The sequence below is a fragment of the Etheostoma cragini genome, chromosome 18, assembly GCF_013103735.1.
Source record: "Etheostoma cragini isolate CJK2018 chromosome 18, CSU_Ecrag_1.0, whole genome shotgun sequence".
Classification (NCBI taxonomy): domain Eukaryota; kingdom Metazoa; phylum Chordata; class Actinopteri; order Perciformes; family Percidae; genus Etheostoma; species Etheostoma cragini.
In genome coordinates this window covers 7,157,253-7,224,781 of record NC_048424.1, presented here as the reverse complement: position 1 = coordinate 7,224,781, position 67,529 = coordinate 7,157,253, and the positions used below count along the sequence as shown (strand labels likewise).

At 38.6% G+C, this 67,529-nt stretch overlaps 3 protein-coding genes across 4 annotated transcripts in view; all 3 read left to right on the top strand.

The window, feature by feature from the left end:
* The window catches only part of kcnk3a (potassium channel, subfamily K, member 3a), a 34,524-nt gene extending 11,831 nt beyond the window's left edge, over positions 1-22,693 (top strand). Inside the window, exon 2 of the mRNA XM_034900939.1 lies at positions 20,842-22,693. Within this exon, the coding sequence (XP_034756830.1) occupies positions 20,842-21,761 (920 nt within the window). The 3' untranslated portion in view covers positions 21,762-22,693. The remainder of the gene's footprint in view (positions 1-20,841) is intronic.
* A 21,131-nt stretch (positions 22,694-43,824) lies between these two features.
* Positions 43,825-51,854, top strand: slc35f6 (solute carrier family 35 member F6). Its single transcript, XM_034900944.1, has 6 exons — positions 43,825-44,035; positions 47,406-47,478; positions 47,965-48,136; positions 48,569-48,784; positions 48,958-49,068; positions 51,142-51,854. The coding sequence occupies exons 1-6, from the start codon at positions 43,959-43,961 to the stop codon at positions 51,630-51,632; spliced, it is 1,140 nt and encodes a 379-aa protein (XP_034756835.1). The 5' UTR covers positions 43,825-43,958; the 3' UTR covers positions 51,633-51,854.
* A 10,125-nt stretch (positions 51,855-61,979) lies between these two features.
* Positions 61,980-66,073, top strand: hlx1 (H2.0-like homeo box 1 (Drosophila)). Of its 2 annotated transcripts, XM_034900942.1 has the most exons (4): positions 61,981-62,619; positions 63,138-63,320; positions 63,468-63,652; positions 65,173-66,073. In XM_034900942.1, exons 1-4 carry the CDS (start codon positions 62,178-62,180, stop codon positions 65,503-65,505), a joined length of 1,143 nt encoding a protein of 380 aa, XP_034756833.1. In that variant the 5' UTR covers positions 61,981-62,177; the 3' UTR covers positions 65,506-66,073. The 2 variants fall into 2 exon arrangements, with proteins under 2 accessions (XP_034756834.1, XP_034756833.1); XM_034900943.1 differs by lacking the exon at positions 63,138-63,320 and having other exon boundaries at positions 61,980-62,619.
* The last annotated feature ends 1,456 nt before the right edge of the window (positions 66,074-67,529 follow it).

Here is a 67,529-nt window from a genome sequence, read left to right as displayed (position 1 = left end):
TAAAGGCTAGCAGCCAGCCACTGTCAATACAGCAATCCAAACCTGACCAGCAGTTAATCCAGTGCCGGGTACTAACAATGCTAGTCGTAGTTAAAACTTTTGGGAAACAGACCATATCAGACCTCAGGCACCTGAGTCAGAACAGCGGCCCCCTGTAAAGTTATGTCTCCATTCACATTACCAGTGTTTGTGCCAAAAATCTCATGTCAAAATACTCCCCTTTTCGCATCAAATCAAGAAAAAACGCAGTTACGCTGGGGAAACTGCAGCTATTTTATAACAATGACATAAATTCACATTGGTGTTTAACAATGAAAACTTCCAACATCTCCCATAATTCTTCACGTATTCCCAATGTATAAAAAGTTCTTAATTGAGAGACCACTAGCGGCAGAAAATTGCATATTGTACATTTAACAAAATGTGGCTTCTGTAAGGACAGTTGGGCGTGTGTAAATGCTCTGATTTGGCTATTATCAGTAAAATATGACTGATAATGGAAACACTGCAGGTCAATAATCAAACTTACACTTATGACACTCAACAATATTCTGTCTCTCCAGAGATTTAGTCCCTGTTATTAAATGTTTTTTTTGTCCATGATGCTGCAGTTCATAGGCTAGAAAGCATTTCCCCAAAAAAGATCCAAGTCAATTCATATGAACTGACTGAAAGGACGTAAAATTGTGTTTGGCAAATTATGCAGAAATGTTGGAGAAGGCACTAGATGTTTCCCTTAATGATGCTTAAGAGAAACAATGTTTTAGCCCACACTGAACTGCAAATTGTCTGCGTTTATTTTTCAGAGAAATGTCTGAATGCTGATGGGACATTTGCACCGAGAAGCTCATTATGTGTACATTGGTGTGCGTGTGGTGTGTATCTGTGTGTCCTTGTGTGTTTGAACTCTTTTTACCCCTTTTGTTAAGCATTAGATCCACTGTATAGAGCCACTTTGCTGATGTAGTCACGACAAACGAACAAACAGCTTGTTTTACCAAAGCCAAGTTTGTGAGACGCAATATCTGAAAAACAATCACCTGACAAATGAAACACAAGTTACTGTCAGCTGCCTCAAATTAAAAATGTAATCAAAATAGCAATTGAAGCTGCATTATGGGGGATCAACAACCAAAATCACAACTATAGCTTCCACTACTATTAAAAGCCTCTACACAGCTGCTTTCCCTGAGGAACTCACAATTTCATGAAATGCAGTTCTCACACACATTTCTCTCAGACAGCAGGGGGAAGGGGGGGGAGGCCTTATACCATCCGGCTGGATGTTGATTATGTGCCCAAAGCACTGAGCTGTCTTTCCACTATCCAGGGATCGTGGAGGAGCCTCAGTAGCTGCCTCACTACATGCATGTGCCAAAAAAACGAATCTTTCCACATCAAGCACGGTTGGCTCCTCATGAGCGTGGTAAGCGTCTAAACACTGAGGTGAGAGGTGAGAAGCTTATACTAATACTTTATGGTTCATAGAAAAAATGGAGCGCTTTCATAGTCTTCCTTATCATAACAACCTGAAGTGATTTTCTCACAACTCACCGGCTCGTGACGGCTCCAGCCTTTTCCTGGTGTTGAATGCTTTGCTAACCCGGGGCTTCTATTAACGTTATGCTACTCCAACTGGCTCAGAGCAGTGGAATAATTTGGTCAGACAGTGCCAAGTGACTGTAGCTCACCTTGCATATATACTGTCTCCCAGGGGAATTTGTTTTCTCATTTGTTTCCAGCATCTGCTTAATCTCCCAACAAGCCAACCTGTATGAAGTAGACTGTCAAACACTGAGGCCTAATGGTAATAACAATAACCGTGATAGGTGAGTCGTGTTTACCCCTGAGGGCCGCCATTGGAGTGCGAGCTTATGAGTACACATTTAATATCCATCCAAAAAAAACACAAGCACCTTGTGCCAAGTTCGGGCTAAGACAACAGGGTGCTAACGTATTTTCTGTGAAATATACCTGATATTCACATGCTGGTTGTGTGTTGGTGAATAACAGCGCTAGAATATTTCTTATTGGCAATTTGCATCAAGTAGTATTGAAACAGTTTGTTCGATTTATATAGGATCCTCATTAGCTCCTGCATTGCATCTTGAAAATGTGGCAATACATCAATAATAATAATAATAAGAAGAAGAAAACAAAAGTTATGACACAAAAGGTAAACATACATTATCATTTCATAACAAGTCACATTAAATAACAAAATAGGCACAGGCAGGCACATAGACAGCTCCATCAGTGCAGTCATCGGGCATTCCTTACATTCACGTTGAACACATCAACATGCTACTGTCACACAACAACTCTTTCATCCTCTCAGGACACATTTCACAATTAAACACTCATATATATATATATATATATATAGTTAAATTGTGTAAATGATTATACAAAATAGAGTGATTCTTTGTTACAGGAATATTCCAAAAAATACACATGAGTAGAGAAAACTATTTCTTACAGATAACCAACCTAAACATTTGTGCATCTTAGTAGCTTTTGTTACATAGCCATACCTGAGTGCTATACACACGGCTCTATTTTGCACCATTTGCATTTTTCTTATTTTTTCATAAGTGGCATTAGACCATAACATTGAACAATAGTCAGGATTAGACAATATTAAAGCCTTAATTCCTACTTTGGTTGAGCTTTGTGACAAATATGGTGCATATCTTTTAACAACAGAAATCCCACTTTCTATCTTAACAACCATGTTATTTATATGTTTTGTCCATCATAATTTGCTATCTAAAATAACTCCTAGAAGTTTGGTCTCATGGACCTGTTCAACAGATATATAATTTATGCATAGCTTTAACTCAGGTTAATTATGAAGAGTATAATTTGAACCGAACAGCATGCTTTTTGTCTTTGAAACATTAATAACTATTTTTATTTTCTTCATCCATTTAACCACTGATTGCAGCTCCTGTAATAGGATGTTGTTTAACTCATGAAATGTAGGTGAAGACATATAAATAGTTTAATCATCCACATATAGTGATATACTGATCTTATTTCAAACAAGTGATAAATCATTTGTGAAAATAGTGTAACAGCGGCCCAAGACAACTCCCCTGGGGAACTCCACTGGTCACTGCCCCAACATCCGAGTAGCTACCATAAAAAAAAGACTAGTTGTTGCCTGTTCATCCATAACATTGCTGACTGAGAGAAACCATGACATTCAAGTGTTTTTTCAATGGTAAATTATGATCAAGGATATCAAACACTGCTGTAAAATCAAGCATAATAGCAACGACTAGTTTCTTTTGCTCAACATCTCTCAGCTAGTCATCAGTCATATGATTTAGAGCGGTAGCTGTCAAGTGTCCCTTTCTATGCATGTTGACAATCAGTGGTTAAATCACTCAAAGAAAAATATTCTATAATCTGCTCACATACCATACCCTGCATCAACTGCAGCTTAATGGGACCTATCTCTCTTTTTTTAGTTTTCTTGCTATTTTACAGCTTATAGGATAACTATTTGACCTCAATAATGCTAACGTTACATTTTTAGACAGTGCAACTATTTTGGCAATTTTCCATCTTTGAAGATATAAACATTCACTTAAACTTTGGTTTATAAAAAGGACAGATAACGGGGGCAATTACTTCTGCAACCAATTTAAGGAGTTTACCGTCAAGGCTGTCCACACCTGGGGGTTTATCTGTGTGGTTGGTCAAAGATGCATTTCAAGCAACTATGATTAAAAAATCATGATGGACTTTTTTAAAAGAGGTTATTATCTTCACTCAAGCTTCTGCGTGGGAAAGTCACCGGATGACCCAATCATCTGAACATAGCCATCCTGAGAAATATAGAGCGAGCTGTGGGGAGCTAATAGTCTTAATTAGCTTTGTATCAGCTCATTTGGCAATGGCATGAATGTAGCAGATATTTATTAATATCAAAAAGTTTTAAAGCTTTAAACTAACCAGAATTTGTCATGATCTCTGTGAGCTAACCATATTGTTGCTGTCAAAACTTTTAAACCGTTCTCGTCTCTGCTGCTGTCAGTGCGGAACATTTGTGACCCCCTTCTGCCCAATTGACTTCCAGTTCTCATCACATCCAGTACCCAGTGTTCCTCGCATTATCAGAAGCCTCGCTGCACATCACATCCATCCAGATCCTCATGTATTTCCATTCATCCCTCCATCACCTCTGGAAAGTTATCAGGATTGCAAGAGTAAAAATGCAGTGTTCACATCTACCAGGAAGATGTGCTCACACACATTTAATTAGCCAACACAGTGCCTTGTTTTGCAGCAAAAGTTGAGCCAGGTTTACCTTATTTGCAGAAGCCATTTGCATTGCAGAGTAAACTCCTTAAAAAAAGAGTCCTCCACATTTTCCCTAATCCTAACCATGCTTTAGTTGCCATGGCTAGCAATCAAATATTTAAAAATGTTAACATTTGATGTCAAATAAATGTTTTTGCAGAATTTTCCAACATCCTCCTTCTTGCCTGGGGATTAGGTCTCAATGAACAAAGCATAGCATAAAGGCCATTAAACCATAACAGTGAGGGACCATTTTTGTTTGTGACTGTTGGTTACTGGTGACTTTAACAGCCACCAGTATAGAGAACAATGTCCTACTAGGTACAGAAAGTCAACTTATTTCTGCCCAGCGTTCACTATGTCTGTTCCCGTTAACTGCAGATCACTTAACGGATGCATACTAAGAATAGGGCTCTTTAATGTGAAAAAATATTATAGAGTCACCAAAATTACTTTCCTCTGTCTAATAGTGGGAAAAATTGATTAAATGAAGACCCTGAGTAATCATATGTATTTGTTTTTAATACACTAAACTTCTTTTCTTCTTTTAATGAGGCAGCATCTCCCACTTTGGAGTGATCCAAGTACAGAGCCGGGAGCTGTTAAACTCCTTCTTTGGTGCTCAAATAGAGGCATTTACAGCTTACCAGTGAACCTACCGGCTATCACTGCAGCGTTAAAACAGTAAAGGCTAGTGATATATATGGTCTTTGGTTACTGTGTCATTCTTCACAGAGAAAACAAGTTCATTGTGACATATTCTAGTTTTAGAATGAAAAGAAGCCAATGTGTGTAATGTACAATACATACAATGTGTCCCACAAGCTCGTCTTTTTGCTTCACAAAAACGGCTAACAGCTAACAATAACTGCTGTGTGCCACGAGACAAATTGTTGAATTCATATTAAATACATTGTAGCTGTGTCATGATTTATTGAATCAGTGGGACAGTCTTGCTGTTTGGGCTCTTGATGAATATCAGGCTAGAACATAAACTCAATTGAAGTGATATTTGCGTGCCCTCATTATATTGGTTTTATCCTCCAGACTGTCTGAGTTTCTACATAATAAATATCACCGGATAACATAACAAGTTGAGACATCCTTTGAAAAAAATAAGCCAAATTACACACATTTCCCTGCTGTATGTCCAAGATGCATGATAATAAATACATGTTGTTTGACTGACCTGCTTGAAATTGAATCAAAAGATATCAAGGTCACAATGGCACTGATGCAATATACCTCGTCCATCCACTTCTCCATCTAGGTTAAAACAAATGCTACGGATGGATTTGCAGACAGGTCTGGTAAGGTGGACCTGCAGATTGAGCGGAGGTGGAGCTGATGCTCCCGCCATATGGGCAGCCTGAGGCACTGGCTACATCGCCAAGGTGACAGTGTAAAGTTGATGGTCCTTCAGGAATAGTTTGGACGAAGTTTAACACTCTACATGGTTTGATTAGAAGTTTGTCCACATGTAGGACACATGTTTGTATGTAATATTATGGGATGAAAGGTAGAAAAAAACGCAACCTGTTTAAGATCAGTTCAACAGGGATGAACACTTAGACTGCGTTTCATTAGTGTTTTAACGGGCCCTCATTCACTTCCCCTCAGCACTTGATATGAAGTAATTTTGGAGAGCAGAAGGAAAGTTGGCTGGGGGGAGTAGGGGATTGAAATGGAAATCACCTGCCCTTGTTAACTTTCAACCCAGACTATATGGATCGACCGACAGTTGTAGGCCTAGCACAGCTGCTTCAAGTTTGTTTTATTTTTAATCTTATTTTTTCTTAATTAATGTATTCCATCCCAGTTATTATGTTCATTTTATGTCTGCTAATGTCATGGAATTTCCTTACTGTAAAGGAGTGCTTGTATAAAAATATTTATAAAAAATATTACAGCTTTTTACATGTTATAAATACCTGCACATTCATTTTAATAAGGCTGCAGGTGCATGAGTTTCTGATTTAGAAAGTTGTTGATCTGTACCATGATTAATCATATTAATGCTTAGGCCATATCTCGCAAAAACAGAATTTCTTCTATGCAGATAATGTTGGAAATAATAATAGAAATAAAGTACATATCAACTGATAGTTATACTGCATGTTTCAGTAAAATATTAAGCTATCAATGAGAAAACAAAAGTGGACATGTATTACATTTATTATTTGCTTTGGTGGTCAGCAACAGGAGATTTAGCGGTTGTACATCATTGCCACCTAACCATGGATGTTATGTCTTGCAGCAAATTCATAATTGCAATGCATTGTGGGTGAAAGTCACCTCTGGATCGAGGTTGTTCACTCGCTCCCTCAGCCTTCCGAGGGTTGATCTCACTAAGTTCACTGCAGATTTTCAGACAATTGTAACAAATCAATCAGCATTGAGTCTGTGTTGTGAAAGATGAATTAGGCTCTCATTTCAAACAGCATAAGTCAAATAGCTTTTGTATTTTGCTACGTTGTCAGTGTTGCAGTAGAACAATAAAATAATCAGAAAAACCGCAGACAGTTCAGAGAAGGGCCAGGAGCCGCAGCAAGTATTAGGGGGTTCATATAACACACTAACAAGATCAATTACTTAATTTAATTGCATTTGGTCATTAAGCCAGGTGCAAGCGTTAGCCTCGTGCATCACATTGCATGATATATGATAGCTTTACAAAGTGGCAACGAGCCCAGTCAGACAGCCCCGCCAGGACGTTGATGGGCACTCATGTCTCCAGTAGAAAGCAATTGTCAAAGGACGACAAACACTGTGTGTGTGTGTGTGTGTGTGTGTGTGTGTGTGTGTGTGTGTGTGTGTGTGTGTGTGTGTGTGTGTGTGTGTTTGCAACAAAGCGCACACACATGTCCTCACCATATGGGTTTGTTTGTGTGTCTTCAGTGAGAGTTTAATATCAGCCTCCTTTTCTGTAACTAACCCTTTCTTACTCAACTTAATTCATTTAAAAGTTCAAAGACAAGCCAAATAAATTCTTTAAGTTGATCCCGGACTTGAAGGGTGCTGAAAAAGGAATAAAGTGTTTCCTACGAGTTCCTTATTTACAAGTGCTTGGCTTTTGTAAAAATATTTTTATTTTAAATATTTCATGGTTACAGTTTCTTACATTTAGTGTATCAGCTATTAACAAGTTGAAACACAATGCCTTTTGTATAAACAAAACTATTTACCTTATTGCACTATGAATACTCATCAAATCTATAAAATGTCAACAGTTTTTATTGTAACATGGGACCTTCCTTTGATCTTAGTTAGCCAAGTTTTAATCAGTACTGTTAGAAAGCCATGCCAATAAAAAGTCTGAAATTTTGTTAGACATTTCCTGACATTTATGGCGATAACACTCTCTTAAATTTGTATAAAAATGAAACTACCGTTTGGAGACTGTTAGCTTTGCTTAGCATTTAGACTTGGATAAACGACTAGTCTCACTCTGCCCTACAGTAACAAAAACTATCTACTAACACCTCTAAAGCTCAGCTTCTGGTTTATCTATCTATCTATCTATCAATCTATCTTAAACATGTTTATAATGTTGTAAATGTTTAAGAAAATGTTTATGTGCTGTGTTCATAATACATTAAGATAAGTGTTGAGTGGGACATCATACAGTTGAGACAGACAATTATCTTTTGTGGACAATTCATGTAATGTTCACAGTTTCTACATTTACTCTAATTTCTATTTGCTGAACTATAGTTTCTTGTTATTTGTCAATTGGACTTGTTAACTTTTTGGGCTCAAGTAAAAAGCAACAACATAAGAATGACAAGAATATACTGGACACTGCGATATGTAATTTCTGGTTGCATTTTCAACTCAAAATTCTTTGTGTAAATAGGTGCTGATGTTTATCATTGTGCCTATGTTTGTTCTTCTCATTAAATCCAGGGTTTTCTATATTGTCTTTGTTTTTGCTGTGTAAACTGATCTGTGTGTGTTATGTGGTGCCTCCCCTTTCACCAGCACATGTCAGTTTAGGACAGCATCTGTTCCTGAGAGCAGCTGAACACGGGCCAGAGTGTGTACGCATATATATTAGGAATCAGGTGACATAGATAGGTGACTGTGCTGCAGAGGCTGCAAAAAAAGAGCAAATATATGTCGGAGTTAGACTGATGGGACATAGAAATATATGGAGAGAGGAGTCAGAACTGGAAGGAAAATGAATGTGGGTGAGGGAAAAGAAATAGAAACAGTAAGACAAGCAGCAGCTATTTTTAAAAAGAGCGTTCAACTGAATAAAACATTACCCAGTTGCAGTCCAAATTACCAGAAATCACAAGGCAGGGCACAAAGTAACCATGTCAAATTATAGCAGCCTTGTCACATATTGTTTTGTTAATTTTCTTACACCAAGCTGGACTATTTTCACGTGCAGTTTCTCATATAATGGACCGCATAGACCCCACAGAGTGTGTCAGGATCAACAACCATAAAATGTGGTTTATGGTCAACAGTATCAGCTGTTCACCATGACGTGTGTGTGCATATACAAAACACTTGTTTGCAGTGCAACTGGATCACAGGCTGTTAATAGTGTGTGAATTAGCAATCATCTACTGATTCCCAATTGGCCCAGTTCCTAGCCTAGATGGAAGTGTGTCTCTGCTCTTTTTATATTCCACATAAAATTATCCTCGTCATCCTCACCACCATCATCAGCAGTGACATCTGTGACCAATTATGCCCAGTGTAGTCTAGGCAAGTGCTTCCCAACTGAACCCACAGCCCGTCAGATAAACTCCTTACTCAACATTTGTGTCCCTAATTTGTTCTTTTGAACTGACTTTAAACTGAATGATATATATGAGATAACATTATCAATAATGTATATTGTGTCCACAATTGAACTCTCAAAATTATGCTCAGTTTTGTCAAGTTTTGGTACTAGGCTACTACTAGCTTTTAACTATTACTATTTTAACCATTTATCCATTACTGTTGGCAACCATTTCAACTCGTTATCCATTTAAACCATTTATGTAATACTTTTATCTATCTCAACCGTTTATCCCTTAACGTTACTTTTAGCAAACTAACCATTTATAGTATATGTCTCGCTTCATTTTACCATTACTTCCATACTTTGAAATAGTTATTTAAATGGTTTATTCAGTATTATTGGCTAGCTATTAAGCCATAATATTTAGTTGATGTAGCTATTTTGATACTTGCTATTTATTTCAACCATGTTCTATTACTTTAAGCCAACTAACCATTTATCCATGGGTGGATTAGCAGGCTTACTAGGCCCAGGTGGTCAAGGGGCCCCTAAGCCAGAAGCTCTGCCTGAAGTCACTGTTATTGATGATAATAAAAATAAATAGAAATAATATTAATGCATCACATTTATACAGCGCATTTCTAGGACTCAAAGATGCTTTGCAGGGAAGAATAAAAACTTGAATTTGGATTTCTTGTATCAAAGTCAAAAGAGCTAAGTCATTCATGTCAATGAAAGTGCCGGAAAGGTACTACTGAAACATTCACTTTGAACAACATTGTAATACATTTAAAGTGACTGTTTTCCCCTCCGTTTATTTTTTACGCGTGGTTGGGGATCCCTGGTCTAGGTTCATTATGGAAATGGTGGTCCAATAATAGGACTCTCTGCTCGTTTTGACATAAGTTGTTGTCATTCTTGGCAGTGAAAGGATCATGTTTTGCACTCCTGGCAGCTGTTGAACACAGGGTTTTAGCATTTTTTCTCTAGCGAAACCATTTCAAATTCCAGTATCATTTTACACAAGATGTTCTCACTTTCTCTTCACTCCTTCTGTCTTCGTGCCCACAATGGCACACTTTTAAAGCAGATAACCCGAATGGAGCACTTGAAACAGATACGTCTGTTATTTGAGTTGACCTTCTAAAGCCTGGAAAGAAATCGCAGATCCTACATTAACAATGACTACAAATTAAAGACTTCCTGCCATCTAAATTGAGTTTTAAAGCTTTAAATATGCATTATTTAATGGATCTTTCCATACATTTATGCCAGTATAGAGCAAGTTATGTATTGACACTCTGTTTTCCTTCAACTTTGTTTGTTATCCTTTCATCTTGCTTTTTTCCGTTCATATTTCATCCCTCCTGTCCTCTCCTACCCTTCCGTCCTCCTCCTCCTCCTCCTCCCCCTGCTTCGCCGTTGTGTACATTATATGTGTATATGAACCCAATTTTAGTCCAGCTGTGTTGAGAGTTTTAAAACAAGTCCACATCAACAAATCAGGTACATAAATCACCTGATTTATTTAATTAGCTAACCCTCCCAGAGATCTCACACTTGCTTGGAATGCCTTGCTTACTGACCTCATGGAAAACTGATGCATGCCAAGGTTTCCTCTCATATCCCCTAAAAAGGAACCAGTACTTTCGAAATAGACCCTGAGTTTTTTTCACAGTGAAAGCAAAACATAAAACTAGGATGGTCGGACACACACAGACACAGACTGGTGCTTTTGATGGAACTGCTTCTACAGAAAACGTGAATGTTGTGGGTGTATTGCGTGACGATGAGAGGGTTTTCTGCAGCCCATACGTTTTAAGGAGCAGAGTCACAGCTCTCTTATCTAACTGCTGGATGCTTTGTTATTCAGGCTTGTGGTACTTTAATGTTTGAGCCTCAGCTGTGAGCTGGACGAGAGCACATGCTCCCAGCCCCAATGTGGACCCCACACAGGTGTAACCGAGTTAACATGAACCCAGACAGACGCTTTGCCAATGTGCTGTCTCCTCTGGCGTTACATCAAATTGCTTGTGGTAAATACATCTCGTACTTTCTCTCTCTCTCTCTCTCTCGTACTCATTCACAAGCTCGTCATTCACTGCCGGGGCTTATAATGAAAGTTTGATTAGAGAGATTATTCTTACTATTTTACAGTCTGCTGACAGCAACAACTGAGTGATGTTGAAGTTGACACGGCTTACATCCTTCCTAGCAAGGCCCGGCGCAGGTTATGAGCTCAGCCCACCCAAACGTGTGTCTTTCCAACCCAATCATATCTTTTCTCGTAGTGTTTAAGAAGAAACGCACTCCGCAGACCTGTCCGTGCCGTTGCACAGATATCAAACATATAATTACGGTTCAAAGTTACCCCTTCTCCCAGTTTGTGAATGCTTTGCTGCCAGCAAAAGCTCATAGCTTGACCTACATTACATTACATTCATTTGTTAATTAACTGTAGTTTATCCGAAACGACTTACATTTGTTGTGTGATTAATCGTTATTTTATAAGCCTATTAACAAGCCTTATGCTGACAGATGGATCTGAATAAGACTGCCATTTAAATATTGGCTATGGTGAGAAGTCTCACTTGATTAGGTTTTAATTTTATTTCAGATCTGAGCTCATCCAATCAAAAGGCGTGGTATGGAGTTGATTATGTTCAAATCTTGATGATGGATTTTTTTTAATTTTATTTTAGGATGAATCAATCTTCTCTCCACTGACTCAAGTCAGAGGAAAGCCGCAAACTTGGAAATGCTGCTTTATAACCTCCTAATTTCCCTGCTTCAGGTTGTTCTTTATAAATTAGAATGTGATAGAAAAGAATACATTTTCTGAATTTAACACATCCAAACACCCCAAACAGAAACACACAGCCATGAGCTGGTGAGGCCTGAGGGCACGATGACAGGAGTTTGCATCTGATTTTGACTCTAACAACCCTCTGGTTGTTAGCTGTGTTTTGCCAGGTTTTTTGGGGCTCTCTACGTGGTCTAGGCTACTGAACACACAAGTTGGCCACCTATTATTTTCTATCAGCCCACCATACAAGCTAAAATGGCCCAGATTACAAGTACTGAATATTACAGCCGTGCATGCCTGCAAATATTCTTATCAAAGTTGGAAAGCCAATTTACAAACATCATATACTGCCAAAATGACTGATATCTAATGTAATTTAAAGCTACTCCCAGTCAAATTTGAATTTCTTGATCGAAGCAGTATGGTTCAGGGCTTAAGGACACTGTCACGCCATATTCAGGTGGAGCCGGGGATTGAACCCCCAACCCTGCCATTAGACAACCTGCTCCACCTGCCAAATTTGGTTTAGTTTTTAAAAACCATCATGATATACATGTTAAATTATACAATATGAGCTTTAACTGTGCCACATTGTTAAAATATTTTTGCTCTTTTTGTGGGAAACCTTTAGTTACCACCTGCCACACGACAGTTCCAACGAGGCATCCACATTAAACTACAAAATATGTTGATTGTAACTGCCCTCCTTTTCTTGTGATTAATTATTTATTGTAATTTTTACACCGTAGCCAAACACAATAGGTACAACATAATACGTGTAAGTGTTTTTTGACACCACAGAGGATAAGCTTTCACCGTCATGGTTAAAAGAAACCACCGTTGACTGATAGTGGACAGGATAGTGTTCAACCATAACATGCTTTGTTTTGGTTAATGACAATCTAAAAAAATACCTTGTTCAAATCTTTGTTTATCTACATTTGGTTATAGAAACTGTCATCACCAGAAAAACAACAGTATTGGTCACTAGTTAATAATACTACGTTTGCATGTTTACGTTTTTGTGACAAGAACTGTTGTGGCATTGTGAATGATGACTGTTTGTTGGTAGCAAGAACAAAAGCATTAGGATGTCATTTTACTGCTGCAAAATTCACTGAAAGAGAACAAATTTAGCAGCATCTGTCCTGTTTAAATCTGCAAATTTAGAGGTAAGGGACGTACAAAAGTGGCTGCAATAATACTGTGCGTTCATTGGCACTGGAAAATCATTTTTACCAGTGAAAACATCATCAGTCACTTCAAGTGGGGATCAGAAGTGGGAAACTGGGGCTAGATTTATCTAACAGTTTTCCAGTTGGTGACTCGTACAGACAGATTCAAGGCCGACGATCGTTCAACTGTGTTGAATGGTTAGAAACTTGTCTTAAATATAGCATTGATTTAGGTTGTAGTCATGTATTGGTTTTAACAGAGTAACTTAAATTAGTTATGAAGGTTGGGTGTTATTGCCAGCAACAAGTAAACCAATTCAAGTCAAGTAGGCCTATATTTTGAGCTCTTGTACAAACTGTAGTGAGAAAAGTAAGATGTAATTGAAAAGCTTTGGGGTGTCCTTTTGTTATTGTGGCCTCCTTTTTTCCCCACACCTGATGCTCTAGGCTAAGCCCAACAGTTGGTAGCAGTAATGCAACAAGTTGTTATGCCAAACACCAATATAACAGAAGAAGAACACGCAACCCGACGATGTGAACGCTTGCAGTCGGAAAAACAACGTAATCACGGGGGCGGTTCCTGATATTCCGAGGTGTCATGAAAGAACTTTATCTTCTGCCCCATAGATGTTTATCTCTACCTACTGAAGACTAAACTTGTCCACCAGTGAATCGCTGTTTTTTCATTTACATGAAGTAAAACATTTTCAACCTTTGACCATTCTCTTATGTTTTTGTCGCTCGTCAGTCCTCTACATGTAAATCGACTTCTATTCTCTATTCTCGTTACTTAGAAAGCAAATAGGGACGAACTTTGCTTCAGTTGGGGTAGATTGTAATTTTTGCATGACAAATAACTTGATTAACTGATACCAAATGTTGCTAATTAGCTTTTCACCTCTGCTGGCTGACTAACTAATACTGCAGTGAGAATATTACAACAACAAAAAAAGTTTTCTGTCTAATTTATAACTCATTGAAAATGAATAAAGCAAATATGCTGACTTTAAACATTGATATGTATTTCCCCAATCAAACATATTCCTAGAGTTCCTTGCTTTCACACACACACACACACACACACACACACACACACACCCCTCCCCCACACACACACACAGACGTTACACAGCAGCTGTCAGCAATGCCTTATGGGTCAAAAGCCGGATGGTGTAATGGAGGGCAGTGGGAGGACCAGAGCTTGTGTTTGAGTGCCTGAATAAACAATGACGAGGTTGTCTGGAGTTTAGGGTGTCTGTGACTGAGAATTAATAGGGGTCTCCGGGTCCACCTTTCAGATGGAGACTGGACGTCATGCGTGGGAAATACAGGATCACAGTCGACTTTTGATGTAACATTTTATTTGTTTGTTGTTATGTGTAGAAATCCTGGATGCTTACAAGTGGACAAGAGTTACACCTTGTCAGATTGTGTAATGTTATCTTTAGCCAGACACAGCTGGAGATGAAAGCCAGCTGTGTAAAGGCATGCTGGGAAGCAGAGTGGGTTGCTGCTCAAAGACAGCCTGTACCAAATGGATGACATGATCGTGTTTATTTGCACGGTTGTACAGAACATTCCCCAATCTACGCAACATTTTAGGGGATGGTGTAAGTGCTGATAAGAGGGACGTCATGCCGGGACGGCTGCTCGGGCCACCTGTACAGTGAAGAACTAGGCTAGCCATATACGGCTGAATGTTGTGAGTCTGTAGAACACCTCTGAGCACACATCAGCTCTGCAGAAGGAATTTGTTTACTGACCACTACAGTGATGACAGTAATGTCCTCTAAGTAGAGCTGTAAATAATCACATCTGCTCCAGTTCCTCAGCTTCAATAAGAGTTTTTAACTAACTGCTGACGTGTGGATTTGTGCCGGCACGGTATTTCAAATTTAAGTCGTCAGCGGGTTTTTGAAATTTAAATGTCATTCAACCCCGGTGTATAATCTATCAAAAACTCCTTCTAAATGTGTGTGTTTTATTATTGAATAGGTGTTTTGGTTCTCAAATCTGTTTAACAGCAGTGCTTTTTCTAAAGGTCATAATTTCCTCTTTCATCCTGCTTACTTTTACACTTTTTTGTTTGATTTCCCCCCCTTAAAGCTCTTCAAACAGTGTCCTCACAGTATGTAACGGCCATAATCCAGATGAGAGAAGCTCTGAGTTAATCAAAATGTCTGAGTCACCTTCAGTTACGCACTTACAGCAACAAGCTTTACAAGCAGCCGCAGATGCTTTTTAATAACCAAAAGCACAGAAAACAATGTCATCATAATTTGTTATACTGTATGCTAGATTATTTGTGGTCAATATGTTATAGAGTTAATGTAAATATTATACCTTTTTATCAGTTTATTCCAGCTCCTAACTGAAGCTCTATGATATTCACTAAGTGACACATATTCAAACCCAAGAGAGAGAGAGAGAGAGAGAGAGAGAGATGGAGAGAGATAGAGAGAGAGAGGTTTGCAATGGCTGCACCAATCAATCAAATGAAAGTCCTTTGGATAAATTGCTCATCATTTATACAAATTCCCCCATAATTCTAAAATATTTTAGATTCGGACAAATTTTGAATACATTTAATTTGGGTTGATAAAATGTTTAAGTGCACAACATAAGTTTTCAATTGGTTAAAAGCAGTTGAATAAAAGATACGTTTACACTTAATTGTTAAAAAGATAACTTATATCAGTCAAAAAGCTTTTAAAAAAAGACAAAACCTTTATAAATGCATAACAGCAAATACGCGCCCAAAGGAATCAAAACATGAGATGCTATCTGTTCGTTATACTTGTGCAAGTACGCAAATAAAACTGTATCCACTCAGCTACTGTTTACACCTCTGGAGTGAGATCTGGAGTGAAACCCTGACACACACACACACACACACACACACACACATTGATGAGTGTATTATACCGCGTGGCACTGGCTGGTCTCCAGGGTGCAGAGATGTCTGAGGACATTATCAGTCACCACTGCACCCCAGAGAGCAACGCTGCCCCCAGCATTTCAGTTACCAAATCCACATCCTGAAGTATCCTCCCCAGAGACTCTGTGAAAACTTTTTGTTAGATGTATGTGGATATAACATGCCATGTTTCATTGCATAATTTGTGACCCTGGCCCCACTGGTGGGCACATACAGTATTTGTATTTCATGTTTTATTTTTGGCATTTAAAATCACACCTGTGAGGTTTTTTGCTTGCATGTTGCCTCTTTTTTAACTCACAGATGAATTTCAACAGCTTCTTCATTCTTTTACAAATTCCTAATAAATTAGCCTGTGATAAATGCCCCATCTCTTTCGCAATCCTTCCCATTAGCTGAGGTGATGTGCTTGATGAATAGGTGCGCCTCATCTTGTTGGCAAGAACAAATGGTGCCTTGTAATCAATGAAAATTGAATTGAGTGACAGAGTACCGGAGCCCCGACAGGCACATTATGCCATTCTTTGATGTATTTCCAAAGCCTGTATTATCCCTGCCTAATTAATCAGTATAATGAGGACTTTGGAGTAGTGGGGGATGTATTTTAGAGGCGGATACTGTGAGAAACGAGCTGTATGCACTGAGCTGTCATCTTTGGAGACAAACTAGAACTCCCAGGACCGAAAGGTGAAACAACATCCAGCATCAGTATTATTTGCTTTGCTACAGGTGAGCAGTGTTGGAAGACAATTTTTAATTAGAAAATCTGAGTGAGGGTTTATATGGCACAGCACTGAACAAAGCTTTATGCCCCTCTGCTAAAATGAACAAGAGAATTCAAAATTGTAAAATGATTTAGACAGTATAAAATGTGTTCAAGACTTGAAATTAAATCATATTGTTATATCATTATATTATTAAATTATATTGGTAGTGTTTAAGAATGGCAAAGGATATAATAAGGGAATATTTATACTCTTTGTGAAATGATTTCTTTGAAACATTTAAATGAGCCTGTTGCTAGAGGCTTGAAATGATTGGCTGTAAATTATGATTATGTAATGAGAGGCAGCCGCAAGGTGAGAATGAGAGTTTAGATTGTGGTGCACCTGTGTTTTGTTGACGTTTACAAGCCTCTGCTGCTTGTTAGTTTTGCCTAATACGTTTTCTAAAAGCTCTTATTGCCCTTTCAATGTTAGGCAATTTCCATATTTTCTTTCACATGAACATTATAGAAATAAGCTTATAAGACACTCAGCCCCAGGTTGCGGTAAAGACTTTGATTCTCCTTTTTATATGTTGCAACAATCCTTATAAATTGAGAAACTGAGCTAATTTTAGAAGGAATTACTGTTTCCTTAGGAAAAACCTGAAGGCCTGTAATTTCCCAGATGTGTCCTCTGTGTTTCTCCCTGTCTTTCCATGATATGTGTGACAATAGTTGCAGCCAAACCTGCTTAGTATTAATGCCTCAGCTTCAGACAATGCAAGAGTGTGCGATTCTTTAGATGTCATTCGCACCCCAGTTTTTTCACCTTTTAAATCTTTGAGGCTGCACTTTTTTCCTCTCCCAGTGGCAATGACTGTAATCCATGTAAACAGAGCGCGTGGCTGCTGGCTTTATGCTCCGTACCAGGACAACCCGCATAGACATCCTGTCTCATGATAACTTTGTCACTGCTGTGGGGGAGCGGGTGAGCACAGAGGAGGGTGATCTTGTCATGCGGACCTCTCCACTCTCTCACACACGGCGAGACTGCTGGCCTTGTCGCCTCCAGCTCCTGCGTCTGCTTTTGACGAGCACCGCTGTCACTCCGGTCGTCTCTGTGTCTCTATACACTGCGCGCTGCTGTTGACAGCTCCTAACAGGCCTGCAGCTCAGCCTCTGTGTTCACCTGGACACACTGTCCTGCTCTTTGATGAATGGTCAATGTGTGGACATACATTATTTACTCATAGACACAGAGTAACTTTTCAATTAGGAAAATTTGGAAATAACACTTTTCTTCTCTTTTAAAATGTATTTTTAGTAAATAAAACTGACTCATGTTCCATTTTAAGGTAGCTAGGGTTAACCAATGTTGGTGACCAATGTTTAGTCTCGCATTGCCAAACCTTCCTACACAGCGCTGAGAAGAAGGGTCTGGCTAGTCCAGACAGCATTTCAAGATGGGAGAAAAACAGGCTCAGGTTTGTTGGCATTTCTTTAGACCAATCACAATCCTAATGGCTAGTTTGTCAGGGCGTTCATGAAGGTTGACGTTAGCGTCTCTGTGTTGCCAGATCTCGCGAGAGTTTGGTCCTGAGACAGAAACAGGTCTCAAACAAAGTTCATTTTCTTCTGATGTGTCCGTCAGAAACATTTTAATGTAAGAATGTTCTGGAGATATGTGGTTTGTGAGAAATTGGTCAAATATCTACTTTGGTGACTTTAGGGCTCCTTTAGTCTCCTAAAGAGGCGTGGCAGTGGCGGAGCCCATGTCTCAGTTCTAAACCGTGTCTGATAACGTTATATCGTGTTCCTGGGGGCTCCAATTGAATGTTTTTTGACCCAGAAATAATTCAAATTGTTGCTATGATCCAACAAAACAGCGTTGGCCAAATCCGCAGGGAGCCATTGGCAAAGAACCTACGGCCCATTTATTTTACTCTCCGCCAAGGCAAACCATGTACTTTGTACACATTTTAAGTTTGTTTCTGATCACATGTTTTGATAAGTTGCCTGATGGGAGAAGCAAAAGACAGAAAACAAATGAAGACCTTGAAAATGTGTTTTTACATTACACAGTATTTCCATTGGATTCAGCCACAGGTATTTTCAGAACTTGTGCAAGGTTGAAGTAAATGCAATTTATATGATTATAATATTTTCTGATGTATAGCTTGGAGGGAGTGCCTTGGAAGTTATAATTCAAATTTTCTTCATAGAGTTCTGATTTTAATATATATTCATGATGGATCAATGGAATACATTAATATCCACAGACCTGAGCTGAAGTGTGGGGAAGCAGACTGTCCATGACTTATGCATTTCTGTAGCAGTATATGTTGGAGAAGTCATCAATTATATTAAACGCCAAAAGAACTGGATTCATGTGGTTGTATTGCTATATGTTGTAAGAGTTTAACATATTTCAAAGGACAGCAGTAATTCACATAAATGGGTACTCGGCAGTTGCAGCAGGGGGATGTGAAAAGATAATAATTAGGAAAATAGTAATTACAATAGATAGCTAAAACTGTTGAATAAGCCGTTGACAAAGCTAAAACTAATGGAATAAAAAGTGTTAGCTAAAGTAATGGCCAAATGGTTAGTAAAAGTAATACAAATTATTCAAATTATCAGGTTTTGCCTCTCCATAAAGGTAAAAATACCCGACCAATCTGACCTAACTTTTGAGAGTTCAATTGTATGAGAAAACAGTTGCATTATTTTAACATAATTGTGTAAAATATAATTTAGTTTAAAATCTGTTTAAATGAACAAATAAGGAACACGTCATCTTTAAGGTCATCAATTGGCCAGAGAACAAGAGGTAAAATAGACCACAAGAGGTCAATACCTATTCAGAGTAAAGTACTGGTCAGTCATCTCTGTGTCATCACAAAATTGGAGAAATGTCCTTGAAAGGATGAGATTAGAAAAAAGCTAAATGTCTCTTCGCTCGGTGAGCAGGTTAGATTTTTCCTTCCATGAGGAGATACATCAAATGTAATGGCTCTCATTTTGGCGGCCCAACTGGGAAAGCTTTAAACAGATTTGGCACCAGACAGACGGATGGCTCAACTGCACGGATCAGTGTGACAATAAAACCAGAGCCAAAAGAATTAAATCAAACCCAAGAGTAATTACATTCAAACTGTTGGTCAACCTTTTCTATTTGCTGATCCCATTGTTATCAGAGCCATCATCTCTCAGTTCCAACAGGTCCACATGTGTGGAATATATCTTAGCAGGTAATGATGTTGCATGCAAGGGCGCCGTATCCTGTGGGACAAAAGGAGTGAGAGGATTACGTTATGAGACAAAAAGGTTGGCACTTAACCTGAAATGGAGGTAAACCTGAAAAGGGATCCATCCTGAAATTTGCCGGCTCCACAGTGTGAGTGCATACAAAATTACTCAGAGTCAGTATGAGTTCAAGCGGCCATTCCAGTCACTGACTATACGACGATATGTCTATCTAGATAATGGTTTATTAGCCATTCTCTGTTTCATGGCAAATAAATTACTGAAAGGCTCCTTCTTTAAACTTTGACATGACACGTTCTGTGCAATGGAGTTGCTTAATTAACTCTGAGCTTTGTGGGCCCATTTGTATTCTTGTTTTTTGGGCTGTTTCCCGAAGACTCAGTAAAGCACACACAAACCACACTGCTAACTTATTTTATTTTGCTGTAGGGCTCTGATAATCCAAAGATTCCAAAAACTGCAGGACAAAGAGGGATTTTACAAAATTAAAGGACTTATTATTTACAATGCACCCTGAGCTGTCCTGTTTATTTGATCTGTAAAATGTAAGGACCAATTAGGTGCAAATCTACTCATTAGCTGAAGTTACTCTGCAGAGACCAATTGTTAATGAATTATACAGGCTCTCTCTCCCATACACATCAATACATGTCCCTTCCCACTACACTGCTGTGCATTCTCATTTTCAATTGCATTCTGCTGCTGTGAAATAAAGAGTCTTTAAATTAATTTTAAAAAGTGCTAATCAAAGAACACAAATCATTTATATTGGTCTACTCTGGGTTTGACCATCTTTCCCAGCCTCCAGCCTTCTTATCTCAGACCTCTGTCCTCTGCACTGTAGATTTAATTAGTTCTGCCCTAGTAACCCTGCTCCTTTCTCCTTCTTTCCATCAGGATATGGCCATGCAGCCCCCAGCACAGATGGAGGGAAGGTGTTCTGCATGCTTTATGCCCTCCTGGGCATCCCGCTCACCTTGGTCATGTTCCAGAGCGTGGGTGAGCGGATCAACACATTTGTCAGGTACCTGCTCCACCGCCTGAAGAGGTGCCTTGGCATGAGGCGCACTGAGGTCTCCATGGTCAACATGGTGATCATCGGCTTCATATCCTGCATGAGCACACTGTGCTTGGGAGCGTTGGCCTTCTCCCACTTTGAGGGATGGAGCTTCTTTCATGCTTACTACTACTGCTTCATCACGCTCACCACCATCGGCTTCGGGGACTATGTAGCGCTGCAAAATGAGCACGCTTTGCAGAACAAGCCGGAGTATGTAGTATTTAGCTTCATCTACATCCTGACTGGCCTGGCTGTGATTGGAGCCTTCCTCAACTTGGCAGTGCTGCGGTTCATGACCATGAACGCCGAGGACGAGAAGAGAGACGCTGAGCAGAGGGCTCTGCTCTCTCATAATGGTCAGGCGGGTGGACACATTCACTGTTCAGTAGACCAGGCCTCTTCCTCATCCACACCATCTGTGTGCGGCGGAGGAAGCGCAGTTGAAGGTGGTGGAGGTGGGTCGGGGAGCCGGGGTCTACGTAATGTTTACGCCGAAGTGCTACACTTCCAATCAATGTGCTCTTGCCTTTGGTACAAGAGTAGAGAGAAGCTGCAATACTCCATACCCATGATCATCCCACGTGACCTCTCCACTTCAGACACCTACATGGAGCATGGAGAGGCTTTTTCCAACACCCTGCACTCAAACGGCTGCGTGTGCAGCATGCAACGCCACTCGGGCATCAGCTCAGTTTCCACTGGTCTTCACAGCATTAACACCTACAGAAGACTTAAGAAACGCAGAAGCTCCATCTAAACCTGGAGTACTTCATGCTTTAAAGTCAAGTCCCACAAGAGTGCCCTTCTACTGTGGTTCTAGATTATCTGAGGACATCAGGGGAGCACAACTCCAGCCCTAAAGAGACGCAGTACTCCTGATGTGTGCCTCTTTCTGGCAAGAGCCTGCTGCTGTCTCCAGACTTATGTATTTAACTTCCATTAGCTTAGCACAAACCATGTTACATTACATTACAGCACAAACCATTTTACATAACATAACATTACATTACATGTCATTTAGTTGACGCTTTTATCCAAAGCGACTTACAATTGCTCTGGAACAACTAGGGGTTAAGTGTCTTGCTCAGGGACACATTGGTTGATGTATGTCAGTGGGAATCAAACCCAGGTCTCCCACACCAAAGGCACCACTGCGCCATCACCACCCTATGTAGGACTAACATAGTAACTGATGTCACTGAGAGATAATGCAAATGGTTGTTTGAGAAGCATTCATTACACAAACTCTGAGACTGTTGCTGTTAGAAGACAAGTGGAAAACACACGTGTGCGGCTCTCTCTACACTTCTGAATTACAATATTAAATGTCATAATATTGAATTCAGTATTTTCTTTGTTCATAAGACAGAATTTAATGTTCTAATATATATAAAAGGGACAAAGTACACTGTGAGACATGTTTTTAAGAGGGATTGTATATAATGCCCCACTAAGAAATATTTTATTGAATAATCCACATTTTCCAAAAAGACTCTTAATCTTTGGTTCTAAGAATTATGCTCAATGCAGTGAAATTGAAAGGTGTACAGTATATATTTGGACACTTCACATGTAGGTGTTGAGGGTTGAGGGAAAGCTTATTTTTATAGTGAAAGATTTAAAAAACAAAAACAAATTCTCAGTGTCTTCTCATGTGTGTCTGTAACTAAAGTGCAGGTTCAAGCCAAATTTTCTGGTCTGTTTCATCTTTTTTTTACTCCCGTGAGAAAACTCATATTGACGGCATTTAATAAATGATTGGTAAAGAATGATCGAGCAGGTTCGGCTTAAATGTCTTGGTGAAGGACACTTGTAGCTGTTGTGGAGGTCAAACCTGTGACAGTGTCTCTAACCACTAGGCCTCCCTGCCCAACTTTTCAGACCTCCTAACTATGAATTTATTTTTCATAGTTTCTTCCTGTGCATCAAACAATGTTATGTGCTTGTTGCTCAGCATATCTTTTCTTATAGAACAACTATATTCTGATAGTTTAACTTGGAGTATGTAAGCTCACTTTGTGCATAGTAGAGTCATATCTTATTCACCACCGCACCTTTATGGCATTAAGGTACTGTTATGTAAGTGATTTGCCCTCGTTAAGTGTTTCTTGTGTTATCAGTCTGAGATGTTTGACTCAAAACTCTGTTATTAATGGTATATGTAATAGCAGTACACCTCACTTATAAAAGACCTCAGAGTTTGCACCTCATTCACTTAGGGGGTCTTTGCTCCAGCCCTACCTAAACACACTTGATTCAACTAACTAAGGTCTTTATGCAGTGTTCATTTTTGTTCTCATTTTAGTCCTTTTCTTACCTAGTCATTGTTTTAATTTGAATTTTTTGTAGTTTTACGTTACAGTGTCTCATTATTTATCACAATACTTCCGATCACATTTTCATGTTTTTTTTCCCGACTGGAACATTCTTTGAAAATATACTGTATATAACTGTGAGAAGCCACCAAAATTGAATGATTGACTTGCACATACACATATACTGGTACAAACACTTGCACAGACATTATACATGACATTATGAATACTCAAACAAGCACATACATACAGCACATACTCACACTCATAAAGCCTTATGCTCATTCCCTTGTTACGCAGGCATGAACTCATGAGAGTATGCATGTAAGTGCAAGTCAAAAATTCTATTTTGGCTTAGGCGGCTTCTTATATTTGAACATTGTTCGGCATCTCTCATGCATTGTTAGAGGTACTGCAGTTGGCTCTGTGTGTGGCTTCACATTTACAGTATGTTTTTTTCTTCATTCATAATAAAATATGATTTCATTAACAAACATTCATTCATTTATTTATTTGCGTGTCAACTGGTCTAAATATGATGTTATAATTGTTGAAATATACATATATTTCCGTTAGTCAGTTATTTGAAATTGTAGTGTTAATTCTTCATTAAGGCATACTGTAATGTTGGTGTATAACACATTCACTTTGTTGAGAAGTTTCTACTGTATTAAGCGTTCAAATGAGCCAAGATTGGTTGAAAACTTTGTGAAAAATAAGACACCAAAATAATTCAGCAGACATTTTGCACTCATTTTAATACTCGATAATTATACGTGTTGAAATAATTTCTAATTCTGTCTTCTGTTAAAAAAAATAACTTCAAGAGATATTTTGCAGATGAATCCATGTCTGTGTCATAGCGGTGTGGGCAGTTTGTTCAGATGAATGGTGTGTGGGTTCCCTTTGTGGTGCCGGACTGCATGACACAAAACTGGATTTAAATCAACAAAATATATCTTTAATTATTGATTGCACAATAGCTGTTAATCTTGTTTCAACTTTTTCCAGTATTTTTTTACAAACACAAACTGTTGGCATCAGAATAATTCGATGTTATCGAGATGCTATAATCACAAAGAGTTCTACACAAAGTGGCCATAATGGCGTTAATTAGTGAATTTACAGTGTGTGCTCTCATATGCTGGTGATATATGTTTTTTTAGTCATGTTAACATCCAACGTATCCTCATACAACAGTTCTGATATCTTACAAAGTATGTCAGATCTTACAATATGCACAATAGTACGTGTGTTATCCTGCCAATGTCCATCAAGACGAGCAATCAGTGCACAATCACCTGCACTGCAGAACCTGTTTAGTAATAAAAGTACTCGGTGAGGTTTAGGTAAAGATAGTGGTTTAGTTAGAAAAAAAGTATGTTTGTTACATAACTTATCTGCGTGGTTTATGGTGGTTTTATAACTTAGGTAACAAAAATAAAAATGAAGGTCGACTTTTGCTTTCACACAGGACACAAACAGCGGTCTCCACTGTGAAAGTTCTGTGTTTGTTTGTTTGAACCATCCATCCACCTCAACCACGTCCCTAGCAGACTTTGTCGCTCTTTGTAGTACTTTAGCGCTCCACGTCCTGGCTCACAATTACTGTACGTTGGTTACATGCGAATTACATACATGTACAAACATTGAATGAGAACATGATGTCCTAATTTCAGAAATTTAAATAAGACCTTATCCTGATTTGGAGAAACCTTCATGTTCTACCTTGTAGTACTCCAAAAGAAACCAGGATACTGTGGCATCTAAACACTGTATTCAGGTCTCTGACCAGAATACTTGAGATAGTGAAAAATATCAGACACACCTGCAAACAATTGACCATGAACCTGTACACAGGGTACATGTGTTTACATGTATACATGGATGGTGTTAAAACATTGAGAGTGCAGTTCTCGAGAAAAGGATGTTCCATATTATACAAAGTCAACAGAACTTTAGACGTGTCTAGTTCTCCTCTGGCTTTAGCTATGAAGAGACTCATTCCCTTGTTTGTACACATGCATACACAGTCTTGAACGTCACATCTAGAAGTCAGTCAAGGTTAGACCATTACTGTATTGTACCTGATACTGAATGCAGCCAATACTGTAAGCGTTCCAGTGGTTCAGTAATAGCATACAATATTACAGACAGCTGATTGCACTGTATGTATGTCATTCACCATGTAACCATTTACAGATTGCAGATGAAATGAGCACATGTACCACCAGGGAATTAATATTGGACAAATAGAGATGCTTTCAGCAACCACAAGTACAACCAATGTTCATTTGTCTGTAAATAGGAGCTCTGTGGAATTCAAAACAGGAGAAAACAATGATTCACAGAGAAATCCATCTTGGTAAATGAAGGTAAACAAACACCTAACATTTAGACTGGCCTGTTTGGACACTATTGCAGCAAATCTCCGGTGACTGTGTCACCACTGCTTTCATCATGACTAACTTTTCAGTGTGGCCTTTATTACATAACCAAAGCTAGGGCAACATGACTAAGTTTGCTTACCCCTGTTTTTTTTACAACTGTCACATTTGCACCTTTATACCGTAGCTGCAAACCATAAAAACTTCCTGTCCACCACAAAGGAGAAATGATTAGCTGAGATCTTGATGTCCTTCGTCTGTTGCCCTGCGAGGCCAGACATACAAACACAGTGTTCTTCTACAGCTCATATCTTTACATCACCTGATTTCTTTCACACGGATTTATATGATATCCACAAACAATAATAACAATATAAATGTTTGAAATTTCGAGAGTGCTTGATTAGTTTTGTTCATGTCTTGCAGGACAAAGTGTTCTTGTGTATTCTCATCAGCAATGTCATGCATCAGAGTTTCAATTACCATTATCATTCAGATGAACAATTGTATATCCCAGTTTCATCAGACAGCCCCAATAAAATATTGTTACATGTTCTGTTCTGCACATATTCTGACTCAAAATGGGAGCATATGACCAAAGAACACACTCTTGCTGCATGCTCTGAACCATGCCCTGAACCGGAATCTGAGTCCTGATAATCTGCACATCTGTGATCCAGATGTAAACAAGTACTGTAATTTATGCCCCCCTAGTGCTGTAAATCATTTAATTTTTTAATTATTTTATGAGGCATCATAAGCAGGTCTGTGTCCCCTAGTATAACCATATCATAGTTTTTAAGCCACCAAATAATCATAATAATACAAGTCTAGTTGAGAAACTGGCAGATTATTTTTTTTAGCCTAAAAACAGGCAACTTTACCAACATTAACTCAAAACATTATAATAATATAATATAATATAACTGAATCTACTTCTTCTTTACCAAATTCTCTGAAACCACACTGAGAACATCCTGTCCTCTGTAGATACAGCCATGTGTGGTTTTGTCATTTCATGTAATCTCTGATGCATGTAGTATTTTGGTTATGCACTGTCTATCCAAGTGTTACAATGCCATCCAAACACATTGTCAGTCTTGTTTAAAAAGCCATTGATGAGTTGTGTAATCTCAGCAAACTACAGACAAAGCATGGATCTATGAGTTTAAGACACAAATGGCATCTGACATGCTGCAGTTCTTTTTGCTTGGACGGTCAAGCATTACAAAATGAACTGAAGAATAAATCAATCTGAAGTGATGCTTATGTTTAATAATTTTGCTGCATTTTTAACTTTATGACATTAATGACAAATGAATAATAAATAATAATAAATTGCAAGACATATGTAGCCTAAATCTTTGTCTTCTTATAAAAGACTTTTCATTATTTAAGACAGATAAAATGAAAGATTCTTTAGAGGTCACACATGAGGGGAAAAATAATATGCAAGGCCACATGTAGACTGAATGTTCTCCTGTGTAATTATAATGCATCCTGGGTTGTGTAGTTCCAGTATATCAAGCACTCTCTGCTACAGCATGGCTGCTAATCACAAATACAAAGCCATTTCTACCACCAAGAAACCACATGGAAAGGGTCATCTTTAATTTGTTCATCTCTCATTTTATTTGTATTTTTTTCTACCAAATTTGTAAAAACATAACCACTTCATCCTTCATTTCATTCAAGCTTTTTCTCACATGGTTTTGTCCCTTAAGATTGGCAACTTGTAGAATGCTCTGTCATTATTCCGCAGAATAATCTCTGGGTGAGTCCTTTTCAGAGGGAGCAGAGCATATTCACAGGAAAGAATGAAAGTGGAGAGGATTACAATGTTTGTTTAGTGGGTGATGGGTTTCTTATCTTTCCAGAGCCTCCACCTCTGAATGTCCAGGATTCAGATCCGCTCACACCTCATTCCCATTGCATTGCATCAAGCCAAGTCAATTTTCACAGGAAACTGAAATTACTGCCAGGGCCTTGAATTCACGAGTGGAGCACACCATGAATGGCCTGCTCCACTCTCTGTTGTAAATCACATAATGAGGAAATGTCTTTTTTGTGCCAAAAAACATCTCTTCTGAAGAAAGAAAGATGGTGTGTATTACTAACTGGCATGTCAGAATTACTCTTTCCTGTCGTTAGTTGCTTTCTTGAGATTGACAGCAAAGTAACACTAAAATGTCACAGTAATCGTTGCTGCTCATAAGAGAAAAACCCAAGAAGATGAAGCCATCAAACAGACACGTCACACATCAATCCCACTCTGTAAAATGGGAATTTGTCTCACTCGGTGTCCTTCTGGCTTCTGGAAGGAAAGTGTTATGTTTTAATAAAAAAGTGATTCTCTTTATTGTACTTTTTCTTCTTACAAGTCTTCTCTGTCTCACTTAAACGTTGCAGCATTTATAAGATGTTGCACGAACCACTTCAAAAGTAGAGGGATGTAACACACTATTAAAGTAGTCAACGCCTGTAGAGCTTTGTCTCATTGAAACGGAGCTCAGCGTAAATTCTTTCAGAAAGACTTCAAATGACTTCAATCACTGCACTCCATTCCTAAAACAAGTCAGCTGTTTAGAGGCGTTTACTTTTCAGTTAAACCAATCAGAATTGGCCATGAATTTTACAAGCCAATCACAGCGATACAACTCTGCTTTAAATCTGTTTCTCTCCCTGCTGCTGTCTGCTGTCAACGTGCAACCCTCCTCCTCCCCTTCCACCTCCGGTCACTGTCAACTGCGACTCCCTGGGTCTTCCTCTAGCTGAACGCTCTGTTGACTCTTTCGGTCTGGTCTTTGGGCTCCTTACCGCCATGTACCACCAGTTTCTAGACTCTATGGGGGGATATGTCCTGTTTCTTCACCCCTTTAAAAATATATTTTACAATGATGGAGTCTGATTGTCTAAGGGTCTAATTGCCAAAAGACTCTGCACATTTCATTATGCACGTGTACAATAAAACTTGTCTTTATGCTAAGCTAAGCAAACAAGCTGCTGGCTGTAGCTCCATGGTTATCGTGCAGACGTGAGAATAATATCGATTTTAACATCTAATTCCAGGCAAGAAAGCGAATACACACACCTCTGGGCTCTTTGTTGTTTATTTGTCTTTCTCTGAATTTCAGTTTGATCATTCAGATGTCCAAAATATGATTTCTAAGAATAAAATCAAACAATTGAGTAATTATTTGCCCAAAATAAAGCAGTTAATGTACTCACATGCCATCAACCACATCCATTACAACTGAAATCCATGTATAACAATATAGGATGTTAAAAGGGATGGTGTTGTGTTTTTTTAGAAAGAATTAGGCGAAATCTGCACACCTGTTTTCAGTGGGGATAATTTCTTTCCTAGTTCGTGACATTTAGACATCAAGACTAAGATTAATGCTTTTTTTCATTTTCTCTCAGTAACACCTGGAGCTTTTCTCTCTCTGTCAGCAGATGAAATGTTTGTCATAATGGCAGGTACAGCTCCTTCTTGCCTAGAACTCTGATCTTTTTGCTATTTTTGTGGCATTTGTGAAAAGTGAGAGTCTCCACAGGAGGAATCAACTTGCAGATGATTCACTCAAATTGGCACTTTAGAGATGATAGATAGGATTTAATTGCACACAAAAACAGTTTCCATAGAAGTCAGAACACATTGACCTTGTTCCATCCATTTTACACCTGACTCCGCTGTACACGCAGGTTTGAAGCGGCTGGCTTTTAAGTTTCAGATTGGCTGTAATGTGATTGCTTTAACTGATGTAAAGAGAAAATGGCATCCAGCAACAGGGATGGTGGAGGATCTCATCTCATGTAAAGGTCTGACATTAGTGGTGTTACATAACTGTGACCTCCGGCACTGCAGCCGCAGACTCCTTCCCCCCCCCCCCCACCTCCCATCTCCTCTGTAATCATTCTGCTCGCATGGCTTCAGACATAAACCCAGCTTTGTGCGAGATGTTCTTCTGATCAGTTGATGTCGTCAGCTGAGAGGAGAACAAGTGGGAACATTGGCAACAGCAGAATCCGAACGGGAGCCACGTTACTGATTTCACTATAATTACTGATGTGCTGCAGAGAAAGTGTGAAGCTGGGAGAACTATGGTCTCCTGTCTATAACAACATAAAGCACTTACTGTTGTACAGAATTTTAATTTGTAAGAGTGGATGTTTGGTACAGAGAATGATGCATGATTCCTTTCCCTAGGGCTGTTCCTGGTAAATATACGTTTTCAGTTCTTTGTTTTAAATCATACAGTACGTGTCACATTAACTGAGCCAGAAGATGGACACTTAGACAGGAGGAGTTATGGATTGAAAAATGGAACCATAAATGGATGACCAATGCACTGGTGTTCATTTTACTTGGTCCATGTTGACAACGTTTAATTTCCAGGATTGTTCAGGTGCCATCGAAAAAGTCAGTTGGAGGTCCCTCATTTTGATCAAATGTCCCTATGCTTCCTTTGTGTTGGCATTCTAAACTCTTGCCGATTTATGAGGTCTAACTGCTTCTCAGACCCTTATCTGCAGCGCTGTGGAGGAAGGTCTGGCAATGTGAGACTACATTTTATATAACTAGAAAGGTCCCGTTGAGACACAATGTCTCTACCACCAAAAGGTACTGGTCAAGATTGACAGCAACTTAAAAAGTTATAACATACAGTATAATTACATCGGCTGCACCCTTATGTTGCCAGCAGATCATTAAGGTCCTCAGACCAGGGCTTACTGGCTGTTCCCCGCACAAAGCTGAAGACTAAAGATGACAAAGCATTTGAAATGGTGGCTTCTAGACTGTGGAACGTTTTTCCTCATGGTTTAAGAGTGTCGTCTCTGTTCATAATTTTAAAAAGCATCTAAAGACGCATCTCTTTAGTCAGCCATTTTTATTTAGCCACAATAGCTGTATTTTTTTGCCTTTGTGATATATTGTGATTTACCATGATTTATTGTGATTTTAATTATCAATCTGTTTTTAATGTATTCATTTATTTGGCCTGTGAAGCCCTTTGTGACTCTGTCTATGATGAGTCGTATTAAGATAAACTTTACTTACTCACTTACTTACTTACAAATGGGAACAGATTCCATTACAAAAATATAGTGAATTGATGTAGTGAATAAAAGGTGTTTGGAGGTGAAGTCAAATGGGACAGTACAACTATACAGGGTTAATTTTCTCACCTGACCTTTTTACTCTATATAATAAAAATGTGCATGCCCTCATTGGTGTGACATCCCATAGGTGGGCGGAGCAAGCATCAAACAGGAAGTTGACCATGCAACGCTGTTCTCACACTACATCCATGTGCACTGCAGGTAAGGTAAGATCATACAATTGTCATATAGTTAATACATTGCACAAACCTTTGATGGAAACAGAATTATGATGTACTACTGCAACAAAATCAGTAAAACATTTCTCAATATCATGTTTGTATTTTTTGAATTAGGTTATTTTTATTATGGGGGGATGCTACAGTGCTAAAAAGCTTTGCTGATGAAAGAATTATCAACCTTGCAACAGAGAACCATTGTGTATGCTCTAGATAAGTGATTCCCAACTCTTAGTGTGTGTGGACCCCATCTTAACCACTAACATTTTCATTGAATACTGTAGCTGGTTTTTGCTAGTGGGACCAGCTACCCTATACAATTTCCAAACCAAACATAACCCTAAGTTTAGCCTTGACCTCCTAACCCATCCTTAACTGATTGATCTACTGCAGATTAAAATGGCACCAGGGAGACAGGAAGAGAGTTGCAGGAAGACAGCAAAAGGGCGAGCACAGGGAACAAACACACAAACAGCTGAATGAATTGTGGATTGATTTTTAAACCTTTAGTGTTAATGTTTAACAGAAACAAGAGTCTTAATTTATAATGATGAACAGGAGAAGGAAAATGTGCATGATACATTATATCAAAGTATGAATGATGCAATAATTTTAATGTATCATTAAAATCCTAAATCAATGATAAGAGGTGCTTTCCCATTCACCCAAATGTTACAAAAACATAAGGTTTGTGGTCGGTTTACACAAAAGGGTATGCATGTCTCCTTGGAATAGGGTATAACCTTTTTTCCTCCTCAAATTGTTAGGCAACATCTTCAGTATTACGGAAATCTGTCATGTGTGATGCATTTGTTTTAATTGATGGCAAGAAAGCATACACAAGGTTGAAATTAAAAAAATGTCCCAATCCCCCTTAATTCACCTACCAAAACATAGCAACAGGTGCAAAACATCAACAGAAATCAGGGGTTTATGGAATCGTAGCAAATAATGGCAACTGTTGAAAGCAATAACATTGATCTATGAAAACTGACTTTAAAGTAGTTTGAAACGTGTCAAGAGAGCGTAAAGATTCCAAGTTAAGTATGCCCTGCAGCTCATTTCAAGCTTGTGGGGCGTGACAGGGAAAGGCAGATTTACCCAGCTCTGTTTGAGTGATAGGGACCATGAGGAGAATTTTCTCTGACGATCAAGTGTGGGAGTTATAAGTCAGTTAACTGGATATGCACCACATTAATTTACTCAGTAAAGCTTTAGCAATCAAAATTAACATATGGGTTTATTCTCCTTAAACACCTATAATTCATCTAAGCTTTTTTCAAAAGAGATGACGATGCATACAAGTTACTTCACCATAGCCTAATACTGACAAAAGGTGACTATAGTATAATATAGTAACGGACTATCTGAAGTTGTCAATGCAGCTGAAATCTATTTTTATGGTTAACTGAATGTAGTGTGAGGCAATCCTGGAAAGTCTTGAAAATTGAAAAATGATTTACATTACTTAAAAGACTAAAAATGTGTACACAGCAGGGACATCCGTTAAATGTGTGTGTCGCTGCTCTCTTTCCGCCTCGTTCAATAATCTCTTATCTTAACTATAAACTGTCTGTAAATGTGTTGCCAAGTAAGACCTGATGACGAAAAGCTATGGAAAAAATACATGTAACAGCAGGTCTTCATGTGAGACCTTTGCTGATTCGAGTATCTGGTTTTGGATCATCAGTGTATAATCATAGGAATAACAGTGACTAATGGGGAGGTTTGCCAGGCTGATTTAATAGACCTGCGCTGTAGAGAGACAATCAAAAGAGAGTGTCACAGCCATTAGACATGAAAAAACACGTAAGTCAGAGAAGGGTAGAGTTCAAAAGCCTTACAGTCCTTCAATCATTTCATATCTCTAAAATTGTGGTTCACTATCTTTAACATCATCGCAAATCTTTCCTTTCCCTGTTTTATGTACACTTTTAATCTAGCTAAAAATGAAAGGAGTTTCTGTATGTCTTTCAATTTTCTCAACAGACATTTATCCAATCAACTTCACTCTTGCCACGTGTATTGATTAGGACCCAAAGAAGTGCAGTGTTTAGTGTGAGCGCTAGATATCTATGGGACATATTTATTAGTAGTGTGTAATGTACACACTGTGTAGTGAATTAAAAGGGTACCCTTATTAACTGTTACACCACCACCTTGTTGGTCACAACTTGCTCTCCGTCCCTTGCTGCCGTGCATTTTAGAACCAATGACAAAGAAGAGAATGGAGATGTTCTATTGTAGCAAACTCCAACATTTTAAACTACAGCGATGTAATTGTCAGAATAAAACTATTTGGTCCCAGAAATAGCCTGGTCCCAAAGAAGTTATTAGCAAATGACACATGGAATGTAGCAATGCTACGGGATGCAACTATGTCAGTGCAGATGTATTGCTTAGGACCCACAGAAGCACAGTGTTGAGTGTGAAGTCATTTGAATGACAAAGCAGCAATCAGGCCATTTACTGATATTAAATGTTCTTCCTAACTATTCCTTTCTAAAGAGCTCATGAAATGGTGTATATCTGCCATTATTGGCGTGTTAGCGAGACATATACTCGCTTTGTAGCGTGTTATCATCAGCGTTTGGCCTCCATTGACTTACATTACCTTGCAACAGCTTGTGAATTTACGTCGTAGCAAGTAGTATCAAAGGGCAAAAATCTGCATGGCGAGGTTGGTCGGGGTGGTGGATGGGTAAAACACAGGATTTTCACCGAGATAACCAGGGATCGTGTCCCGTGTGTCAAGTTTCTTATAAACGCAATCGTTTTTTATTTTTTTATTAAAGCCAACCCCATTCCTCTTTTCCTAAACCTAACCGGTTCATCTTTTCCTAAACCCAACCCACGTATCACATTTCCCAAAGTTAACTGTCATTTTCTTCTCGTAATAACACAGCAAGTGTCGTGTATGTTTAGGCCCCCTGTGTACAGCGTAGACATACACGCAGATAGCTCAAATGCATACAGATAACACGCTCAAGAATATCAGCGTGTACTGTATGTTTACGCAAAGTCATGATGTCATGTTGCCTTCTGAGACTTTTTTTATTTCTGCAAAGTTGCAGTGCATTGAGTTTGAAGCTGAAGGAGCAACAACCTCTTTTACTAGAGTAGACAGGGCTCCAGGAAAGCTCTGTCATACAGTATATGTCAACCTTGGAGCCTCAACCCTGCTTTGACAGCCAAAAAAAGAAAGAGTTCAGTGTGGATTTTAATAATCCAACATCCTTAACTTTTCCCTATATATCTAGAGAGGTATACATATGGGTATATATATATATATATATATATATATATATATATATATATATATATATATATATGTATTATAACCAGGGGTGGTTTTAGGATCAAAGCTAAAAGCTCAAAGGGGGTTTCAGCCCCTAATGAGAGTGTGACACGGATACAGTGCATGTAAAAATGTTAACCCCCTTGCTAAATCTGTTATATCGTTAGCCGATAATATCTGAGTTAGCCATTGAACAACAATGTCAGCTTATGTTTTCTGACACTATAAACACTACAATGGAACTAAACCTGAAACTTCAGTCACAGTAAAAACGATCAATTTGACTCAATGTTCAGCAACATTCAGCATTTTCACTTGCTTACGTTTAAATTTGGGTTTAAATCTGCACCATGAAATTACCAACTTCTTCTCTGGGGACTACCAATGTAAAACTTCACAACCGCAATCCTGCTCTCCCTATGACAGATTGGATTCAGCCAAAGGCGGGGGTCTGGCACAACCACCTCCGACTGGTTGTAACTACTTTCTGTTAACCCTTTCCTTGACTGGGTTACAGGTGTTAAGCATTGGCGACAGCCACACAGGATATTAAATCCGTTTCAAGCCCTTTGAACCTGTTACTGTTTGTACTCTGTCACTGACAAACTCTCAATTGAAGCACCAAAATTGAGCCCCCACTAAAATGGGTCCAAAATCGCCCATGTGCATGAGATTTTAAAAGTGAGGACTAAGAAAACAGAGAAAGTGTTCATTTTTAGGACATAGTAACACCTTATATCACAACATGCATATCATAACAGAAAACGATCATGTATTCAATACCCAGTAGAGCTACAGGAAAAACCCTGCAAAAAGCCACTGTGTGTTGTGGCAGATATTAAAGCTTGACAGTAAATTATTTGGATGCCTAAAGACAGTTTTTTTACTCTTTTTCTCCTAGCCTAAGGTGAGTGTAAATAATTGAAATAGATACCCCATCACATCCTTTATGGCACAATTCAATTGTGCCCTTTTATCTAGAAAGAACCGCTGAGAGCTTTGAAAATGTTTCTGACTTCAGGTTGGATTAACATCAAATCTGCAGTGCTGCTCCTGTGTCACTTGTGATTAGGTGTCCTTGATGGACATCTGCAGGAAAATTCCATAAACTCCGTACCCCCGCACACCCCGGCCATGTCGCAAAGCTCCTCGACGGTTAGATAATCAGCCCAGATATGAACTTGAGTGATTGCTGTGAAATCAATACACAACCAGCCGTGCAACATTGTGGACAGTGATATGTAGAGGGATTATTAATGATATTAACACTGCTGATGACCATATTGTGACTGTACTCAAAATCATAATTAAGCAACAAGATTTCTTAAAGAACAAGACCCCCTTTAATCATGCAGGGTATTCATATAATAATATCTCCAAAAAGGAAAAATACTCAGTGATAAATGCGCAGTAAGAGTCACAAGATTTTTAGCAAAGATTACAGCCAGTGGCAACTGTGGGAAGATCCTGAAATAGCCCTGATGATGCATATCATCAAGCATGAGAAGTAGCAGTAGAAAAAAGTACACTTTTGCCTTTAAAAGCACATAAATGTGTTCTGTAATTGAAATGATTTCTTCTCATCATGTTGTTTATTTAGGTGACGATACAAATTAGATCAATTGCAAATCGGCACTCGTAGTCCCATCCCAACTAATAACAGACAAAACAGATTTAAAACATTTTCTCTGTGAAGTTGCACAAGAAAAAGAAAGAGCAACTGTGTGAAAACAATGAGGGGTGGGAAGATCTGAAACTTATGTTTCACTTTTTTTTTTGAGCAAGGCTCTCCCGAACTTTAATTTTTTTATATTTTCTTTAGGTCAGAAGTAAAAGAGGAAAAGCATTTAATTGATATACTTGGTTAAAACAGAACATTCATATTCACTATGGGAAACATTTTCACGTAACACAAATTGTTCCTACTTTTTATGTTTGAAACCAGACAACGCGACGATGCCACAGGCTCTTGCTTCATTCAATAAAGGATTTGATTATGTGTACAAGATAATATATATTACCAAAGCTTTAAGTTCAAATCACCCATGGATTGAAAATGTGCAGAACTGGCAGACATGAAATCTGTCATTTCTATGTTACAATTTTTATATCTTTTTTTTGAAGAAATCTCACAAGCGAAGGATAAATTAAAGTATGATGAATATGGGGAAAGAAGAACATCCCCTCCCAAGCTTTTCAAAAACAGTCAGACCGTCCCTTCAGTGGAAATGAAAATTACAATACTCTCCTCCTTTTCACGCCTCCTTGTGTATCGCAGCACTTTGTCCTAAAAATCTTAAACAAACAACACAACGAAACAAGTACAAATCAATGTGCACAAGGTAGAGTAGTTAGTTAGTTAATCGTTAAATATTTTTGACATATCGGAGCAGATTTTAACTACATTTGAAGTTTAAATTTTTTGGATGCACTGCCATTTCTCAGGCTAAATTTACAGAGATTTTCGTCTCTCTCATAGAAAGGCTGATCATAGTGTCTGTATGTGATTAATGTAAACTTTCTTTCACTCTTACCACATTTCTGAGGTCTTCACGTTAATAATAAGCAGGCTCAATGTGAAAGAAAAGTTACAAACACTGGTGGGTTTTCTCTTCTGTCTCAAGAATACTTTCCATTACAAGCCTCCTCAAATAACACATCTTAAAGGGACAAACTACTTATTATAATAATAATAATTCCTCTATGTCCACGTGTGTCTGAAAGCCTCTTCAGGCCACGCAGGGACTCAAGGAGCTCCAGCTACTAGCACACTGAGCACCGCTGGAGACCGCTTGCATAACCAATGACAGCCCTCAGCGGCTGATGCATAATCACGACAACTGTCTCGGTGTGTTGCTGATACAGTGGATAATAATTAGAGAGGAGACGAGTGGACAAAGAAGACATTGGGTCGCGGGTCAGGAGCGTCTGAGTCACATTTTTAAATCCACATCAAAGCACAGCATATCAAATTTGCTTTATTAGCATTGTGCCAACAGTGAAGTTGTTGCATGAGATAAAAGGTTGCAGCATGCAGTTTTTGTCCCAGATGACAAAACATGCAATTGAGCAAAATCTAAATTTATTTTCTTACAACACAGACTGACTGTCATGTCATTTTCTATTATGATTTTCATCTGGTAGTTGTATTTCTCTTTTAATTCAACACTGAACACACTAGTTTCTGTTAAGGATTTGGTGCATGCATTATTACCTGTCTATAAAACGCCGGTCCTGGTTTTGGAGTCCTGGCAGATTAACAGTCAGTGACAGTCTCATCCTCACACAAGGAGAATCTGTCCTTGGGTTACTAAGACCAAATATGGACTCCAGCTTCTGCCTTTACTCGTGTTGCTACAAGACAAGCTCTGTCATGAAACAATGGTAAATAATATTTTAATCATTTGAATTTCACATCTCTTAAAAATGTGAGTTTTTTGTAGTTTGGCTAAAGATTTTCAATCCTTATTTTACTTTTATTCTGGAAGGAAGTCCATACCTATCTTAATTTCACCTTTCACTGACACATACAATTTTCCAGAATAGAAAGAATGATATTCAAACAATAGCTCTTCCTGGAAGTCTTGCTGTGTGTCTGCAGAGTTCATGGTAGCTGTTGTGTATTCTACCCTAATATGGAAAGCTGTTTAAACAGAGAAGACCATGCAGTCAAAGGATAACTGTAAAAATCTAGAATCGATTGCACAAACTGACAGTGAAGTTTAAGGCTAAAGTCTTTGGATAAAAACTACTGGCCAACAAAGCGTGTTTTGTGATTGTTCTTGATTGGATCTCCTTGTTTCTTTATAATAATAATAATAATAATATAATAATAATAATATTGCTCCATTTGGATAATAGTGCACAGTCACTTATCCTTACCGTACCTAGTTATATAACTTGTTTCCTCTTAATAAATATAGCTCTGATTCACTAGTGACCTCAGTGCCAGAAGAATGAGATGAATAATTGCATTATATAAGAGCATCAGAATCATGTCAAATAAATTTACAGGTGTAGGCGTGAATGTAAACCTTTAGTGTCATTGTCCGGTGGTGATGTTCATCAGCAGCACAAACACAAAGCATTTCTACTGTGTTTTCTATCGTCTAGGGAGTTTTTCAGTTAAATGTTTAAAAAATGTTAATACATAAAAGTTGAGAATTTCTGCCAATATGAAAAAGGCCTATAAGTTCTTTTTTTAAACAGGAATAGAGTGCCACCACCAGCCGTTTACTTTCCAATTCAAGCAGCAATCGTGCCCATCCCAGACAAGCTCCTGACAATCTGCTGCAGGCTATCTTCCACTATATTTTATGAAATCTTTTGAGGTCATCCTCAACCACAAAACTGTATTATATTGGCATGGTAGCATTGTTTTTCTCCTTTTGAAATTGAATTTCAAGACAGGCTTTCCCAATATTTCAATTTCAATTCCATTTTTAGTGTCAATTCATGACAGATGTTATCTCAGGACAACTTACAGATAAAGTAGATCTAGACCCTACGATATTAACAGAGACCTAACAATTCCCCTAAGATCATGCATTTGGTTTGACATAAGAAAAAATAACAAAAGACAACATGATGCAACAGCCCTCGGTGGATTCCAGGTTGGAGCTGAACCCCAATATTCAGACTGTAAAGCATCTTCTTTACGGGCTGGTGTCTGTGTGTCAAACAGAGAAGAATTAGTGTAAATCTGTTTTAGTGTGAGTTATTTAGCTTTTTGTCTAAAAGATCTTTTAATAAGTCTAATGTGATCAAGCGTTCCATAAACATTGTGTGAGCTCCAGCAGCAGCTGCTGACAGGTTCAAGCTGACATACAGTTCCGCTGAGCTGAGATGTGAGTCATTTTACAAGTTGAGGAAGTTAATAAAGTGCTTTTACTCTTCGTCCTTCAAGTAGAGTCACCTTTAACATGTCACTTTCAGAGCTTTTGTCTAGATCAGACTGATTTCCTGTTCTAAGCTGTCTCTGATCCGCTCTGAGGTTCTTTATGAAACAGATTGATCGTGGTTTAGTTAGTCAGGCTCATTCAGTCAGTGAAACAGTCTTCTGAGGGTTGACAAAGGACAATACAAAGAAAAACAGGTGGTGTTGATCCCAAAACCTTCAGACAGAAAAACATCTTTTCTACCAGCTAGGCTATCAAGATAAAGCAAACCTGGGTGAGTGTCAACTAAATAGAATTAGATCTCTGTTGTGCGAGTTTGTCTTAGTCTAAATATGTTGAAACATGTTTTTTCCATCTGTACACTTAGTTTCTGTATGTTGATGAAGATTAATTTTCTGCAGTTTCAGTCTGATCTTCTTTCTCTCACTGGTTATTGTGTAAACCGGCTCCAGAGATAGTCCAGTGGTTAAGGATACAGACCGTCAACATTGAGATGCGAGTGCAAACCCAGCCACAGGTACGTCAAACTGTGTGTGTGGTGAATGAATCCGTGTGTAAATTAATGTGTATACTCTAAACAACAACCGAAAATTACAACAAAAAACATTTAAACAACAAAACTCATCGTTTGAGGGTTTGCAAAAATTTCAACTTAAGAGTTTCTCAATGTCAACTTGCAAATATCCAAATATCAACTCTACCAATGAGGAGAAAACAAATGAGTCCAGGTGAAGCTAGCTTGACACTTTTGACGCTTTTGTTATCACTTTACATTTCCTGCACTGTTTTAGTCTGATGGCTGTTTCTGCAGGTGATAGAGGAGATTATCATATGACCTTCACCTGCATATTACGTATTAGAGGGTAAACTTGCCACATGAAGGATTTTTAATGGATCATCTGCAAGCTTTCAGTTTTTATTAACAATTTCTTATTTTTGGAACAGGAAAGATTGATTGTAGTAATTTTAAATTGGAAAATCCCTGTCTTAAAACCCAATTTTAATTTGTGTGTAAAGCATATGAAATGTCAAATTAAGATGCAAATTTGATGTTAATTAATTAGGTTAATAATGGATCAATAAGAGGGTTTTAGTTGTTATTCTCCAGAGTTTAAGGGATTTCCAAAAACCCTCAAAGCTTTTTAGTTTCTTCTGTCTTTTAACTTCCCTCAGAAGGGTTTATTTATAGGTTATCTAAAGGATATAAGAGGCTTTAAAGAGAAACAATCCCATAAAATGTACCAAATCGTATTAAAGTTACCTCACACGGCTTGTGTAAGACCAAGGGCAATTGTGAAAGGTGATTTTTAAGGCCTTGTCAAGATATTATGTTTGAAGACCAATCAGGCTTCCGCCTCTCAGTGTGCAACTACAGCTTCTAATAGACTCTGTGCAATCAGTGTGAAGTTCTGAGACATAGCATTAAAATCCACGCAGTAGGTTCAGCTTGTTACAGGCGAAAACAACAATGTCACGATTACAGAAGCAACAACCTTCAAATACGCTGGAGCAGAATTGCTTACAAATTTGTTTAACTACGTGTGTGAAGAGCAGTCATCCAGGTCATTATAGGACTGTTAAGGCAACTTAATTGTAACCCCTTTTTATTTAGCATTAAAAAGTTATTAATAAGACACTATAACAGAGTTGTAAGCAGCACATTTGAAGTATTTAAAAATGTATCAATGCATCAATTACTTCTCATCAGTTCAGCTATGTGATACTCTATGTGTTTGAAATTCTTACATGCAAAAAAGTGATAAACATGTTTTCATACATAATTTGACACATTGAAACAACCATATCTGCTAGTCTGTTATAAACTTCTATTATAGATATATTATTTATAAATGCTAATTAGAGTAGTGTTAAATAAAGTGTAGCCTGGGAGCATTGGACTCTTCAAGAACATTTTGAACTAGATAATACAATAAACTGATGCATTGCTTTTAAAATTGGTGGGTTTTTAGTTGCATTGCTCATATCTGAATGGTCCAAAGCAGTTTTGGATTGCGAAAACAAAAGATATTGTGTGACATAGCTTTTGTAGTCTTTATAACACAACACGTTTACAATACAGAGAAAACAGAAAAGATCTAAAGGTAATCCTATTAAGGTGGAGATTCACAGCCGGCCAGTGAGTGCATTACTAATTGTATTTGTCTGCAGGCTGTCTTTGATCTGAACAGTCTGGCTTTTGCTCCAAGCCAATGTACAGGTTTGGTAACAACCCGGGGTCATCTCCAGTGAAATCTATGCAAAATATGCACAGGTGATCATTGCTGAGTGGTGATCATGAATGATGGACTGTTCTCGCATGAAGCTTTTTATCACGCTGTGACCCGCCATAGTCTGCTCAGCTGACCCTGACATGTGACATTTCAGTGGCCTCAGATGTGCTGCGTGTAACACAGAGTGCTGCTCCACCACCTTCCCCTCCTGCAGGTCTAACCTCACACTACTGGAGGTTGGCTGTCTCTCAAATGTTTCCGGGCCATTCAGCATGAAATGGTAATGCTCCTGGGCACTCATATTTTTTTCATGGCTGCCACAGATGTTGGGACATTTCAAGAATAGCTAAAAAATTACAGGCTCACTGAAGATGATGTTTAACAAATATCCTGCAGTACATGTATTTAATGAGTATTGCTGACCCATTAGCTGTTAGTAGCTTTTCGTCCATCTTGGTTGGTCCAGTGGAAGACATCTTGAATATTATTGTATTGTATTACTCTGCTCAATCCTCATAGAGCTGTTTGTTTATATGTATGTATGTATGCATGTATGTATGTACAGTGTGCATACATGCATGTATGTAGGCCCTGTGTGTATGTATGCATGTATGTATGCATGTATGTACATATGTACATACATGTATGTGTATATATATGTATGTACATATGTATGTGTATATGTATGTATATATTCACTAGTAGTAATCAAATGTTTATGTTTACCCTGTTCAGCTATATTACTGTGGTTGTTGAGATATTGCCATTTAAATCTCATCACCATTGTCAAGCAAACATGTCGAGTTGTTCACAAAACGCATTTTAATTTTGAGTTAGGAATGATCCTTTTTCTTTTTTAACATAATTTGGAGTTTTTAGAGATGGCAATTGCTAGATGGATAACCATACGTATTAGTATAGACCTTCATTTGCCCCTGAAGATGTATCCTAATGACTTTGGTCATCCCCTGACATTTAATCAGCTCGACATTTGAGGTTTGTATCATCTTAACAACTATTGGATGAATTGCCATTAAATTTGGTACAATTCCATTGTGCAGAGTGTGAAACCTGCATACATGTATGGATATAAATTTCAAGCCTTTTGTTGCAAACGTACGTTTTGCCACTGTCCTGCTGCAATAAAACTATCCAGCACTTAGTACATCTTACTCTGAGACATGTAGGAAGTTCACTGTAGTCACTAGACTGCCCCAGGATTTTACATTCATACCAGCACTTGAACATAGCTATGCTAGGTAAATGTTAAGTGATTTTCCTTCTCTCTGCAGTGGGAGGAAAGATGAGATGCTTCACAAAAAGTGACAGACCAGACAACTCTGTGAACTCATCAACTGTCTGGAAAGAAGAATACTTTTTGGCACCCTGTAACACCAAAGGAGTGAAACTAAGAGTGGAGCTCATAATAAGCCTTTCTTCAGCAAAGAAGAATGTGTGTGATGTCTTACTTTCCCCTGCTGGAGCTGCTGCCCCCCCGACCCGACAGAGGATAAGCGGACAAAGACGGATGGATGAATGGTCTTACTTTCTTTCACTTTGTTGTGCAGGGCCACGTAGGTTTAAAGGTAACTGCAGGACAGGTATCACATAGTTGCTGTTCATGTTCTTATCTTTTTTCAGGTTTATATGGATTAATCAGCACATCCAAAACTTTATTTGTAGTTTTTGATAAGCCTAAAATTGACATAATAACCGTTAAGGGATGGCATCCTGATTGAAAGGTGAGTGCATGTTTTAGGGGAAAATGTACAGAGGGAAAAAATGACTGTGGTCCCACTTTCAAATCCTAGATGGTCTACTTGGTCTTTGATGCCCCCTGCTGTTCATCCATGATGCATTTCATGCTGCCTTTAATGTCCCCTCACAATCTCCTTCTATTAATTATCTGCAGACATGATAATAATTTGTGTTTTAACTGCATTGGGTGGGAAACTATTTACATAGGCCTACAGTCTACGGCGGGAAATAAAGACCAAACAATTTACGCAACACACCACAACTGCATTTTTCAACGTTAGATGTGATCTTGAATTCTTGGAGGAAAAACGTTTCATTTATTTAATATAGTTTGGCTTGGGTTCAGACCATTTTTTATCAGGAATATGGAAGGAATTTTTAATCTTGCCTTGACTAAAGTATAACATTAACATTAGCCTATTTCAACATTCATCTTAATTTCTTTTTTTTTAAGTAGGCTGCATAATTCCAAAGCATTGTTGTAGGCTATAGATAGACCTACAGTGGGAACATGATATCAATCATTCGTCATGTCGATTCCGTGATTTCCGACAAAACCTGAAGGAGGCGTGTAGTTTGCATTGCGGTCAGCTGACTCTGAGCTGTCATGTGGCGTTTACAGGCAGAGGAGAAGATCCCATGGAGAAAAACAACCTTCTGTGTCTCATCAAACAAAAAGCAGTGAGGTGGTCGTCTGTTCCCGGTGTGTTTGTTACACGTCCAACATGGCTTGGACTAAATACCAGCTGTTCCTCGCGGCACTTATGCTCCTAACTGGATCTCTCAACACATTATCGGCAAAGTGAGTGGATTGATTAATGTTTTCCTACTGGTGTAATGTGTGTGTAGTTACGTTACAGTTTATTTCACTGTAGGATAATTTTCTGTTGGGCCAATGTTTAACGCAACATAAATGATTAACTGTAGGCTAGTGCTTATTAGTTCATTCTTTAGCTAACTTAACTTAACGTTAATCGAGCTAGCTTGTTTATTTGTGTTACAACGTATAAGCATGTTACCAATTCGTAGTTGTAGCAACTGTATCTGTTGGCACGTAACGTGTTCTGGTAAACAGCATGCTAACGTATTGTTAGCATGTTAGCTTAGTAATACATGTGATGGGAAGCTACAGAAAGCTTGTAAGGACATGACATTTCCATTTTATTGCTATGCAAAATAAGCTGACTGTGTCTGTCACAGGATGAAAGATGTGTCATTATATAGCCTTCAAAGCTAACTAACTAACTATAACTTTCATTATCATTTGGTCTTAGAAACATCAGAAAATATTGGAAAATGCCCATTACATCTTTCTAGTCCACACTGAGACTTAATCAGATCTCTTGTTTTGTCCAACCAATAGTCCAAAAGCCAAAGATATTCAATTTACAATTATTGAAAGAAAAAGTCACATGAGAGGCAGGAAACTAATGTTTAGCATTTGCCCTTGATCACAACAACAATTGATTTCCTTTTGACTGACAAAGGGATTGATTGATTATAATCAATCAATCAATCATTTCAGTCCTGAATTGACTCCAGGCCTGGGCTCACTATTTCAGGGCTGCAAATTACCAACCAAATCTCACTATCAATTACCATGCAGATTATAATTTCAACTAACACCAGACAATAGTGAAAAATGAATTTTTAATCTCTTTAAATGACTTGTTTTGCTCAACCAAATGTCCAAATCCCAAATCTATTCAATTTACAGTTATATAAAACTGTGAAAGTCCTAAAATTAAAGAAACTGGAGAGACTATTTGGTATTTTTTCTTGATCCACAACTTAACTGATTAATCACACTAATACATTTCCTTCCTCTCTCGGTACTGCCACGATGGGAAAAGGCTATCCTTGTGAAACAAGAACTTCAGCTTATTAACTTCCCTAACAATTTGTGATGTCAGCTTACTGCTGCCGCACACACACCTCTTTGTCCTTTTGTGGGTTTTATCCGTGAAACAAAACTCAGAAATGATGTATGAATCACGATGTGAGTGCTAATGTGTCAGACAAAGCAAGCTGTGTCATGTTTCCCCAAGAAGAATATCAGCAACTAACAGGTTTCACTACTGAAGTTTCACTACAGTCACCTGACACCAGCTTTGTCACAGCGCTGGTTTTAAAGCCCTACAGCTAAGATCAGTTATAGCATGTAGGTTGATAATTTTGGTGCAAGTTCCCTCTTTCCTTTCATGCAAACATGCACTTTATGAAGATCTTTAACCCAGAACACAGTGACCACCAATAAACAGGAATAATCCTTTGGATCAAGCGTCCTTCTTGTGGTGGATAAGCTCAGAAATTGTTGCATTTAAAGGAAGTGCTGTGTCGTTAATTTTAGGGATCACATTCCCTTGTCTTGCATTATGAAGCAGACCAGACGCTCACATGCTTGTCATGCTTTCTTTGACTGTCTGCCTATAAAAGTCACTGGGTTATGTGGACTTCAGTACTCAATAACTTCTCAAGCAACCTCCTCAAATCAGGGTTCCATTTTAGGTCCAATTTTATTCTATATTTATATGCTTTCACTCTGCCAAATTCTCCAGCGGCACAATGTTCCTTTTCATTGCTTTGCTGATGATACACAGATTTAACTCCCACTGAGATCCTGGCTGCAGGCTCAGACTGCATCAGAGATGTGAACCGCTGGATGGCCCATAACCGTCCCCAACTTAACACCTCCAAATCTGAAATATTACTGTTCAATCCACCCAACACCCTCCCTAGTCCCATCAGCCTCATTCCACTATCCAGTACTATCAAACCCACTGCCAAAAAACTTCATTTTTGACTCAGACTTCACCCCACATATCAATAAAGTTGTCCAGTCCTGCTTCATCCATATCACAACCCTTCTTTTTCTACCGTCTAAATTACTGCAACTCTCTTTTTAACCGGCATAAACCACAAATCACTATCTAATCTCCAGCTGGTTCAAAACTCAGCAGCCAACCTTCTCACTAGCTGGAACACATTACTCCCTCCTAGCTTCACTGGCTCCCTGTCCATTTTAGAATTGATTTTACCGATCACTTTTAAGGCTTGTCACGGTCTGGCCACCAACTATATCTCAGAGATGCTTGTCCAATACAAGCCTGTTTGCAGCCTTAGATCCTTGGGGGGGGGGGGGGGGGGGGGGGGGGGGGGGGGTCTTTAAACCGTTCCTAGGTCGAGGCTTGTAACCAGAGGTCGTTGTTCCTTCTCGATCCGGGCGCCTCGGCTGTGGAACGACCCTCCCGAGGAAAGGCTCGTTGAATCAGTGACTTCTTTAAAATCCCTTCTTAAAACACATTTGTTAAAGACTTGCTTTCATGGGATGCTGTCTTTTTATCTTGTTATCCTTTTGTCTTTTCTATGTTCATCACCACTTATAACTTGGTATTTCCACTTTGTTGTGTATGTATTGGTATGTGTACTGATGTGCTGTGTATATTTATGTTTTGTTTATGTTTTTGTTTGTTCTGGTAAAGCACTTTGTAAGCTGTTGATTTTAAAGGTGCTATACAAATAAAGTATTATTTTTAATGATTTTAAAGTATTTCATGTGAGGGCTTGTAAAACAGATGTAAATCTTCACACTAGTGTTTTATCAGTTGAATGCCGGTGAAAAGCAGGTATGTAATGGTATGGTAATGTAAAAAAAATCCAAACTCTGTAACATACTCACATAGTTGTTGTTGATTAGGCTTCTTTTGATGATAAAATGTCAGAAAGTAGTGGAAAATGGAAAATGCCTGTTAGTTGTTCCCACAGCGCAAGGTGATGTATACAGATTGTTTGTTTTTGTCTGACCTATATATATATATATATATATATATATATATATATATATATATATATATATATATATATATATATATATATATATATATATATATATATATATATATATATAAAAATAAATGGACAGTATACTGTATATATTCATTTTAATATTGTATATGACCGAGAAAGGTAGCAAGTCGTCACATTTGAGAAGTTAAAGTTCGGCAATTAAAAAACACAAACAATTAATCGCTTATCAAAATGATGGCGGATATGACGGATAGTTGCAGCTTTAGCTGTGTGGCTAACCACTTTCTCATTTGGGTGTTTGTATGTATAGTTGGTTGTGTGAAATGCCTATAATTAAGTTGTAATCATGTCTTCTTGTCTGACAGATGGGCTGACATGTTCTCAGCGAAGGGTTGCCATAATGACCCTGAACATGAATTTACTCACCCGTTTGTCCAGGTAAAGTAATAAAGGTGACCGGTTTGTATCACACTTGATCTACTCCGCACCACATTGGCCAAAAAAGGCGGGTACTGACCAAAAATGTGTCTGTAGCACAATTCATAATTACAGTCAGGTATATGCTTTAAAAACATATCATGTTTAGTTATTGGTTAATCAGATAGTTACTGATTTAAATCACAATATTTCCAAATTTTGTTCTGACAAACTGTGTATGCCGGCACGGTGGTTCAGTGGTTCTAGGTTGGACCCTTTGGCCCTTCTGTGTGGAGTTTGCTAACACATGTTCTCCCATGTGTGAGCATGTTGTTGTTTTTTTATCTGGTTTCTCCAGCTTTCTCCGACAGTGTACAAGATATGGTGTTTATTAATAGTTTAATTGTGTTGACTCTAAAAAGTAAAATCCAATCAATAATTGTTTTCTGAACTGCTGTAAAATCAAAAATGTCCCCTCTGTCTCTTCCTTTCACTCTCCATGTCCAGGCAGTGGGTATGTTTCTGGGTGAGTTCAGCTGTATTGCGGTCTTCTACATCTTACTTTGGTATGACAGACGTCGCCCAGAGCCCAAGATAAACCCAGGCCAGAGCTTTAACCCTCTCCTCTTCTTCCCACCTGCCATGTGTGACATGATGGCCACCTCCATCATGTATGTTGGTAAGTAAACGTTTTGTCAAAGTCATCCTGTGTTGTTTATCTGGTGTTTGTTGTATGCATTAGCATTTGAAAGCTTGTGTCCTGATCTGTTTTTCCACTTCAAAGGTCAATAAAATGACGTAAATCCCATTAGCCAAACTGAAAAGAGGCTCTCCTTAAAGAATCCATTTGTCAGGAGAAAGATAATCAAATCAAAGATGGTGTTGTTTTCCTCAGTGTCAATTGGGTGTAGTTTGCAGCCACTGCCTTTCAACTTCATTGAGTGGAAGGCTTTGATTGTTTACGTGTCACGGAGAAAAAAAGAAAAAGGAAAAAAAAAAGGGCATTTCCAGATGATAAATGTGATCATGTGTCCAAGACAAATGTCCTTGGTGGACAATAATTTTTTTTTTAGAAAATGAACTTGGTTAATGAAAGTTTTGGGGTTCGCAGCTCTCAACATGACCAGCGCCTCCAGCTTCCAGATGCTACGCGGCGCCGTCATCATCTTCACTGGTCTGCTTTCTGTGGCATTCCTGGGGCGACGCCTGATATTCAGTCAGTGGCTCGGCATCTTCACCACCATCCTGGGCCTCATCATAGTGGGCCTCGCCGACTTCTTCAGCGAGCACAAAGACAACCCGCACAAACTCAGCGACGTCCTCACAGGTGAGGTGGATTTTAGTTTTGATGTGCTGTTGTAATCATGTAGTCAATAAAGTGTAGCCATCATTTGGTTAAATGTTTTTCTTGTGATACAGTAGAGCAGGCAACGTACCTACGTTAACTATTTAATTATAACAGCAGTAAATTAAAGACAACTACTCTCTTCTGTCCTGCAGGAGACCTTCTGATCATCATGGCTCAGATCATTGTTTCGGTGCAGATGGTCCTGGAGGAAAAGTTTGTCTACAAACACGATGTCCATCCGCTTCGGGCTGTTGGCACCGAAGGTACAGCAGTTGTTTGCAGTTACATGCAGTTACATGTGTTTGAGATGGGGGGGAGGGGGGGATAGAATGCACAAATATCCTGAATTCCCAGTCGAAAAAATGTCAATAATCAAAGGTCAAATAACAACAGATATCAGTCACCTTCTAAGAGGAAGGAAGATGGAATCAATAAAACAGAGTATTGCAGAGTTTCAGAGGCCCTTGTGACAGTGATGTTCGATTTACAGTATTTGCAAAAGGATTAAGTAGGAGTAGTACTGAGGGACAAACACGGGAACTTACTCCACATTGTATACAGAGTTTGACCAAGTAAATTAATACATGTTTAAGCAGCATTAATCAATGTCAATGATCTCTTTCAGTGATGAACCCACAGCTCATATGAGCTTTTCAGCATCTTTCAGCCCGTTATTTTACTTGGACCGACTGCAGCTTTAGTGCTAAGCTTTACTCTCAGCGCTCTCTTGTTTCTAGCAACGCAATGCAACAGCTCTTAGTGGAAAAGCTCTAAAATCCAACTGAATACGACCTGCTCAGTACCTAAAGGCAGACAGACAGTTAGCAGCTAGCTGGTGAACATGGTGGAACATTGAGCAGCTAAATGAAGCCAAAGCAACTAAAAGGAGTGAATACTGGAATTACATTCTTCAGCTGGCCAAAAACAGACCTGCTAATTTTGTTACAGTGGCTAGCATAAGTTTACACACACATGCTCAAGTTAATTAAAAAGAGGAATAAAAAAAAAAACTTTTATGGACACCAATTTTGTGAATGAATAATATATTTTAAATAAAAAAATGATCTTCCTTCAAATACAAGGGGTATACGTATACACAACTCTATGTTAAATTCCCATGTTTGTTTTTAAAGGCCAGTTTTTTCATGGATCAGGATACAATGCATCCTGATAAAGTTCCCTTGGCCTTTGGAATTAAAATACCCCCCCCACACACACACACACACACACACACACACACACACACACACGCACACACGCACACACACACACACATCATCTGTGTACCCTTCACCATACCTAAAGATAGGCATGGGGAAGTTTCCATAAGATCATCTCAATGCAAATCAAACTAGCTGTTAGGCTAACTGAAATAACACCATGCCTGTCTCTGTATCTATGTTTTAGCCTCTTATACTTTTTTTCAGCTGTTTTTAATGAATGTCTGCCACTTATCACCTTATTGCACTTAATTATTATTATTATTATTATTATAATTAGGACATTGTTTCCCAACCTGTGGGTCCCAAGATACATCTGAGGATTTGTAACATGTCTGACAAGGGGAAAAATACGGAAAACGTTTCTGCAACCAAAGTTATGCTTATATTATTTTTTTTTAGACTTTCCTCTAATCTTTGCTATTGTCTTGTGAATAACTGGAGCAAAGGTAAATGCAGCAAGGTAAGTCTCTCTTTGGTGGTCTGGTGGACTGGTCACATGCGGTGATGAATGGTTCCCAGAAGACTTGATTCCCCACTTGATGTCCTTCTTTCCCCTACCACAGGATTCACCACTAATGTCAACATATAACCACTATAGTTTTACACATGGTAATGCATGGTCAATAAAGCTAATTAATGTGAAATTATACCTCATTTTTTTGTTTAAATAAAGCAGAAATAATGTTTTTTTTTTTTTAGGATTAGGACCAATTGTGAAAATTCTGTGAAAATAGTCAGAATTCTGACGTTAATCTCAGAATTCTAAGATTAAAGTCAGAATTCTGACTTCAGACTTTTTTCTCAGAATTCAGACTTTTTTTAATTCTGAAAAAAAAGTCAGAATTCTGAGAAAAAAGTCAGAACTCACATAAAATTTTCACCAGTGGCTCTAATCCTCACCACAGACACAAAAAGTCTAGTCAGGATACGGTCTGGAAACCATTTTATTGTTGTTGTTTTTTCAAATGCTATAAAAAAAATGAATAAAACACCCACAATTCAATGAAAGTAGTGAATTGATCATTTATTCTATTGGCTAACGGACAGGTTAAAGGGTCACAAGCTCAAAAAGGTTTTGGACCACTGGTCATAAATTCCGTTTTCCATTTGCAGGTTTCTTTGGGTTCTTCGTCCTGTCGCTGCTTCTCATCCCGATGTACTTCATCCACACCTTCAACTTCAGCGACAACCCAAGGCAGGTCCTGGAGGACACGCTGGACGCCTTCTGTCAGATCGGACACAAGCCTCTCATCCTGTTGGCTCTGCTGGGCAACACTGTTAGCATCGCCTTCTTCAACTTTGCTGGCATCAGCGTCACTAAAGAGATCAGCGCCACCACCCGCATGGTGCTGGACAGCCTGCGCACGTTGGTCATCTGGGTGGTGAGCCTGGCGCTGGGCTGGGAGCTGTTTCATGGCCTGCAGGTGCTGGGCTTCCTGGTCCTGCTGGTGGGTACAGCGCTCTACAATGGACTGCACCGCCCCCTGCTGGCCAGGATACCGTGCTGCGTTGACATGGTGAACTCAGAGCAGCAGGAGGACACCCCCGGGGAAAGAGAGAGACTGCTGGGGGACGGCAACGTGCAGGCCGCAGAACAGAGCTAAGACTTGAGCCCCGACGACGTCCCAGGGAACTGGGAATGAAATGGAAAATGAATCATCAACATATTTTTTAAAGTGTTTTAAAATGACTGAGCTTCTATACCAAGTGTTTTTTTACTTGCTATTTTAAATAACTAGCTTCTCTTTCTCTGAGTTGTAGTTTTAAGGCTGTAATGCACACTAAGAAAAAAAGGGAACTGTCATTAAATCACACTTGTTAAATGGTGTTTTAGTATTTTTACTCAGGCCTGTGTTGACATACAGAAGACAACTACATGTAATAAGATGTAATGTGTTGACAAAAATAGATATTTTTTAAAAGTAAATACACATCTGAAACAATGCAAAGTCTTGAAACATCTTTGTGCTGCACGATTAGATATTGTTTTTGACAATCAATGGATTCATTAATCAAAAAAGGAATGGACAAAGTTTTAATAATCAATTTATCGCCACGATAGTTAACCCAGGAAAGAAGTAGCTTCTCTTTCCAGCTTCTTAAAAGTGAAGACTTGCTGCTTTAAACTCAATATTTTTGGGTTTTGGACCGTTGGTTGCACAAGACATATTTGAAGACATCATCATAGGCTCTCAGAACTGGTGAGTTGAAAGGTTTACCCTTTTATGACATTTTGTATCCTAAATGATTCATCTAAACAAGTCGCAATGCAGTCTGCATGAAGTGCGGCCCGGATGTGTAGAAGGTTCGTTCTTGCGGTGCTCTTCAGCTTGGGGAACCAGGATTACAAGCATTTAAGGACACTGAAGCACTCGGGAGGGTAAAGTTCTAAAAGAGCCTTTAATATATTTCTTTGCTAAATTGTTCAAACAAGGCAACACATTTGGGCGGTTAGGGCTTTAAGGTCAGTATTATCAAGGTAAGTATAAAATGTTTGCATTCAAACTGTATTTTATAGCCTATTGGCCTGTAGTCACATGGTCAGTAGGTGAAGCGTCACATAATTGTTGGGTAGTCACATGACAGACCCAATTCAGCAGTGAATCAAACAGCAATAATCAAATTTAAAATGATTTTTTTTTAAATGCTTGTAAATACAAAGTTTTTTATCAGAAGGGACAGAAAAGGAAAGGAATGACCGTAATGATATCTGACGATATAATGAACACTAATATTTTTTAAATGCAAACTTGTGAAATATACATCATCCTCTAACTTGAAATAACATTATGTTCTTCCTTGCAGCCTCACTGGCCCCGATAGGATGGAAATTCAAACAGAATTGGGATGAAGATTTGACGTTGGAGCTCTGCGAGCAGCCAGTAAGGGGTCCAGTGTCACCAGCCCCGACACCAGCAGCTGACACCTGCCTTCACTTCCTGAGTCAACCCAACTTCCTCCCTGAAGACCGCTCGTATGCTTTAGTGGAAGTCAAAGGTTAAACGCAGGAATCCCCAGAGGTCCACACACACGACCCCGTCCGGGAACAGGAGGAAGGAACATGTGTTAATTGACCAAATACACGTGAACCACATGAACACACTGATGAAGAAGTTAGTGTTGTTGCAGATGAACTACTATCAGCTACTCCACAAAACATCCAGGAAACCGATTGCCTTGAAAAGTTAGTAGGTTTATGTCAACTTTATATCTTCTAGTTAGGTTGACTTTGATTAAGTTGGATTTACTTAATTGTGTGAAGTTGTCAAACTTAAGGAGGGCAAGTGATTTTAACTACTTCTATCCATTATTATAAGTGTGGTCAAATACTCATTTAAATGCAATAACCACTAGGCTTTCTGGAGAAGAGCCATTGTGGGTCCTTGTTAATTTTATTTGCTTTTGATTGATTGGATTTTGTTGTTACTCGATTCTACAGCTTTATGTTCTCAGTCCAAAATCACACACACGCACACACACACGTATACGTCTATTGTGTGTCTTAGTAACACACAAAATGACCGCTAGATGGCAGCATTTTGCTATTGAAAAAAATTAAACGCTCTTTAATGTGTGGCTGCTGGTTAGGGTTCTAGGCTGCTACTTTGTTAACTACGGAGGAAAAATAGACATTACATTATGTTTTCTACAGCAAGATTATGGTCATGAAGCAGAATGAATCCATTATAAATGTGTGTATAGAGCTTTAAATGGATATAAATACATTAAATGTTTTTTAGTGCTGCACAACTCTTGAATGAATATCTTGAATATCTACAGCTTGAACATCTACAGCCCTAAATAAATGCTATATATATATATATATATATATATATATATATATATATATATATATACACACACACATTTTAGCATAACGTATTTTAAATTATAAGTTGATAATTGGAAGAGCTTTTGTGTTCAGAAAGCACCACAGGTGTTAAACACATTTCGTTTTAGGGAAATGTGATTATAGCGCAGCAGCTATACAGTTGGACCAAGATATGCAGCCTGTGTGATAAAAAATAAAGATATTTAAAAAGCCCAAGTAGAGAAGACTCCTGGGACAGCGTGGAAAAAACATTTCCAGTAGCTGTTTTCTGGACAAATTTGTCCCGATGGGATCTGTCCTCCCATGAGACAAACTGACCTTATCTAAACCCCGGAGAAAAAGCCTGTGAAATGCTAAAATTGATAGATAGATAGATAGATCCCCAATTAAAGTCTTGTATATTTTGATCTTTTTAACCATCCCTAAAGTGTGCTTTAAAAACATTTAATAATAATGCTGTCTTGAATATTAAATGTGTGAAACTTTAAAAATGTTCATGTAAACTGTGTCATGTTTACAGGAGATGAAACACCTCTGCTTTGCACCTTCAGACACGCTGCTGCGGTTTGGAGTTTCTCGGCGATGACTCGTATTGTTCCGCCGCCGCGGATTGATTTGGCGGAGATGTGACGCGGTAAAACTGCAGAATGCTCTGCTCTGCGTCAGACCGCCGGGAACAAACAGCCTGATCACGGCCCTCAACGCGTCACCTCACAACATAACATTCTTTACGATGTCATGTAAATTCAATACAAATGCTCATTTTGTTGTTTTTTGGCCCATTTTGTTTCAACTTAAAGCCGTTTTTGAACCTATAGGCCTAAAGAAGTGAACATTTTTTCGGTTTCTGGTGAACAACACTTTACTGTTATCCTCACTTTATCAGCGCCACAACAACAACACTTCCTTGTTTTACTCCATCACATGTAGCTGAACTAACCAATCAGCTAGCAGAACTTAGACTCAGGTAAATGTCTATGGGAAAGCAACAGAGGCAGATTCTTAATTGCTGATGTAAGTAATTAAACATGTAAATGTGCAAGTAGGCTACTGACTGTTTAAACACAAATAGTAAATCATATGAAAATGTAATACAATTTACAAATATAAGTAGTTTTTTATTACTATTATTATTATTAGAGGTTATCTGCTATGTATTTCCTTGTTAAACGACTGCCAACTCAGTCATTAAGACAAAAATCGTAACTTTGCTTTATTTCTTTTGCAGTGGCTTGTGTTCCTGAGGACAGGAGAAGCAGCAGCAGCAGCCTAATGGTTTGTTATTCTGACCTTTTGTGTTTCCATTAGTCTCTCCTGTGCAGTATTTAGCTCACTGCGCTGCTTACAGTAGGCCTAGGTGATTTAACCGTGTGTACATTTGCACACCGGACCTGTAGAGGGCCCTGAACCTGCCGCACAAGAGGCGACTTTAATCTGTTCTAATGTAAACACGTGGTTTTGCTCAAAGGCACTGAGTCGCCGTCATATTTAAAAGCTTCCATTAAAGCAGCTCCTTCAGTTTGTTTACAGCAGAGGGCAGGCCGGGGTGAGTGTGATTAGTCTACCACTCCATTGCCCAGCTAATGATGACCACTTAATGTTTTAAACTCTCACTGTGCATAGCAAAGAGGCAAAAGCACACTACCACAAAAGGAAACACAGGGCAGCCGCTGGACTCAGATGAGGTCATCATTCATTCATTCTACCTTCATATTGGACCTCGGTTCTGTCATTTGGTTAATCTTACCCGTTATTAGCTGAGGTGGAAGAAGTACTCCTCCTATCTTTTACTTCAGTAAAAGTAGCAATACCACAAGAAATGAATGCTTTTTTTTTACCAAAGTAAAAGTGAAAAAGTATTAGCCTCAATATTTTAAGTAGCCTACTCATTTTGCATACTGGACCATTAAGACTATATTATATTATTGGATTGCAATTATTGATGCATTAATGTACCTTTATGTTGCAGCTGGTAAAGGTGTGGCTAATTTTAAATACATACAAAATGTAGTTGTTGATTTATACGTTGTACCAGCCATCTAAATCTGCAAAGTAAATTGTAACTAAAGGTATCAAAGGAATGAAGTGGAGTTGAAAAAATGGAAATACTCCAGAAGCCTACCTACCTCTCCAGTAACGCACGCGCCACTGAGAGTTTCCAGATCATCGCCTGTGTTTCTGTCAGTCCAATTTGAGTCTGTGTAACACTTATTTAACGCCTGAGAAACAAGTTTCCAATCAACACCAGTCAACTCCAGATCATTTCAATAAAAAAATCAACACCCATTACAACTTTAAAATTGTAGACAGTTGTGACAAACTCCAGACTGTAAGGATTGGGGGCAGTTTAGGTTTTCTTTGTCTTCCTGTGATCAGATTTTTCCATTTTGAAGGTGAATGATTGCTGTTTGATTCTTTCTCTGTCTGCAGCTGCTGTAGTCGCTCCACATGGACGGCACACAGCGACTAAAGCACTGCTGAAATGTAAGTACAGTTGTGATGTCGTTTCCATTTTAAGCCCCTTTATGCTTCTACTGAAGGAACATTTTTTTACTCTGTTACGTTGATTTAAAACCTGTAGTTATTAGTTACTTGTCACAGATTACAGTTTTTTGTAATAAAATTAAAACTGCACATACCTTCAACCTTTAACCTTGACAAAGCACCTTGAAAATATGATCTACTAAAATTACAATAACATTTTGGAGATTTAACCAATGGTTTAAATTTGTGGCTAGTGACCTCTCAGTTGTCAGCAGAGACATTTCATCTTTAAACTCACAGGGTTTCTTTTAAATAACTGTTTAGAGACCAAAGAGTTGAAATCATCTTAGATTTCACATTTAAAAGAGCAAAAAAAGTCATATAAATCTTAGCAGAAATTATTATTATTATTTTTTTTTTCATTAATTATCTCACTACCTTATTTTGTGACTCCTATGAGGACTAAACTGCATATACAGTCATTTTAATTTTAATTAGCTACCATGTTGTGTGTGTGTGCGTGTGTGTGTGTGTGCGTGTGTGTGCGTGTGTGTGTGTGTGTGTGTGTGTGTGTGTGTGTGTGAGTGAGTGAACACAGAGTATTTTTCTGCAGGATTTATACTTTTACTTTTGCTACTTTGAGTACATTTTGTTGATTATAATTCTGTACTATTACTTAAAGATTATCACTTAGATTATTTACTTGTTGATGCAGTTTGTTCCGATCAAATTAAAAACTACATTTGAAACAGGTGCAAAAAAAAGGGGGGAAAAATAAGCCAATAACCAGAATAGAGATCATTTTGTCACTGGGGGGAGCTGCTTGTACATTTACTGCCTTCACACTGCCTTCCATTAATGTTTTATGGATTCTGTTTAACTACATTCACAACCTGATGATATGGAAAAAGTCAAGTGTCCATTGGCTTGAAACAAGAGGTATCTTTGGGTATGTGTACTTAAGTACTACAATTACATGTGGGATACCCTGTGACAAATATTGTACTTTACTCCACTATATATTAGTATACAATTTCACAGCTCTAGTTACTTCATAAGTTAAGATTTGCACACTTTACTTTTATTGTCAGAGGTAGTGTAATATACACACTGTCTATAGCTTTTTAAAAGTTGTCTCTCGTCTTACTTTAATTTTTAATTTCATTGTTTCATTCAAAAAGCGCTTCGTCGGTTTTATCTGTTCTTATCTCTCTAATCTTACATAGAAACACTTTAATTTAACTTATACATAAAATATGATGCATTGTTATAGCTTAAACTAAGAGTACAGACCTATTAGCTCCATCTTGACCAACTCCAACAGTAAAAAAAAATGTCTGTGTAATCAGTACTTGTGTTTTTTATACCAAAGTACATCATGCGGGTAATACTTCAGTACTTAAAGTTTTAAATGCAGAACTTTTACTTGTAATGGATTATTTGTACTTTGTGGGAAGGACATTTAGCAGATCTGAATTTGTTCCAACACTGTCCAGAAGATGCTTCTTCATGTGAACAAGATGTGAACCATTTAGAATTTGATTTAATCTTTAGAACACATAATGACAATCGTGTTTCATGAAATAAATATGCAAAGTAGAACAAAACACATCACAAGATGAGGGACATTTGACCTCCTACATGCAAGTGAAAAATCATTTCAGTTCATCTCTACCTCAGAGAGAGTTCAGTGTTTGAAATAAATTGGATGTATTCAGGATTACATAAACAGGGACAGTCTTGTTTTGACTTTATACACATCCCTCAGTTCTGTATTTTTTTTTTTCCTTCTTTCTGGAAATGATGGCAGAGTGCCATACAGAAGGCTGTGTACAATGGCCCAGGTCCCATTAAATCTGCGAAAGTTCCTTCCTGAGGCAAACATTGCCAGAAATAGTAATCTTGGCTTGGAGCTGGAGTCTTCCAGAGGGGGAGCAATAATTCTCAATGTAATAATGGAAATCATGTAATTCTGCCCTGCAGCCTCTGATCCAGCAGCGCTGCAGTCCGAGATGCTCATTCACTCTTCCTCCGCCTGATAAGGCTTCCTGAAAAACACACAGCGAGCAATCAGGCGACAACAATGGGCTCCGTCAGACGCTTTAAACTTCAGGTAGTTGGCGTTGCAGCAGCACGGCTTTGTTTTCATCCGCAGTGAGCATCATAAAAGCTTTGGCGTTTTATTTTTATGCTGGTTGTTTAAACTGCACTGCGGAGTGTATGGGCTGTTCAATGATGGCCATGAAGTAGTGCTGCTGGTTAAATCATTCACGTTTAAGTTGAATAATAAATTGTTAGTCATTTTATAAACCAGGCTAAAGCTGCTAGTTATGAATCGTAAGTGACAATCACAACAAATAGGTTTTGGTCTTTATTAAACACTAGAGTGTGAGAATATGATGGGAAAAGATCCTTTATTCAAGTAAAAGTACATAAAAGTGTAAAAAATACTTTGCAACATTGCAAGTAAATGGCCTGTATTCTAAAACCCTAAGTAGTCCAAAAAAGTAAGCGTACTGCATAAAAATATCCCTGTTGACTGATCTGTTGTCATGACATTATTAGATTGTCAGAGTTACTTTTAACTACATTACTGTATATACAGTTACTGCAGGCAGTTTAGTCGAGTGGTTCCACAACCTGCTGTAGGTGAGAGGCCCCTCTAACGGGTCTCAAGATAAATCTGGGGGGATGTGAGATTAATACATTCATTAGAAAGGCTGGGGGAAAAACTGGACTTTTTTTTAATCTTTGCATTTTTTGCAGTACATTGGATAATTTACCTCTTTGAGCCTATTCTAATTCTAATTCTAACACTTTAGCAGCGATATTTCGAAACTTTTTTGACTTTAGTTTATTGTGTTTTTTTATGTACAAAGCTTAATCTGAAAAGTAACAAGTATAGCTATGTCTATCAAATAAATAAGGAAAAAATTACAATGTTTCCCTCTGACATGCAGTGGAGTAGAAGGATAAAGTAAAATGGAAATACTCAAGTGAAGTATATCAGAATCGTACTCATGTGCAGCTTTTGAGGAAGTGTACTTTCTACTTGACTTGTCTATGAAGATGTCTGATGATGATGATGATGAGGATGAACATTTTAAGACTATGAGGGGACTGAAAATGGATTTAGTGGACAACAGGACAATATTCTGTTTCCAAACTATTTCAGAAAAAAAAAAAATCAGACTTTTTTTTAGGATTTTTTTAACTGTGAGTTTTCTTCTTTTTTTTTTTTTTTTTACATTTTAAAGTCCAAAGCAGTTAAAGTCCCTTAACCAGAGACAGGACTCGCTGGCACTGGCAGTGGTCCCACCTGCCATCATGTCTACAGCTCCACAGAGGACTGGCTGGGGAAAGGGAAACAGAGGTGAATAATAGTCCCCAGCAGGGCTCTGGCTAAAAAAGTCCTTTTTCCGTTTTTACAGGTGATTTGTGGATCAAATGCATTTTTTTAATTTATTTTTTTAGATCATTCAATGTTAAGACCTGAATTTCTACGATTCTGCATCGATATGAAGCCAGAAGCAATGTCAGGTTTATTCTTTACGCGCATTACAAAACTATAGGCCTAGACTTTGTGCTGCAGGTTAATGTTTACGCCCCGGCTCTCTCATATACAAAAAAATCAAGTGGTGGTAAAATGTATAACTGCATTAAACGAAGTAATCGGACTGTAGGATTACGGCACGGCTTCTTCACGGCCCAAACTGTCTCAGTAATAGAAACACTGTGATGTCTTCACGAGCTCAGTTACATTCTGTGTCCTCCGTAAATCTGCAGTTTGGGATTCAGCCCTGAATAAGAAATCATCTGTCCAAACCGAAACCCTTTTTTTGTGATTAGTTTGTCATTATTTTCATTTGAAGGTAGATGATTAATATAAGCAGATGAAATGCACCCTTTACAGAAGGAAATACAATCGCTTAATTTATGTGGAGTGGCCCATGAAACATCACACGAATCCACACGTTATAATGTTTAAATCCAAAGGAAACCCTTTTATGTCTTCAGGGACTTCTAAATAAGTCAGAGACTAAATGGTACAAACGTGCACGAATTAATACATAGGCTCCTCTGTCTTTTAAAATCTTTATGAAGAATTTAGTTTTCAGTTCAAGTGGTGTGGCATGCATTTCCTTCTCAAACGGCAAATCACAATTTCCACAATTCAAAATTCCATATCCAGCAACAAAACATTTTTTGTCTTTTGATTTGGAATCGCAAATCTTCTCCTGAACTATGGATTTCTATCGTACAGTAGGCTACTGTAGCTGAAAAAGCCTTAAAGGTGAGACTATAATGAACCCGTCTTGTCATAGCAGCGGCGGATTAACAGTCTATGGTAAAGGCTGATCTGAGGTCTGTGCTTTTCACTGTTTCCCACTGAAAAGCTCATCAGCACCTGAAATAACTCGAGGCGTGCTGCGTCTGCTACATCCTCTTCCCTGGATTGTTTTGACTGCATGATGGAGGGCAAACGTTAAATCTCTATTTTTAATTTTAACCCGGAAAAGTGTAACTCGAAAACAGCATGATAGGAGGCAGTCAGGGTCATCGGCGCTTCCGCCCGCATGAATCAAGACTAAATGAATGCGGGGTTCAGAAGCCATTGTTTCAACACTTGCGAGAGAAACATGCGATCGGAGAGGGGGGGGGGGGGGGCATTATCAAGGACAGTAGAAGAGGGGGAGAAAGTTCGAGAGAGTTCATTTTTTATTGACACTTAGAAATACATATCAAGCATATTAACTTAAACGTATAAACAAGATAATAAAAGTTACCGTTGCACATATTTAAAATGTGTTGTTTTTAGGTCAAGTAAGATATATGCGTTCAAGTCAAAGCAGCAGGGAATATTATAATTTGCATACCTAGGTACTAGCCTATTTAAAATGTGAAAAAGGTAATTGGCCAGGACCCAACGTGTCAATCTTGAGGGGCCTTGCGGATGAAGTATCGCCTCTGAAGTTAATTGTGTTTTGGTTTTAGAGGGGAATCGGTTTCCTCTGTTTATTATGAGCATGGGGACGGATTTGCGTCACCGTGCAACTTGCAAGTCGAGATAAAGTTGCACAAATATTGAAAAAGGGAAGTTCTAACAGTCATTATAAAAGTCCCCCCCCCCTCTGCTCCGGAAGAAATAAGGATTTGTGCTGTATCCTAAAATACTAAACCAGGTTCTATTTTGGGGGCAAATCTAGCAGGAATATCCGCTCATTTAACACGAATCACAGCCCATCAAAAACAGGAAGAGTGAAGCTAATAGAGCCTCTCCTGGGCTCGCGGGGTCATTTCATTATTGACATTATTAGATATCTTTTTACTATTTCATACAGTACAACCGTGTGGCATATGTATCGATTTGATCTTTTATTTTTTTTGCATGGTGATATCAGTACTTTGTGTTGAAAAGTGCCTTTTTGGAACATGTGTAGTGCACTGAGAGTTAATGGGTACCATGTTTGTGTGTGCGGTGATGGGTGTGGGTTCTCTTTAAGTGATCAATCCATCATCTCAGGATCAAAATGACTTCTGTGTGCGTGTGTGTGCGTGCGCGTGTGATGTTGTGTTATTATCCTCACTTGTAAGGGCGTGATGTGAGCGAGTGCAAATCAGCCATTGGCTCAGAAAGCAACCAATCAGTGTCAGCGGGGAAACTTCAGAGAGGAACTGCAGGGTTTGGATTTCAGAGTTGGGAGAGCGATTTTGGCATTGAAGCAAAGAGGACGGTCATCTATCCCCCTAAAACGCCATCCCTGCTTTTTTTACATGCCTGTCCGTTTATACCCTCTTCTGAGAAACAATAAGACGCATTAGAGGCTGCGGGATGTACACGGCCGGGCTGAACCCGTTTTACGCGTCAAATTTCAGCCTCTGGTCTGCGTATTGCGCGGGGGGCTTCGCTGTGGATACCACGAAGAAACCCTCGTTTTGCATCGCAGACATTTTGCAGGCTGGAGATGGAGAGACCATCCCGGGATCCTCGGCCCTCATGTTGCATATGGGACACCACCACCGCGCGCAGCACGGGCACTCCGGCAGCTCGCCGTTGCGTCCTTCTCCCGTCGCGCCCGAGCCGTCGGTGTACGGCGCGAGGGTGAGTCCGACGTCTCCTTACCACAGACACGGACTACAGCTAACATCAGTCAGAACTGCATATAACTCCCAACAAGCCCCCCCGCCTTCAAGCAAAGACCTCAAATTCGGAATTGATCGGATATTGTCGACAGACTTTGATCCAAAAGGCAAAGAAAAGTCGTCGTTAAAAGGTAAGAATAAAGATTGTATTACACGCTGAATTTGTTTTGAACAGTTGAACAATCTTAACAGGTTTGTGGTGTTTAGAGAAGCTTCCTGTCATGTCAGCCAAGGAAGACAATACATAGGGATGTGTTTTATGGCCATTTCTTTTAATGATATCATTAACAAGACAGTCCAAACTTTAGAAACTGAAAGCAACAAAGTAGAAGCAGCTAGTGTAAAGTACCAGTTTATAACACTGACAGGCTTGTTCTCAGAGTAGTAAGAGCCCAAATAAGCTCATAACATGCACTTTAAGGAGCCCTGTGGGGAAATCCTCTGCTCTGTTGCCCCCCTAACCAGAGAGGTCAGAGGTCAGGATCAGCTACAAACAGCTGGAAGTTTGCTCAAAGACACTTAAGCAGTCACACTTGAACTTTGAATTTGTTTGATGGTCTCTCTAAATACCAGACCATCTTGCCCCCCAGGTTGCCAGTGTGACTCTTTGTTTCCTGACTGAAGCCCATCATCTCTCGCTTTGTAACAGATCTCACATCCATCGTTAGCTCGAACCGTCAGTCAGGGATCCACATCCCTATTCAGCCTCCGGCCAGCCAGTACTTCTCCTGCATAGACCCCGGGATGAGCGACGCGTCCTCCATGATGAATTCACTAGGCAGCAGCAGCAGCAGACATTCAGGCCAGCATCAGTTTCAGGACACCTTCCCAGGTAGTCACCACATGTAGGACATGTAAGAGACAGGAAACTGGCCCGTCCAGCTCTCTGTTTTGAGGTGTGAGACACCTGCAGTGAATGTTCCTCTGGTTTCTGTTCTCCGTTTTGTTTTAACCTCATGTCCTCCTCCATATCTTTTAGGTCCGTATGCCGTCCTCACTAAAGACACCATGCCACAGACGTACAAGAGGAAAAGGTCGTGGTCGAGGGCGGTGTTTTCAAACCTGCAGAGGAAAGGACTTGAGAAGAGATTTGAAATACAGAAATATGTCACCAAGCCGGACAGAAAACAACTGGCTGCGATGCTCGGGCTGACAGACGCTCAGGTAAGAAGCCTGTTGACTAAAAGGTCAACAAAAGTTGTAAGAAACAGCTAACGAGATTATTATTGAAGGCAGGTCTTCAAATTAAATACGCAAAGTAGGTTTTCTTTTCCACTTGTTAGCAGTTCAAATGATCAAATAAACAGAGATTTAAATGTATTTATTTCACCTGTCAAGACATTAAAATCATTATATGTTAATGTTTTGGAGGCTTGGTGTTTGATGTCATTTTATTGTTGGATACCATGATGATGACGTACTGTAGCTAAATTATTTACTGTATAATTTGTCAATTCGATATATTTTCTTTGAATGTGGACCCCAGATAGAAGATCCAAATAAACAAAGAAACAATAAGACCACAGGGCTGTAGTTGGGCCGGGTCATTTTTAATAATTACAGTTGTCATAAATTATATTTTCTACTTATTCATAATTCCTTACATGGTTTAATGCTGCAGATTTCACTCTTTCAGCTTATAAAAAATACTTAAAACAGCCTATAAATAAAGTTAGCCACATGATGCTAAAACTACAAAGTCCCAAAAATACTGGAGTGAACAATGCTCCCATTGTCCTCACTGGTAGCTATGGCCTCGACAAACCAATGAAATGATGTCAAATTAAAATGTGGGCTTCCGTATTTGAGGGGAGAGTTGTAGTCACATTCTTGGAGTCCAAAATATCACATCTACGCCTAAAGTATTCATAAAGGTTTATCTGCAACCTGTATTCCTTACACAGATTAAAGGACCAGAAGTTAGATATTTAAAATGAATGAATGAATTAACAAAAGACCCCAAAAGCTCCAGATGTTTAATTGAAGTTGGCACTGCAGCATCTTAGACAACACCTGATTGGCTGAGAGGCGTCCCAGTGAAATGTCACCACATCTTGAGCAACACTTGTTGTTTACATTTCATCACACTGCACTAATGTCACATCCACTCAATCTCCCCCAGCAACATATCAACATGAATAAAAACTCATACAGATTATATACTTTTATAACTATTTCCATCCAATATTACATTAGACATTTTTTATTTTATTATTATGGTAAAAACATTTTCCCTGATATTTAAAGTTTAATAATACTATTTGCACTGCTACATTTTGTATGCAGCTGTTTTTGCCACTTCTCCTTTGCATCAGAGGTCCCACGCCATTGAGACTTACCTGGTTAAATAAAGTTTGAATTGAATCTTCCTGGGCACTGGTTAGCTTCTAGCCTTGGAATGTGCGCAGCAGCCTAAAATGAGTGCATCAATTCTCAAGGTAAAGAGTGAGAGAAAAAACTTTTGTGGAGGCATTATATCCACACACAAAAAAACATTTAAAAAGAGTGTGACTCAGATCTAATGTGCCAAAATTCCGTTAAGTTATTCATTAGCCTCTGCTTAATGTTCTACCTGGAAAAGAAAAGAAAATGGAAGAATATTAAATACATGGACATGCAAACATTCTGCCGTCGAAGGCCTACTGAATTAACAGTCTGGTTTAACAGTGGCTGTGTGTTTTCAGGTGAAGGTGTGGTTCCAGAACAGACGCATGAAGTGGAGACACTCCAAAGAGGCCCAGGCTCAGAAGGACAAGGACAAGGAGCAGGCGGACAAGAGTGCGTCTGAGTCCGGCAGCAGGGAGCCCAAAGATCCGGCGGAGGAGTCCGAGTGTGAGAGCGAGGGACGGAGCGAGTGTGACTCCGACGAGGCTCCGGAGGAAAACTCTGACGGACTTCTAGACATTTCTGAACAAACGAACCAAACCAGCGTGATCATGAGCGGGAGCGCGCCGGCGAGCAGCGCGGAGGGGGGGCCCGCAGGCGCGGAGGCCTCTCAGACAGGCCTGCTGAAATGAAGGCTTTTCACTCTATGGACAATGACTTTTATTATTATTTTTTGACAGAAGAACGACAGTGATGTTAAAACGCACGTGGAGTGTCAATTCAATGCCACTATAAGGGGTCTGCGACCTAAAACCAGGGCTGAATCGGTCTAATTCCTGGGAACAGGTGGAGTAACATTGTTCACGTCACGTTATTTTAGCCCAAACAAGCAACATAGCCCAAAATCATTTGTTGATTTAATTAGATTTGGTCTGGTTTTGTTTTCTGCCCTCTGTAAAGATCTTATGATAAAAAACAGGCTAGTTTAAATTGAACTTCCGGCCACCTCCAGTGTCTCCTTACTGTCGTTTTCCTCTCAAGAGCTTTCGTGTGCATCATGTTTTCCTCATCTGAAGGAAATAATGCGTTTGTGAATTTTATTGTTAGGTTATGAACCACTCGTTTCACGCGATCAATGAAATCTCAGAACATCACAGCCGTGTTCATGTATGTGTTTCGTTTGGATATATAGTTGTGCTATTTCGTTAATAATAATTTGCACTGAAAATATTGTAAATAAAATGTTTCATACTTTGAAAATCGGATCACGATGCATTGTTATTATTAACTGTTAGTCATATTCTTATTGGAATTAATATTAGGCCTATTATTAAAATTAAATACAGATAAATGTATATATAGGCCATAGCCCAGATATACATTTATACTTATGTATGTATATATATATATATGTATATATATATATATATATATATATATATATATATAGCGGTTTTATAGGAGCAGTAGGAAAAATAAACAAGAATTCAAGTTAGGATGCACAAAAATATGCAACAAAACAAATACAAAAAATTAATAAATACATATTTTTAGGAACTAAGACTGTCCAGAATGGGGTGGTGTTATCCGTGAAAATATATAATTCATCATTTGCATAAGAAACACGGAGGCCTATGATTCACATAATTTGAATACAGGAGCCAACTGATATTTACTTTTGTCGAATATTATTAAAAACAAAATGTTTTTATTTTAATAAATGTAATTAATTATAATTGAAATGAGGATCTTGAGCATGATTTATTTCCTTCAGTTAACGTACAAAAAGTCTAAAAGGTTGACAAGACCACCTCACACCTTCATTATAAATGTATACATCTTCTTCTCCTTTAAGAACATTAATGCAACTCAACTAAATTCCTCCTGAGGAGGTTGTTGCTTTGGCAGCGCAGAAAGCAAGAGAAGAAGAAGAAGAAGAGAGTAATTTATAGTTTGTATACATTTACTGGCTCCAGATAGCAGAAACAATCTGGATGAGTATATTTTATGTAACCAGACGCAGATACAATCAACATCTCCTCCATTTATAGTGCTGCTCATAGCCTCCCTCTGCAGACCAGAGTCCACTTCAGATCCGCACTCTTTTTAATATGACTAACAACAAAAGACTGCAGTGAGAGGATAGAGTTGTGTTGAAATGACATTTCCCAATCAGCCTTATCACGATGGTCAACTGCTTGAGATTTAGAAGATAGAAGGGATCTACATCATTTCTGCAATACATATCTTAACTATACACATGTGCAGCACAATTAAACCTGTTTAAGGCTGTTCAATGACATGATGCCATGACACACGCCCTACCTTTATATGTCTATTAAGTCTACCTGTGTCTGTCCGAGTAATTATATTTTACAAGAGCCCCATATATTTGGAATAGCTCATGATGGCTCTGAATTGTCATTCCTCAAACTATACCGGAGTTTTGAGCAAACTGACTAACCTTCAGTGTCTTTAAAAAAGATCAATATTTAATCATATCATATAAACGACAAGACGTCAGTGTTATCAATGGTTACGCCTCTGCTTGTCAGTTTTGAGCAATGGTAGAAAGTAACTACGTATATCAGTATAGTAATGTACTCAAGTACAATTTTGAGGTACGTGTACTTTACTCCTTTTCATGCTATTCTTTGCTTCATTACATTTCAGAGGAGATCATTTTTACTTTTACTCCACTGCATGTATTTGATAG

Excerpts from the sequence above, each read along its gene's own strand:
- slc35f6 (XM_034900944.1), top strand. The coding sequence starts at position 43,959 with ATGGCTTGGACTAAATACCAGCTGTTCCTCGCGGCACTTATGCTCCTA. Across the intron at positions 48,137-48,568 it reads CACCTCCATCATGTATGTTG|CTCTCAACATGACCAGCGCC; the intron begins GTAAGTAAACGT and ends TGGGGTTCGCAG. Across the intron at positions 48,785-48,957 it reads ACTCAGCGACGTCCTCACAG|GAGACCTTCTGATCATCATG; the intron begins GTGAGGTGGATT and ends TCTGTCCTGCAG.
- hlx1 (XM_034900942.1), top strand. The coding sequence starts at position 62,178 with ATGTACACGGCCGGGCTGAACCCGTTTTACGCGTCAAATTTCAGCCTC. Across the intron at positions 62,620-63,137 it reads AGAAAAGTCGTCGTTAAAAG|ATCTCACATCCATCGTTAGC; the intron begins GTAAGAATAAAG and ends GCTTTGTAACAG. Across the intron at positions 63,653-65,172 it reads TCGGGCTGACAGACGCTCAG|GTGAAGGTGTGGTTCCAGAA; the intron begins GTAAGAAGCCTG and ends GTGTGTTTTCAG.